The sequence below is a fragment of the Cheilinus undulatus genome, linkage group 3 (assembly GCF_018320785.1).
Source record: "Cheilinus undulatus linkage group 3, ASM1832078v1, whole genome shotgun sequence".
Classification (NCBI taxonomy): Eukaryota; Metazoa; Chordata; class Actinopteri; order Labriformes; family Labridae; genus Cheilinus; species Cheilinus undulatus.
Genome location: NC_054867.1, coordinates 16691160 through 16762121, shown reverse-complemented (window position 1 = coordinate 16762121; position 70962 = coordinate 16691160). Strand labels below are relative to the sequence as shown.

Genomic DNA, 70962 nt, shown 5'->3' with positions numbered 1-70962 from the left:
AAACAGTTCAATAAGCACAGGACAAACTGCTCAACCGAGAATATCTGAAGGTTTTATTCTTCTGTAGTCTGAACTTGAGCTCCAAATCAAAGGTCTCTTAAACATCAGTCCCAGGTTCAGTGAGTTACAGTGATTTCCTCCTCTTTTGATGGTTGTTGCTGCCCAGACACAGAGCTACACTGCTGGGGGACCCCTGTGACGACCCAGTACAGGAGCTGCAGGAGGCTCGGTCCACCCTGTAGGAGATGGAGTTGTAAAAGACGGGGTTACTGTGGCCGCCATCCTGGTCACAATGAGACTGAGCTGGGCTGCTGTAAATGTCAGTGTCACAGCACATGCAACAGGAGAAAAAGGTCCTGAGTCTGCTGGGTTCATAGAGCTCACAGTGCTCGGATAAAACGAGTCTGCGCTCCTCCACAGGAGAGGGGAGGAGATTCAAGCAGCTGGTGCCTCCCTCCATGGGAAGACTCATGTTGTTCAGGCTGCTGTGTCCATCTGCACCGTCTCTGTATCCAATATCAGCAGTTTCCCCTTCAGCCACAGACACCTCTTTATCAACCTGTGTGTCTTTACGCTGCGTCTGTTCCTCCTGGCCACCTGCCTCAGGTTTCACACCAGGCTCTTCAGCGCTAACAGTGAGAAACCTCAGGACTACCAGATTCAGAAAAGCTCCAATGACTGTCAGCCCCACTAAAATGTACATGAAGCTAAATGCCACATAGGGCGATCGTTTCTGGAGAGCATCTTTCTTCTGCAAGGCAACAAAATCCCCAAATCCAATGGTGGTGAGCGTGATGAAACAGTAGTAGTAGGCATTGAAGAACGTCCAGTCCTCAAAATGGGAGAAGGCTGCAGCTCCGATACACAGGGTGCTCATGCATGACAAGAGACCCACCAGGACCATGTTTCCCATGGACACCTCTGTCTCCGGTAAGCCCAGGCCCTGCTTGGCTCTGCGCAGGAGGTAGCGGACTAAGGTGTTGATTCTCTCGCCCAAGCTCTGGAACATGACCAGCGTCAGAGGAATTCCCAAGACAGCGTAGAGCATACAGAAGGTCTTTCCAGCATCAGTGCGGGGAGCAGCGTGGCCATAACCTGCACAGTCAAAGCCCATCACATGTCAAATAAAGGCAAATACTTCTGCTTATTGTTGGTAGATTTTAAATGTTATAACTGCTCTGTTCACAGCATGGCAAGGGTGTTCACTTGTAAGCAAAACAGAAGGAGGTCAAATTTCATCCAAACACTGCTAGGAGAAAATCATGCATTCAGCATAAATAAGGTATGAAACTGTTCTCATCATTAAAGTTGCACAAAAAAAATTCAAGGCACTGAACATCCCCTGGAGTTCAGTTAAATCCATCATCAAGAAATAGAAGGCATATGGAACATGTGTAAATCTACCTAGATCAGGCCGTCCTCACAAACTGAGTGACTGTGCAAGGAGACCAGTGAGAGTTTCCACCAAGACACCTATGACTACTCTGAAGGAGTTACAAGCTTCAGCAGCTGAGGGAGAGACTCTGCATACAACAACTGTTTCCCAGGTTCTTCACCAGTCAAAGCTTTATGGGAGAGTGGCAAAGAGAAGGCTACTTTTGAAGGAAACTTACATTAAATCTCAGCAAGAGTTCACCAAAAGGCACAAGGGAGACTCTATGGTCAAGAGGAAGAAGGTTCTTAGGTCTGATCATACCAAAATGGCGCTTTTTGGCCATCAGACAAGACCATCACCATAAACCCACCATCCCCACTGTGAAGCATGGTGGTGGCAGCATCATGCTGTGGGGGTGCTTCTCAGCAGCCGAAAGAATTAAAGCTTGTGAGGTAGAGTGTATAATGAATCCGACAAAATCTAGGAAAATCCTGAAGGACAATTTTATTCACCCTTATCTTCTCCCTGAATCTTATAAGGAGAAGATTTATTTTCCAGAAAGACAATGACCTGAAGCACACAGCAAATGCTACACAGAAATGCTTAAAAGACAACAAGGTGAATGTTCTGGAGTGGCCAAGTCAAGCCCAGACCTCAATCCAATACGGAATTCATGACTGGACTTCAAAAGGGGTGTTCATGCCTGATCCCTTTGCAACCTCACAGAGCTTGAGCAGTTTTGCAAAAATAAAATAAAATAAAATAAAATAATAATAATAATAATAATAATAATAATAATAATAGAGTAAATTTGGCATGCCCAGATGTGCAAGTCTTGAGAACTATCCACGCAGACTAAATGCTGTGATTGCAGCCAATCTACTAAAAACTGACTTGAGAGGGGAGAATAATTATGCAGTCACTTATTTTACCTTACATAGGTTTTGATTAATTGGCATTACTTTGAAAAAATCTCTTTTCACTTTGACATTAAAAAAGCTTTTTTGTAATTTTTCTGGTCAAAGCCATATTTATTGACCATGATTGATTTCCAGGGGGGTAAATAGAGTAGAGTTGATATTTCTAAAGACAAAAATGCTTGTTCACTCTACAAGCAAAAAAGTGTTTTATACAGAAAACTGGAAAGTGCAATAAGTTGGCCCATAATCAAACTCAAAAAAAGGACCCAAACAAGACTTTATTTGCAAAACAAAGCTGGAAGATAACAGACCAAAGTGCATATCTTTATGTGAAAAGCCTTTATATTCTGCCTAACTACTTAGAGTCTACATTTATGCTGCACCGTGAAGAGTTGTTAAACATATGCTAATTGCTCTGAGTACATACTTTATCCAGGATAAATAGGTGAAAACACCTGAGTAGGCTCACCATGAATGTGCAGCACCATGAAAAGTTCATCTTACGCATACTAAAGAAACAAACAGGGGTGGAAAACATGTGATATTTGTTTGTTATCACAAAGAAAAAGAAATCACATTCTGCAAAATGTTTCCTGCATTACAAAATTACAATATGCTGTGCTAACTTCCAGCTAAATGCTTACTTTATGTTTGGGTCATATTTCAACCAAACTAGCAGGCCTGTGTAAAGGTAACCATCTCAATCTTGACTTCAAATTCTGACACCTCAACACTGATAGGTTTAGGCAGAAGTGGTGCTGCAGATGCCTGCTAACAAGTTAAGAGCTGTTAGACAATAACAGACTCCATATTTTGAATAAACAGCTTGTGCATGTGTGTATGTGTGCAAAGCAGAGAAGTTCTTGAAACTGCAATAGAAGGTTTAAGAAATGTAGATTCAAAAACGGATTTAATTTCTGTTCATGTTTTTTCATTGCAGTATTTCTGGATTGGTTCACATGAAAAAGCACAATAACCATAACTGAGAGCAAAACGAGACCCTTCTACTTTACCATGTAAATATAGTAGGATTAGCAAAGATAAGCAACTGCATGGAGCCTTGTGCTTCAAGGTGCCTAAAAATTCAGTCATTATCAAATATGAGATACACAGCTTCAACCACAGGCATACAGTGCCTATTAAAAAGTATTCATCCCATTAGATATTTCCCTCTTTAATTGATTTTATAAATCAATCATGGTCAATATGATTTGGATTTTTTGACAAAAATCAGTATTCAGTAGATGCACCTTTCACAGCACTGAGTCTGTGTAGATACGAGGTCTCCTTCAGAGTAGTCATAGGTGTCTTTGTTACTTCTCTAATTGGTCTTCTTGCACCGTCACTCAGTTTGTGAGGAAGGCCTGATCTAGATTTACACATGTGCCATATTCCTTCCATTTCTTGATGGTGGGTTTAACTGATCTCCGGGGGGAAATTCAGAGCCTTGTTAATTTTGTTTGTTCCCATCCCCCTGACTTAAACTTTTCAGTAACATTTCCTCTGAGTTGCTTGGAGTGTTCTTTTGTCTTCATGATGTAATGGTAGCAATGAATACTGATTAACCAGTGACTGGACCTTCCTGGTGATCCCCTTTTCACTAATTGTGAGACTTCTAGCACCAACTGGCTGGACCTCTGTTGAATTAGATCAGTCACTTTAAATATTTATGCATCACTTATTTTACCTGACATATTTTCATTTAAGTTAGATAACGCCAATGATTCCTTACATTTTTTCTCACTGTCCCTTATATCAATATGTTTTTATTTTATTTAGGTATTAAACTACATATCTTTATTTATATTCTACCTTATATTGCCACCTGTCTACATTCAGCTGTACAACATTGATCTCATAAATCATTACAGCAAACATTGGTATTGGTATCTATAATTGATGTCAGTGTCACTGTTTTGTCTTAACATTTCACCAATAAAAAGGGAAAAAACAGGGGGCCAAGAGTGAATAAAACTGTATCAATGGATAATGGTTATCTAAAAAAGCATGGTCCCTATAGCTGGGTCAGAGCCCCTCAGAAAGATCTGTCGCATATCAAGAGGATCCTAATTAGGTAGAGTACTGTAGACATATCTAAACAATTAATTGGTTGGAATGAAATGAATAAAAAATATTTATATGGCAGATAATGCAGTAATTATTAGCATATATTTTTAAAATGTTACACCTAGTCTATAGGAATATGCTAAACGATTTAGATGTGTTAAATCTGAGTTATTATGCTTATATGAGAGGTGATGAAGTATTCCAGATTTGGCTATGTCCAGTAGGTTGGCTTTGTTGCCAGAAAACAGATGTTTTTAAATATTTTCTTCAGTTGCTATGATTGCTTTATAGCTGAACTGGGAAGGGTCTCATATTGTCCCCTGCCTGAGGACAATTAAAGGGCATTTTCTTCAATTCTTCTTTGCTTTAAATCATTGTGAATACCGTAATGTAGCGTCATACTACGAGTCAGAACTTGTATTTTTATCTTAACTTGCTAATCAGTTTGAATCCTGGAATCCTTGTTTGGTTGAAAGAATAATGTCCCCATAGAAGTTTCACCTGTCCACCTCCTGTTGCCCCTAAGTTTGTCACAGTCTGTTGGCCTACTTTAAAGCAGCCGGTGAGACAAAACTGTTTTTCTACTTGCCGATGGTGGTGATAACAGTAATAGCAAAGTAAAAGGATCCGGCGAACTTCCACTGCCTCCCTGCGCGGTGCGGCTCAGACAGGAGGACCACTCTCTCGATCTCTCTGTAGTCATCGTCAGTGAATCCGTACTTTTTCTTCAGCTCGGTCAGCTTCTGCTCCAACGCTTCTTTCTTGGAGCTCTCACTGTCCGACTCCAGCGCGTCAAAGACGGCGGCCCCGATGAGCAGGTACACAACTATGGAGAGGATCAAACACAGGGTCCTGATGTTCTGCGTCTTCATCCTCAAACTCCACAGAGCGCGCGAGGCGGAGGGAGGAAATGAGGGAGGGAGGGTGCTGCTGCGGAGAGGGACGGACTCATAGAGGACCAGGGACTGTCCCCATAAACTAAATTCATCTACAGACACCTCATGTGCTGACCGAGGCCCATTGAGCCAGATAGGATTACAGTATAAGTCTATAGGATGAGTGCTGAAACTTTAGCCTGTTCTCTTTTCGTGTCATCAGGTGAAATGGCACAAAACCCACGAGCTACCTGAGCTGAGCATCATGCCTTGACTTTCCATTGGATGCTGGTTTAGCCTACTTAAAGGTAAGCATGTGGCCTAATTCCCCTTTAAGTGTAAGTTTGAGTGTTGTTCAGACAGCAGACCCACTCACTGACCACTATTCTATGTAGTGTAGTAGCTTGTCAATGCTCACCTGTTAGCAACACTTTGGGACAGGGCTGTGCCTGAAGTAACATACTCCAGGTCTATTCAGACTAAATGTGACGTCACATCTAGTAAAGGACACCAAATTCACAGAATGCAAGTTTGTGTACTGGAGAAATCCCCGGATGAAGGCTATATGTGGTCAGCATTTTTTAGCTTAAACATGAGCACGCTACCCCACAATGCTTTGTGGTTTTCAGACTCGGCCTGTCTAGAAGTGGAGCTTACCAGCCTACAAACAGAGTTTATAAGTTTTATAAGTTTTAAACAGGGGTGGAAAGTAACTAATTATGACTGTAACTGAATAGTTTTTGTGTGCTTATATTTTTGAGTACACTTTAAAATCAGTATTCCTATTTCTGAAGTAAGTTTTAACCAAAGTAACTGCTCTTTCCGCTTCTGTAGCATACACGGTAGCAAAAAGAAGAAATAATTCCACATCACATCCTAAAACAGCTGTTGTACACAGCAGAATCTTGAGTGTTGGTATCTCAGGGTTAAACATCTTGGAGTTGATAGTAACCCCCAAAATGTAACTGTAACTCCATTCGGGAGAAGCCCCTCACTGCAGTCAGTTATAGGGGACAGTGCCACTCAATGCTGCCTTACCCTTCTATCAAACCTGTGGGGTACTACGAAAATAGCATTGAAAAGGATAGTTTGTGACCTGTCAGTAATACAATTGCTACTTAACAACACCTAGAATTGCTAAATGGAACAACGAGTTTCTGACAAAAATCATGATAATTGAAGGCTAACAACAGTAAAAGTTGAATAGATTGGCAGTTGAACTTAATGCGATAACAAACATTTCAATTAATTGAATATTAAAAATCAGATTAATCTTTCTGTATGTGTGTTACATTTCATATATTGTAAACTATGGTATGATAGATTTTTTTGCAGATAAATGATAAAAACTAAAGCAAATATTTCTCTTCATAAGTTCCTCCCAGTGTGATTTCTAATCTGGGAGATGGGTGGATGGTGTTACCCATCATGCCTTTGGGCAGAGTGTTTAAAAGTGTTTTATATGTTTAGTTGTTACTGATGTTGACTGACGTGCAGTGATCCTTGCTGAGGTTCTTTTCTTCATGTTTCTTGTGGATTGTTGTTGGTTTTTGTTGTTAGACACATTTGCACCATGAGTGAAGTTATCCACTGAGTTAGAGTTACTGTAACTTTAGGTTCTCTTAAGGACGTATAGTGCATGCTCTTCATCATCAACTTGCTATGAGGTTGAGTCATGTTCTTGCCTGAGGAGACCCGTTAGCAACAGATTTTTAAGAGGTAAGGCCTTTGCACACTGAGTCCGTTTTTTTCATCTGAATTTTTAAAGGTAAATATAAATCTCAGGTTGTTCTGTTCATATTTTCACACTTTTGACGACAGTTTCGTCTGTCATTATATTTTTCAGAACAGGTTTGATTTTTTTCCCCTTTTTTTGCATCAGTCCAAGTCATCTATAGTGCATTCGGAAAGTAATCACAGTGCTTCACTTTCTTCCACATTTTCTTATGTTAAAGCCTTATCCCATCATGGATTGAGTTAATTTTTTACCTCAAAATTCTACACAAAATACCCCATTATGAAAAAGTGAAAAAAGATGGTTGGAAAATTTGGCAAATTTAGTAAAAATAAAAAAACAAAAACAGAACATTTACATAAGTATATACAGCCTTTGCTCAATACTTTGTTGAAGCACCTTTGGCAGCAGTGACAGCCTCAACTCTTTTTGAGTCTGATGCTGTGCTTGGCACACCCATTTTTGGGCAGTGACTTCCATTCTTCTTTCCAGAACCTCTTAAGCTCCATCAGGTTGGATGGGGAGTGTCGGTGCACAGCCTTTTCAGATCTCTCCAGAGATGTTCAGTCTGGGTTTAAGTGCGGGCTCTGGCTGGGCCCCTCTAGCACATTGCCAGAGTTGTCCCCACACCATCCCTTTGTTATCTTGGCTGTATGCTTAAGGTGGTTGTCCTGTTTGAAGATGAACCTTCGCCCCAGTCTGAGGTCCATAGCGCTCTGGAGCAGGATATGATCAAGGATGCCTTGGTACATTGCTGCATTCATCTTTCCCTCAACCACGACTGGTCTCCCAGTTCCTGCTGCTGAAAACCCCCACAGCATGATGCTGCCACCACCACACTTCACTGTAGGGATGGGTTGGGTAGGTATATTAGACATTACACTTGCATTCAGGCCAGAGAGTTCAATCTTTGTTTCATCAGACCATTCTTGTATTTTTTTTCAAGTTCTTAAACTTAGTGGATAATTCTTTTAAGCATTAAGAAAATGACTTGTGTCATTTAAAGCAGTCATAGTACAGGGTGTGACAACAAGTCCTGCATTCTAAACTTTGTTGATATAGGACTACAAGTATAAAGGCATACGCGTTGAAATTTGTCCTGACTTCTACCAAGCTGTCTTACTGTCAATCCATTTATTAGCTGGCATTAATCATCACTTTCTGTCCCTCGACTTTCTCCTCATGATGTGATGTATTCCCCAGACTTAGGCTGACTCTGCTGGCTGTTGTTAACTGACTCAGTGTTTTCAGAGGTTTCAGATACACAAGTGTGAGAGTGTCTGTGAAAGCCACAGAGAAGCTCAGCAGAAACAGCTGGCCTTTCCAGAGTTTACTCTCTTGATTATTTTGCCCTGTGAAGCGTTCATGTGCGGAGTATTCACAATACGCTCGGCTAAAGTATTACTCTGAGCGACGAAGCATTAGTCGCTGGCAGCGCTGACCTTTATCAAGCACACTTAGGCGCTGAGTGATCCAGCGAGCCTCCATCATTAACTAAGTTCAACACGCAGAGTGAGAGAGAAAGAGGGACAGCAGGGATGATTTGTGTGTATCAGTGCAGCCGCTCAGAGGCCCACTTCATGGAGCCTCTCTGAGGTTCCACTGGCATCTGCCGGGCTTTCGCTCACTGTTGTGCTAATTGGGTTCACAGCAGTGCAACCAGAAAATAAGCTGTCTACTGTAGATCCATGCTGCAAGTTATTTCACTTTCATATCCTGCATGAAGTTTCCATCTATGTCAAGGGGGGCTTCAATTTGTGGGGCCTATTCATGCACTAAACCAGGCTGTAAAGATCCTCAGACGTGTCATTAGAGGCCCCATTTATTGCCTCTATTCCATATAGAGCATATGGCTATCTCCATGCTGTGTTTTTATCTTCCAGGAACAGCACAGAACCTTATCCTGCTGTAGTAAGCACAAATGAATCTCCAGCTGAACAGATGTTAACAGTCTTGATTTTCTCCAGTGGTCCTGAGAGCAATTATCTGCGTTTGAAAGAAGTCCCTGAGAGATAACCGGCTCACTGGGCCCACTCAATGAGAGCACACAGATTTAGCATTACTATTATCTAACATCGATGGTCTCTTTTTGATTATTTATAGAGAAAATAACCCTCAAAATAGTTTTTGAAAGTCACAAACAAGCTCATTGATTAATTCATTCATTCACTGAAATTCAACAGTTAATCTCAAAATCACTGCCAAGTACTAGTGACGTTTTAAAATGAGGATCCTAGGATTTAACAACTCTCCTGCCATGAAATAATGGTGCTGCATTATCTGATTTACTCGTCTCATATCTCCTTCTGCTCCACAGGACAGCTCATACATCCCTTTATCTTCAAACAGGAAGACATTAAGAGCAGGATGTCCACTGAAAGGAGTCGAGGCACTCATCTGTCCAAGTGCCATTCCCGAAGAAGAGGAGGGGAAAATATACTGCAAACATGATGCTATCTACACTCTGATGACAGCAAGTGACAACAGAGAGGATGAAGACAGTCATTATGATGATCATTTAGTGCAAAAGAACACTCAGCATCTTGAGTCATAAAGGCGAACTTCATAAACCAGAGGGCAGAGAGGAGCTTCATTCTGTTAAAGCACATGGTATGAGGAAAGAAAACAAGTGTTTTTTTTATAGGATCAGATGCTGTTTTCTCAAATGACAGTAAATTGCCGCAGATTGCAGTCTTTGTTTTTGGAAACTGTAGCCATTGGGTTACTTAAAAAAAGATCTGATTTTAAAAAGAAAAACAGTATATCAGTGTTTTTGGAAATTTCTCACTTTAAATTTTGTGCCTCAGTTTATTTGTTAAGGACAATACATATTGATTATTGCATTTTATTGCAACTGTTGCAATAATGATGCAACAAAATAAAATAGGCATAAAAGACTGAAAATTACAGCCAACATAGATGGACAACAATACAGATGCAATGAAAAAGCAATAGCAAGGCAAACATAGACATGCAGAAAAATGACAACTGTACAAATATTTCATGATTAAAAAACATTTCACTCAATGCAAACACATTTCATAAAATACAAATATGAATATTTGTGAATATTTCTAGTATGTTCAACCAACCACAAAACCAAGATTTTTAGAAACACTCTTGTTTATTTTAGGAAGTATGCTGACCAAAGCAAAAAGGGGCTATTAAACCAGATTCATCCATACCTAATGGGAACTTTGCTATCAAATCTACCTCTCTCTAATGAGCAGGCTAACTTGCTAACCTTGAAGTACCCTCAAAACATGAACTAGAGGAATTGTTTACTTTACAAATAAATATTTTCTGTTAAGTTAAAATGTATGCATTTATTCAGTTTAAATATATTTTTGTAATAAAGTAAATGTAAATTTGTCACTTGTCGACTTGAAATATGTTTATGTTTTGTTGACATTCAGTTATCCCAAAGAGGGCTGAAATACTTGTAAACAAACTAGCTGTTTGTTGCATTTACAAGATAACATCATGTAGTTTCTACATAATTACTCACACCAATGAAATCAGCAGGGGGTTATGTAAAGGGTTTTGTATCTTTGTTTGTTTGTTTGTGTGCAAGATAACTCGAGAACGGAAAGTCAGATCTTCACCAAACTTTCAGGGAATTTTGGGATAGCCACAGGGAAGAATCGATTAGATTTTGGTGATGATCCACGCACCCGTTCGGTTTTTCTCGGACTTCGAAATTTTGAACACCATAGTAATCAATGGGAGCTTGAGTTCCTCAGTGGCACTGCTTAGGCGTGGGTCTGCCGCCTCAGACGGCCATTTTAGTTAATTCATGTTTTGAGGTTGAACATGATATGTTGATTTGACATAAAATGCAAGAACTTCAAATTTACACATTTCTTTTATGTGTAGTCAACATAATACCACCTCAGTAAAGAAAATCATTTTTGCAACTTGCTCCAGGGCAGAAGGTGGCAGTAATGAGTCACAAATCTGCATGGCCCACTTATGTAAGACAGGTAAGCAGGAAAGGGTTAAACATCTGAGTGATGAAATCTAGAAGTGCAATTTTAACTCCATTTAGAGTAAAAGTCCTTAAGTGTTGGAGTTTTCTGACAGTGTTAATCCATTCAGAAGAGTCAGTTGATCCAAGCTCCACCTCCTGCCATTTTGAAACAATGGGGCAGTGTTTTCCCATCATGCCTTTGTGCAGAGTGTTTTAGATACGTTTTATCTGTTTAGATGTTAAGCTGTGTATATAGAGATCTGCCTGTTGTACAGGAATCACTGCTGGGATTCCTTTGCTCACATTTCTGGTGAAGTGTTGTTTTTGATGTTAAACACTTCTGCACAAGTGTTGACTGCTAAACTGGTCATTTGTTGACTGGCTCTCTGTTTAACCGTTCAGTTAAAGGGCAGAAGATTTTAGACTCAGGGAACGTTTTAACCCTGTGATAATTTCATTTCAGCGGCATAGTTGTTCAGTGTGAGGCGGCAATCATTGAATGTAAGGGAAGATGATTTAAAATACCTCAGATTTACACCCATTTAAGGTAAACACATTTTGTTACCTGAAGTGAAACAGTGTTGTTGACTGAAAGTGATTAACTTATGTGAACTCTTTCCACCCAGTTTAAATGATTCTTTCAACACGAAAGAACTGTGCTGAGCCGATGTAAGATAGTCAACATAGCTGGCCCAACTGTTTCACATTGAGACAATAACTTCTTTTATGTTTACCCAATGTAAAACAGATATGTTGGCTTAAAATATCTCTTGGTGAAAGAAAGCAAATAACATGAGCGAAAAATTTTCATAAATATTTTAATTAAACCCAGCAAATAATTTCTTTGAGTGTAGTTTAAATACAAACTGAAGTATTGTAGGATGTCTTAGGCCCAGTTCAGACCAAGGATATGTGGCGCAATGAGACCGTTTAAGAACATTGCTGGTGACGGTCGCAGCTGTCAGAACTGAGCTTTGCAGCTTGTATTAAATGATGCAGTCACCTGCGATTCAGCTAGCAGGTTCCAGACAGCTGGTTTAAAGGAATCATGCTTGTTAATGTGTGCCTCCTTAAACTTTAAAATGTGGGTTTTACAGACTGAAGTTTGAAGTCTATACTGCATGTAATTATCTGTGTCATTATCAGAATCGACTAAATATGGACGTATCAGATATTGGTAAAAATCCAGTATCGTGCATCCCTGTTATTGATGGGTGTACAATTAAATTTATCATAAAGACAGCCATCAGGAGAGGGAGATGGGGGATTGCATACAGTAGTGGGCTCCAACCTTTTTCCTTAAGCCTCCCACTCCCACCTGTACCTAAAAAATAAAGCTGAGTCCCTTAGAGACCCTAATAGATAAAAAGTTGTACATTGCCCATAAAAGTGTTTGATTTTTTCAGTAAAACCTAAACTAAGGTGTGGCTGACAAACCTGGTGGTTTTACCTATTTTTTATCCAGTTTTCTTTTGAACACCACATTTATTGTTACATTTGTATTTATCATAGGTGATGTAAATCTAATATTGATGACCTCTAGACAGAGTCTTGCATCCCCTTAGTAGAGGCCCAGACAGGAACCAAGCATGCTGCCTGGGTGTTTGTCCGCTTAGCGTCCCTTTCAAATTGTCTTGTCAATCTGAATAAACAGCATCATTCATTCCTTAGAAGGTGACTGTGCAGTGTTTTATTAAAGGAGCATCAAATCAGACACAGGAGTTGTCTGTAAGGCACTGCCCTCTAGTGGTTGTAATAAAATTCAGCAGGACTAAAGTAATGAATCACTTTTCAGTTTACTACTTTACTGACAGTAATCAGTAATCAAAGAAAGATTTCAAGGTGTTTCTGGAAAAAATATTAAACTATTACACACAATAAGTTACATGATTCATGGTGGATTAAATCACAGAGCCTGTACGGCTTTCACCTGTCTGAGCTGTCTAATTTAAGACCCTAAGTCCAGCAGGCCCCAGACCACACTCTGGGACTGGCATATTAAATAAATATTATTACTAGTGCTTAAGATAATCAAAATAAAGCTGGTCCAGACCAAGCTCAGGAAAAGATGTGGGGAAGAAAGGCTCTCTGAACTTTCGCTGCTATTCATCAAAGGGAGCATCCCTGTTGACCAAAACAAGATCTCTGATATCCCCAAGCACATGGCCAAGGAGGAAATCCATCTGATTCAGCAGCTGGACTACCCATACCTTGGCTACACTCCTTAATGTAAAGTTACTTTCTTACTGACATCCTCAATTTTGTAAAATAAATGGCTGAACAGTTAAATATTCCTTGTCTTTGTTTCTTTTTTAAACACTGGTGTGGTAGGTGTATGTTTCATCTTAACCAGGGTTTCTTACCTTTCCACTGTAACTGTATGACAATTTTTTTGTGCAAGGATGCCCCTAAACATGCAGCAGGTGTCCTTTTCTATCAGAGCCCTAGCACCGACCTGAGAGTTGAAGCTATCGTTGTTATTAATTTCATTTATTTATTGCCATGTTGCAACTTTTTGCTTACTTTAGCAGCCTTTTGTCATATATCTGCCTAGTTTTTGCCACTTTTTTACATATTAAGCATTTTTTTCCAAAATGTTGCCACTTTTATCCTGATGTTGCCCTTGTCCATCCATTTCTGTCACTTTTAACCCACTTCTTTTCTTGTTTTTGCTCATTTCTGCCATCTTTTCGCAACTTTTTGCCTACTTTGGCTGTATCTTGCCAGTTTTTGCCCATTTTTGCCAGTTTTTTAACTGCTTTTCACCCATTTTTGCCCAATTCTGCCCATTACTTGCTTCTTTTTTGTCATTTTATGCCACTTTTATCCATTTTTTACCCATTTGACACTCTTTTACCACTTTTTGCCCATTTCAATTATTTCTTTGCCTATATTAGCGGCTTTTTGTCAGATTTTGTACAATTTTACAATTTTTTTTCTAATTTTCAGCAACCATATTCCAACATATCTAGTGTGTTACGACAAAAACTTTGGATTTCACTTTACAGTCTTTAACATTACTAGTAAAAAGGTGATTCTGTTTTAATAGGAGGGGTTTACATTTTGAAAAATGCTATTATTATTATTATTTAGGTTAAGAAAAAAAAATAGCTATCACAGCTTAACTATACAACTGTCAATAATTTTGCTAACCTCCATGGACCCACAGTTTGACAGGGCTCCAGTAAGCTCTTGAATTCCCTCCCTTATGAGCGGCCGTGCCAACAACCGACGTGTAATGACTTACATGAGTCGTCGGAAATTTTAAACTGAGAAGGGGTTAAATTGGGTGTTTTTTTGAGCCCTGACAACAACACGTGTATCTGCGTCAGTACCTTAATAAGATGAGGGTAAGAATCTGCCGAACCAGTTGTAAGTTTCTGTTTTCCGTAAAGCCAGAGGAGTTCAGAGAAAGTGAAAGTGAAACAGTCGTCGTATGACTTAGCCTGCCGTGGGCTAAATAAATAGCAGATGACGGTTGAGGGTCGGAGGTATCGTTTTGTTTGTGCTAGGTTGTTTTCATGATGGCCTGGTTTAACTTTAGCCGTCTTTCTCCTGTTTTTGAATGTTTCCGGAGGACTTTGTATTTCTTACTTCGCTGGGTTCCTCCAGTTCTTCGTACCTTTGTCACATATACCTCAACGGCTATAGCATGGCTAAGCGATCGCGGAAGTACCAGAGATGGATTTGAAACTTGCGAAGATGATCCAGAATTTCTCCCAGATGAGGTCAAAGAGGAGTCTTGCCGTAAGAATGAGGCTGCGGTCGTGGAGAGGGCCGCAGGTCTGGACCGAGAGCCCGTCTTCGAGGAGGAGGAGGAGGAGGACGACGAGTTTGACAGCGACGAGTACCGAGTAGAGACCACCGATAAGTTTTACTGCGAGTACGATTCAAGCTGGGAAACAGAGGAGTCTCAAGGAGGGCCCTACAAGAGCACCTGGGGACCAGGGGCATCCAAATCGGTGAGTATACTGGAATATCCCTCATCTTATGTTGGGTACTTGGTATAACTGGTATAACTGCACATTTGCAGCTCTATCTGGAAGCGTTTCCTGTAGAGTCTGTTAATTTCCTTTAAGTAGCATACCAGATGTTATGAGTTCAAACTGACCTTTTATTTTCCTTTAACCAGTTCAAGTTCAGAAAGTTTGAAAATGCTGCAAAGGACACCTGGAATTACAGACATGACTACCCTGTAAGCTACACACAAATACACAATACACACCCTGTCTCCTACTAAATCTAAACCCTGCAAATACTGTTCTTTTTTAACTCTCCATAGTCTCAGACAAGCCGGCAACGCTGGGATGAAGCAGTAAGTACATGTAATATCTGTGTCATGACATAAATGATACTATGACTTTGTTATTTCTTATGTTCAAGTGCATTTCTGTTTATTGTGTAGGATGCAAATCCAAATCTGGACTTCTATCTTGGAGAGAAGCCCTCTTTGCCTGATGGTAGGTGTAAAGTCTTCAGTGCACTGTGAGAATCTAAAGGGGGCACGTCATGAAAATCCGCTTTTAGTAATTTTGCACATTCAGTCCAATCAGAAAGTATTCAGACCTTGTTCAGTTTAGTCATGTTTCAGTCTGATGCTACTGTTAAATAAAATCATTTTTATTCTCATTAATCTACTCTCAGTACCCTGTCATAACAAAGCAAAAACAGAATTTTAGAATTTTTTTGCAAATGTATTAAAAAAGAATAACCAAAATATTACATTGACATAAGTATTCAGACCCTTTGTAACAACACCTGAAATTTAGCTCAAATGCCTTCTATTTCTCCTTGTCTTAGTAAGGGAGTGTACACTAATGACAATAAAAATGTTTTTTTTATTTAGCATGAGGCTGCAGTATAAAAAAATAAAATAAAGTGAAGGGGTTCTGAAGACTTTCTGAATGCACTGAATATGGGGGCATCTGGAGTATCTATCGACCCACAAAATGTGAAATAAGCCAACCCAGTGTTTTTTTAATTGCTCTCATATCCTGAAAACACAGAATCGGACAGTCTGTTCTGATTCTGTGCGTACTGTGACATCATATTGAGTTTATATAAGTATACCTACCCCTTACCTGGTATCTCCACCTATAGATCTTCACCAACAGCTGTAGTAGCACATTGCTGTGCTTGTGTAAGCACACTAGAGCTTATTTAAGACATAGCCTCCTCTGTGACTTAATCCATATTATCTTTGGCCACGCAGATGTTTCATTAAGACCAGTGGTTCCCAACCATTTTTCCATAGGACATCCCTACTTGTATCTATGAAAAGCTAAGTCCTCCCACGATCCACATGGAAATAAATTTAACATCAATTTCAATTAGGGCTGTCAAGATTAATCAAGTTAATCTTGATTAATCAAGATCCACAATTAGTGCACTAATTTAATTAATTGCAAGATTTGTTTCCCCTTTCAACACACTTTGTTTAAGCTACATCAGTGTCTCTCTGCAGCCACAATGATGTAATGTAAGTCCAAGACTGCTCCTTAAAGTCTCATTTTACTTTAAAATTGGAAAAAACACAGGCAGTTCAGTGGAAAAGTCAAAGTCATTTGAACCTAGTGTTATCCAGTTCACCTATTTAGTGTCCCCTCACATCCTCTTCTGTCTATACCAAATTCTTTACCTGTGGTTATGTTTATATTACCTTTCGTTTAGGGCAGTAGAAAAAATCAGAAAGATACAGAAACAGGTCAAAATGCAAAATAGTTGAGTATTCAGTTGTCATAAATAAGGTGCGATTTTTTGTGATTAACTACTGAAATTCTGAGATTAATCCCAGTTGAATTTTTAATCTTTTGACAGCCCTAATTTAAATTGTTTTCACTGACAAAATCCAAAAATAATTTGCCTACTTGATAGGTTCTGTCCAAAAGAAGGGCAAATCTTCTCATCATATCAATAAGAAAATACTTGTGACTTTTGCTATAGATATATATATACTATTATATATACTATTTACTATAGAGTCATTCAATTCATAGTCATAATACTTTTTGAGAATAAAAGGTAAAATTTGCAAAATTTTAAACTCAAAATTTTAAAAACAAAATTTTTTTCTTGTAAAAGTTTTTTGGTAGTTGTCGTAAGGCCACCACCCCAGAGGTCCTTGATGCCCCCCCTAAGGGGCTCCAGACCAGGGTGAAAAGGTGTATGATATGTTTAATGGGCTTAAGTAAAATAGGCTCTACATTCTGATTTTAATAAATAAATCAGTCTAAATTGATATTGGAAAAAATCATTCTTGACCAAATCTGAGAGTTAACTTAGCAATCAATAAATCTTTTGTTCCTCTCGTGCTATTAAAAAAATGTTTGAAGTATTTTTCTGGATAACAGCAACAATCATAGAAAAACTATAAAACTAATGTGTAACATAAACATTTTTGTTGACTTCACGCATGAAATCATATTGATGAGTTGACTTGCTTTTGTTTATTTACATGAGTCGTGTGTTGTAGGTGTCTACATCAACACGTTTCATGATGAATGGGCCGGTCAGTATGATAAACTGGAGTATGTACACACCTTCATTCAGTGGTAAGTTACTCTTTCATTTAAGTCTTTATGTGATCAAATATTTTATATGATAATAGCTGGTATTTAATTAAATCTCTCAATAAATTATCAGCCTGTTTATACCCCACCCAGCTAGATCCACATAGGCACAACTTGATCAAATTAATGGTATCAATTATCAAGTCTTTATAAAAATAAAAACCTTAACTTAATTTTGTGTTTACAAACCTAAATAAGATAGAATAAAATTGGGACAAGATCGGATTATCACTACACAGTTTTATCTGTCAAATCATTCACAGTTCACAGAAGCATTAACACACAAACAATAAAAACAGTGGCATAAGTTTTCCCCTTACTCTGTTCTGCCTGACTCTTCCTTAAAACCATAACTCAGACAAATCAATAATCAGTAATCACAGTAGCCACTTCATACAAAACCGATATTCCAATTTCACATTCATGCATAATATCACATACCGATTCAGATATGATACAAAAAACTTTGCTCCAACTTCCCCCGAGTTGCCCTGCACCTGCACAGCGTAGATAGAAACAACATTTGATCAAACTATGTAGCTCTTTTCCCCCTAGTACATTATTTAAAAATGTATTTCTACCTCATTAAGTAGCCAGAGATCAGAGAAATGTCCGCCTCAAAACGCCCAGCAGCCAGCGCTCACCGCATGCAATCCTCACAGCAGACTCAGTGCTTCTCAACCAGGCAGCCCACCTGCACCCAGACACACTTTTACCTGAGCCCCGCCCATCTGCAGCTGCACTGCCTTACAAATCCATATAAAGAAAATCAAATCTTGTATTTTACAATGTATGGACTGTACACAGTGTGTGATGTCATGGTATTGCACACTTGCATCATATAACTTAATTTTTTTTCTTATACAGAGGGTCCATTTAACTATTCCTTAATCAATTGATGCATATTATTGAGGATAATTGATCACAATTAATCACATGTATAAATAATGTATAAAACATTACAGTTGGATGCTTTACATATTGAAATTGTAATCCATCCTCTCATGGATAGACAAAATTAAACTAAAACCCTTATCAGAATGGGCTTATATTAATAAAAAAACATGCTGTGTACACAATACAGGTAACCTTTTTTAAGTGTGATCTCAGAGTGTAATAACCTGTATTAATGATAAACATGTCTTTTTTCTACTTGTGCATAAAATCCAACAAAATCCAACATGCAGGTATTTGGGGTTTCATTCAAAATGTTCATGGTTCATGGTGAGCCTCCTTGAGTGTGTGATGTCCTAGTCCACCACCTATTCTTAATGGTACTGTTGTACATTTTGCAAATTTTTAAGGCCAGTATATGATTTATTTGCTGATATGCACAGCTGATATACTGGCCATATATATCAGCAGAAATTTTCATCTCTGCTGATATTTGTCTTTCAAAGCTATTATCATACCGATATATAACTTTTTAAGCTAATATCTGCAGATATACCTTGCTGGTAATTCTGTGCATCCCTATTTTTTTCCTGATTTATCAAAATCAATGGGTCAAAAAAAAGACCTAAAATTGTCCAGTGAGACAAGCCAAAATGGCGGCTACCCAGTGGCTATCAGATCTAGAAGCCCGGGTCTTCTGTGAAACTTTAAGGAGATACCTGCAGAGTCCTGCATATCATGCTAATAGGTTTTTTTAATGATGCATTTACATTGTTTGCAAACCTGTGTGAAACAGAGATGAAAGGAGGTATTTCCTTGAATTTCAATAAAATCTTTTGATGAATTTAACATTTAGTAGTTATATATATAGATCCATTGATGGACATTTTTCATTTATGAATGTCTGATACATATTAGGGGCCATGTAAATTAGTGGGTGGATATGTGGGTAGAGCACCTTTTCAAGTATAGTTTTCCCTGAGCTCTCTAAATGATCTAAGACCCTCATTGTTGAAAATACAGAATGTGGATACTACTGTTGGATCAAGAGGGTAATCCGTGGACCTGAACTCTAAACAAAGTGGCTTGTTATCAAAATTGGTGTTTGTGTATTCCATTTCACATCCTAGTTTCCCAGCTTTAACAACCAGCTGTCATATTTGCATAAAGTGAGATAGATTAGGCCCATATTTTTGCTGGAATTTCCTAATAAGAAAGACCCCAAAAAAGAACTTCTTCCAGTTTTAAAATAAGTGACAACACACTGTATTTGTAGCAATGCTCTGGAGCTGAACAGTAATGGAAAAAAGTGTGTGATCTTTTATTTCTCTCCTGTATATTAAACAGTGAGAAAAATGCTTGATATTATGCTAAAGCTTCTGTAGGCTTAAATATGGGCAATTAGCCTTTGATTCTCATTAGTTAAATATCTCTATAAGACGGTCAGGCTATGGACCATTCACCTAAGATGCCGTTTATTTCATAACGGAAATACACATTTAGAATTAAAATCAGATTAAACTTCCGTTTAGGGTAAGGGTAAAGGTCAAGGTAACAATTAGGATACCAGAAGTTAAAATCAAAAACCTGATGTGACAAACCTGGTTAGAAAAGGTTTGATAAAGCAGAGTAAACAATCTTCTTACAGGGAAAAAGCTCTTCCTACATAAAAACATTCTAACACAGCAAATGTAGCGTACATGGCTGCGTAAGTTACATGGATAATGGAGCTACATAGCTATAGCTAAGCTCACGAAGCAGATAGGTAAGCTTTAGCTGCATTTGCTGATGCTCACCTTGCTAAAGCTAAATTAGCTATAGATAACGGAGTTGTGTAGCTAATGTAGCAGCAGCAAAGCTCAAAGCAGCTGTGCAAGCTACGCAGGTATGTTATCTATGTAGCTACATTAGTTTTAGTTTGCTTAAGCCCACATTGCTAAAACTAACTTAGCTTTATTGGCTTATGTAGTAATGCTAATTACGTAGCTATGTTAGCTTAAGCTAAAGCTAACAAATCAAACGCAAGCCACCTTTCATGCAACTACTTCTAAAACAGATCTATACATAATTTAATCACCAAACAGACCTCTTACCATTTTCTCTGTTTTATTCATGAAACTTCATGATTGTAACTTCCAGACATGAATAAAAGTTGCATTTTAACAAATAGTATAAAAATGGAAAGCTGTTGTACTAGCAAATCACAGCATTCCCTTTCTGAGATGTATGGTGACTTAGATCACCGAGTGGCTGTCAGAAATGTACGGTCTGCAGCCAGATCCTTCTTAAATATTTTGGACTTTTAAATCTATTTTGTCCTCAGGCCCAAACTATTTGGGAAAATAAATTTGTTGCATTTCAATCATTTTCAATATAATAATGATATGATGTGTGATAAATACCAAAGAATCTGTGGTAGCTTTAGCTGCAGTTACTAAATAAATAAGAGTACTTGTTAGTAAGTAATTTTTGTTTGCTATTTTTGTGTACAGTTTTCAGTTTCTGTTTCTGTGTTTATTACAATTTTCTGTCAAAGGCTGTTCCCACTGCCAGAGCCAGGAATGAACTACGAGGCCACTCCACTGACAAGAAAAGAAATTGATGTAAGAAGTCAAATGCAGAGAAGTTAATGGTACATGAAGTGCTTTGTATATTCTGATCAAAGTTTCTTTCTTTAGGGTTTTTGTGAAAGCAGCATTGCAAAAGAAAACCTGTTGAAGTCCTACGAGCTCATGTTGGACTTCTATGGTATTAAGCTGCGTAATAAGGCAACAGGAGAAGTGGAGAGAGCACCAAACTGGAAGGAGCGGTTTGACAACCTCAACAGGTGACATTTAGATTATTGCTAAAGCACCGATTGAATGTGATGAGCATTAAAAGCAATAAAAGAATGTCACTTATTTTTTATACCCATTTTAATGCTTTTTTAATTGATATATTGACAGACACACTCATAACAGCTTGCGCATCACCCGCATCTTGAAGTGCCTGGGGATCCTGGGGTTTCCTCACTACCAATACCCCCTGGTCCGCTTCTTCCTAAAGCAGACCCTGATCCACGGAGAACTCCCAAACGTCCAGGACAGTGCACTCAGCTACTTCATGTTTTCTGTCCGCAACAAGAGACAACGCAGGCATCTCATCAAGTTTGCCTACATGAACTATAACCGTGAAGATGAGTTTGTTTGGTGCCCGAAGAAGATTCAGATGAAGTGGTCGCATCATGTGGAGTCAGGGCTTCAAAGGGGAATGGTTGGATTGTACGAGTCTGAACAGTAGAGATGAAGAGAAAATGAGGTTGCCAATAAAGGATCCATCACTGCGTCCTAAATCCAAACTCCACACACAAACTTGCTGTTAAACCAGGAACCTCCTTACTGTGAGGGAACAGCACAAACCACACCTAGCCACTGTGAAGCCCCAGTATCAGGTGATTCTTGGAAAATGTTTTGCTCATTTTTTGTTTGTTTTTCAAAAATCTAAAAATGTTCAGTACCACCCTTTGCTTAAATTTGTATTAAAACTTAATAGGTATGAACAACACTCCCAAAACCCAACTCCTCTTACATGCTCACCATCACTTTAGAGTATTTTAAGTGTTCACTTCTCAGGTGCTAATGTGTTATTACCGGAAAGTGCCTATGTATTCAGGATTTAGGACATGCCATGTCTTGTGTATGCAAAAAAAAAATATCACACTGACTCTGCAGCCATGGGAAATACAGCATAGAGCTGTTACAGCACAAAAGCGTTCACCTTTAGCTGAAGGAGGTGATTGAAGGAGTTTAGGCAAGTCTGCAAAATAAAAGCAGATAAAAACTTAGCTCTAGAAGAATGTGAGGCAGTTAAGGAAGTAAAGGAAGGGAGGATTATGAGGAAATATATACTGATGGAGACACACTGAGATACTGTACTAGTTTTTCCTCTGTGACTTTCATCAGTGGTTTAGATACATTAATGGTTGTTTCCCACACTATATTAAAAAAGCTGTTATTTTTGCTATTTTTTTTCTTTAATAAACAGTTTAGTTTGCTTATTTCTTTCTTTTCACAAAGATGAATGATGCACTGCTATAAACAAATGTCTCTGCCTTAAAAATGCAGCTTTAAGTCCTTTAGTTTAATTGAAAAAGAATGTAAGTTATTTTGATGTGGTTTGTAAATGTGGCAATTTCTGCTTCGGTAATTTTATTAGTTTCTTCCTCTGTATGTCCTGTTTTAACATTAATGCCTTAAAGAACCTGTGATCTCTTTCTTACTAATAAAGCAATACTGTTCAAATCAAAACAAGTCTTGGTTATCATTTAAAAGTTTAAATTCTTTGATCAGTTGATTCACTATCTTGGGTACTGTAACCTTCCACAAGGAAAGATGGAAATGTTTTAGTCAGGAGCGTGAAATTGATGTAAAAGTACTTATCTATAAATCTACTTATAGAAAATTGAAGAGAAATTCAATGTAACATTTACTTTTAAGTACTGTGTAGCTACAAGGCTGAACAATTTGAGAAAATAAGCTCATTGTGGTTTTCACTCTAATTTTGCATTTGTGGATTGACATTTATTTTTCAAGTTCCTTGTGTTTTTTTTTTTTTTGGTTTGTTTTTGTTTTGGGTTTTTTTGTTTTGTTTTGTTTTTAACAAACACAAGCAATAAATCATTTTGTCTCAAAACAAAAAATAAATAACATAAACTGTTCTTTCCTATAGGCCTGGCCTATATGTTAGGATGACATTATGCATGAATTAGTATGAATGACATATCTCTAAATATCTACTGTGATCATATTAGTAAATTTACTATTTTTTTAACTCAAAGCCTTGTAGTAATCATCATGAAAACTAAGGATGAACTATTTGAAAAAATATCAAATGTATTACTTTAATCCTTTTAAATAAAGACATTTACAAAAATAAGAAAAGATGTTTTTGCAAACTGATGCCTCCATTTTGCATAATGTGTAGAGCATAACATCTCTGCTGCAAAAAAAGTTCAAAGTTCAAAATATGCTTTAATGGCATGAATGGTTAAAACCTTTGTTGCCAAAGCAGAGTACATAAACAAAACAAAACAAATAATAATGACAATCACTATAATACAACTGATAATAATAAAATATTTACAAAAAAAAGTTAAACCTTTTTAACTTTAGCTTTCTAACCTTTTATAAGTTAAAAAAAATGTTTTTTATACACATTTCTGATCAAAGAAATATTGCAACTTCTGATTTTAAAATTTAAGCAGGATGTATTGTGATATAATTAAATTTTTCTTAATTACCCAACCTATCTAGCTACATAGAAGCTGTACAGTAAAACCTTGTTTCCTTATTGGCAGTAACAACATGAAAATGCAGATCTCGAACCAGTTTTCAGGTAAAGTCACACCCCTATAATGGCGTAAAAAAACACCAGCTGTGATACAGAAGCTGTGATGCAGAATCATTCTCTCTCTCTGTGTGCTACTGTCAAGTCAACTGAGGTGGAAAAAGTAGAGCTTTATACTTAAGTAAAATTGCATTTACTCTGGTTAAATCGTACTAAAGTAAAAGTAAAATCACTGATTTCAAACTGTACTCAAAACAAGATCAACTACCTGGGTCTAGTTGGGCCTTTCCAAAACTTTGTTCTCTGTCTGGTGAAGACATTCTTTTGTAAGTCTGGATATTTTTATGTGCCAAAACTTTGGAACTCACTGCCTTTCAACATTAAAATGGCGAGCTCTCTGGGTGTTTTAGATGCATCTTCTCAATCTGATTTTTAATTTTTGAGTTATTTTACAGCCCTTTTTAAAAATTTGTTTTATTATATTTTATAATCTTTATTCATTATTATTTTTTGATTATTTTACTACACATTCCCTGCTTCAGCCTTTTAAGATTTAATCTATTTTTTTGTCAATTTCTTTATTTCCTGTCTTTTTTTGTGAAGCAGTTACAGCTGCATGCTTTAACATATTACAAGTGCTATATAAACAGAGTAATTTTGGGGTTTTTGTGACACAATAAGGTGGAATTCATCTTTATGCCCAGCTTTTCTAGCAGATACTTTAAGGTTTTGTCCTGAATTTACCTGATATTTGAAACAGCTCATAACTCACTACACCCAGTTCCAACTGAACAAAATCAGCCTGAGAGCATGATGCCACCATCACTAGTATCGTGTTCTTCTTTTTCTTGTCTTCTCATATTCTGCTGTGCTATGGGGTGAGGTGGTAAGATGGAGGCCATTCATTGTGCAGAAAATCAACTGTCAGCTTAATTTCACACACACACACATAAAAACCACAGAAGTCTGAAACACTGCATATCACCAAAATTAGTGTAGCATTTGTTGCTGGAAATAAGGTTTAAGTTACAAGTGGATTACAAACATTGCCTTACACCAGGTAATTTTGGCACAAAACCTTTAGCTATCTGCCAGAAAGCTCAAGATAAAGATGAATACCACCTTATAATGTGAAAATTACCCAAAGAATGCATCCAGATCTACAAATGAATAGCTCAATGAGAAGTAGATAAAAGTTTTTGGGCAGTGCACAGGAAACGACTCGTAATCTGACGGATGTTTTGATGCTTTTGAAAGGAAGTAGACCAATTTTGCAAAAGTGAAATAGGCTTTGCTCATTGACTCCTACCCCAAAAGATTAAAAGGTCCTTACAGTATTGATCTAGGGCTGTTCACATTTATGCGACCATCGTTTTTCTTTTTTTTAATTCAACTGAAATAAAAATGTCTTGGCTGTCAATTAAACTGTTAATATTATGAGTCACATTACAGGTTTAAAAAAAACTGTAATGATAAATCTTTGCCTCATTATTTTACATCACAAAATTTTGCATTCTAACAGGAATGTTTAGACTTTTAAGAGCAACTTTGTACTGCAGAAACTAAACAATTTTGTATTTATTTGAATTTTAAGACTGAATTCATACTTTTATATGATGTGCATATAGGTTTTAAAAGCAACATAAACACAAACAGATCATCAAACTAGTTTAATTAGTTCGGTTGAAACAAAATCAGGACATTTTATTAACAACCATAGATGTGGTGTTGACTGTTGACAAGTGGAGCCTGTAAGTTCAAACCTGCTGGGCATTTAAACACACTTCTGTGTGTAAACAGTGTTTGTTTAACTTTCACATTATCCATATATGGCTTATGATTTCTCTACTTAGAAAAGTATGATTAAAAACATCAGTATATACACAAGTACATTCATATTTACATACTGAAAAGGTGTTAATCAGTTATTGTTCTCTTAAAAAAAGATTTGACTGAAGAAACTTACATGTTATAGGTCGTAACCTCCTACATAAATGTTTGTCCTTAGGTGTCCGTCTTTTTTAAACATGGTAAAAGAACTATTGAGTGACAAAAACAATACAAATGTCAAACTTTTTGATAGAAAAAGTACAGCTGTTGAACTTAACACTGTCCATCTTCATATACACTGTTGAGTGTCTCTCAACCATTATGTAGTGTCCATAAAACAGAGACTAGGACATGTTCTTGTCATTCTCTGCAGCTTTAACGCTCTCCTTGGGTGTGTCATGTTTGCTGTCCTTTTTCTCCTCTCTCTTTTCTCTACTCCGGCTTCTTTCACGGCGATCCCTGTCCCTGTCTCTGTCTCTGTCCCTGTCTCTATCTCGACCCCGATCTTTCCCACGGTCTCTGTCCCTGTCACGCTCCCTGCTTCTGGATCTGTCCCGTCTCCTGTCCCGTTCTCTATCACGATCACGCTCTCTGTCCCGGTCGCGATTTCTAGCTCTATCCCGGTCGTGGTCCCTCCTGTCAGAATCCCTAGTTCTATCTCTTTCCCTGTCTCTCTCCCGGTCTCTCCTCTTATCAGAGTCTTGATCTCTATGTCGCTCTCCGTCTGTCTCCCTGTGCCTCTCACTCTCCCTCCCTCTGCTGCGCTCTCTTTCCCGGCTACGCTCCCGTTCACGGTCCCTTTCTTTGCCTCTGTCCCACTCTCTTTCTTGCTCTCTGCTCCACCGCTTGCCCTGGTTTCTGTCCCAAGATGGCCTGCCAGGGTGAGGGACTTCTCGCTCTCTGTCCCGCCGCCGGTCCTCTGACACTTCCCTTGGTCTCTCCTCAGGGAGTTGTGAAGGACCTGGCGGTTCCCGGTGCCCCACTTCAAAGCGACTAAAACGCTCTCCACCACGAGGTTCTGAGTCCTCACGAGTGGTGCTGCTTCTCCTCCTTATTTCAGGGGAGTGGCGGCGCCGGTGTTCATCCCTGTGCAGGTCTGGACTGTGGGCTCCCATACGACTTGGAGGGGGTAAAGGAGAGTCTGAAGGAGTTGGAAGCAGCGGACCACTGTGGCGAATAGGCCTTGGCTCATCAGAGTGCCTATCAAAGCGGTACCGCTCTGATCCTCCAAAGCGTTGAGATGGATGGGGTCTACTCTCATGAGGGGGAGGACCTCTTGGCTCATCAAAAGATCCACGATGAGGAGGGGAGTGTGTTCTGGAGCTCCCATACTGGTTATGTGGACTGAAGCGCTGTCCACTCATCTCACTACTGGAAGGTGGACCTCTTCTGTCCTCATACTGGTTAGGTGGAGGTCCTCGGAATGCTTGACCTGGTGGGGGACCCTGATTGTCTTTGTACATATGAAGAGGGTTTGGTTTCTGATCCACGTTTAAATTGAAAGAGTTAGAATTGTCTTTATTATACTGTTCAGGAGGGCCTCGAGGTGGGTCTGCCATAGGGGGCTGAGCCCCATGGTCACCATACTGAGTTGGTGGGGGACCCCTTGGCCCTGGGAAGTGGGACGGAGGAGGGAGTCTGTTATCAAAGTGACCAGGAGGTGGCCCTGCAAAAGTTGGAGGAGGGCCTCTGTTTGCAGAGAAATTAAACGGTAATGGAGGTCCAGTAAATCTTGGAGGAGGTAAACTGGCCTGTCCATCAAAAGCAGGAGGTGGGGGGAGGCCTGGTGGGGGGCCCTGCTGTACCATGTGTTGAGGGGGAATGGAGGGATCAAACATTTGAGGAGCAGGAGCTCTCTGGGCCATTGGAGGAAATGGTGGTGGTGGTCCTCTGGGTGGTATAATATTCTGTGGAACTGGTCCAGGTGGGGGCTGCTGCTGTGGTGGTTGTGTTTGGGTGCCTGCCCACTGGTTCTGATATGGAGGGTACGTAGCTGGAGGTGGGCCATACTGCTGTGTGTTGCCACCTTGCATGGGGGGAGGGCCACGCACTGGAGGAGGGACATGGATGGGTGGAGGGGGCCCCTGCATGGGGGGTGGTCCTGATATCGGAGGAATACCCTGCATTGGTGGTGGCATTGACATAGGTGGAGGCCTCATTGTTAGGTTCTGTCCCTGCATCATGTGGGGTGGGGGAAAGTTGGATGGTGGTGGAATATCAGAAGGAGGTCTGTACTCATTGTTGAAGCCTGATGCTGACATGTGATGTGGCACATGATGGGGCTGAGTATCAACCAGTGCTGTGCTCTGGGTAAGTACTGGAATTGTGGAGGTTATTGTAGTGGTGTTTGGGGGCTCGTTATAATAACTTGAGGGTGGTGTATCTTGGCTGTTCTCATCATAGTCAGAGTCTTCTGTAGCTCTCAAAATACTGGCAGCATTTGGCCAAATACTGAACTTATCCACTTCTTTTTCTACCTTTACTGGCTCAGCCTCCTTACTTTCCACTTCTCTGTCATCCATGTAGTTGACCTCCATATCAGGTTCAACCTCCTCCCCTAACAAAGGAATAGACACCTCTGACTTGTTGGACTCCATGAAGGGTAGCATCTCATTTTCTACTTCCTCTTCAGGCAATGCTGCCTCCGAGCCTTGTGAGGAGTCTGGGAGTTCAACTACATTAGACGGCTGAGGCTCTTGTACTGCAGGCTGTGTTGAAGATGTAGAATCCACCGATGGAGCAGATGTCTCCTCTTTCTCTTCAGTCTCATCACTCTGTCTCCTGTCAGCCACAGCCTGTCGAGGATCCCTGCTCTGTCTGGGATCTCTCCTCTGGTTGATCAAGGGAGCAACTGATGACGACTTAACTAGCTCCTCAACTTTTTTGCCAAGCTGCATTAGCTGAGTGTTGGCCAAAAGGGATTTGGTAGGTTGAGCTAGGAGTGTGGTTGGAAGTGTCAATGAGGCTCCAGGCGTCACTGTTGATATGGTCTGCTGCTCTCCCTGTTTCTGAAGTGCCTGATCACCAAACTTTTTGAGGTTCTCCAAGATCTTCTGTGGATCTGCTATAGATTCAGATGTGGCCTGGCTTGGAACCACAGTTTTGACATCTTCAAATAATGAGTCATCCTCTGGGTCATATGCCACATCATCACCAGCATTCTCATCCACATCTGGCTTCTTAGAGATATCAGGTTTGCTATCCACTACAACAGGCTTTTTAGCCACACTGTAGCTCCTACTGGGGTCATACTCTTCTTCTGGATCATAAGGTCGGTCGTCTTCATCCTCTTCTACCTGTTCTTCTTTTGAACTTTGTGCATACTGCCGGACAATGGGGTCTAACATTGTAGTGTGTGGGACAGTGAGTTCCCCTCCGTGATCAGAGGGAGAGTTAGAAGCTGAGTCATGCTTTTTCTTTGCAAAAAGTGTGTTGAGGATGGTTTGAAGGGGAGTGGCAGCTGCTCCAGAGGAAGAGCTGGGTTGGGGTGGAGAGTCCTTGCCAGTAGTAGAGGATGTAGCTGGAGCTTTGACAGTGGAAAACAGGGAGAGGACGGAAGAGGCAGTCACAGTGCTGTTTGAGGTCTCAGAGGAACTGGCTGGAGGAGACCCTGGAGGAGTTGTGCTAAAGGGGATTTCAAGGCTCTGTCGAGTGCTTCTGTCTGCTCTGACTGCAGGAGAAAGCTTCTGAAGAGTGTCCTCAGCATCTTTGGTTTGAGTTTTGGACCGTTTTTCTTCTGTTTCCAGAGGGGCACCAGCACGTTTTCGGTCTTTCTGGCAGATCAGCAAACCCAAGAGGAGGTTTGGACGAGCTGGTTCAAGCCCTGCAAGATGGACAAAACAAGAAACTTAGAAGCACTTAATTTGAAACTGTAAAAAATTTCATAAAATACAGTGACATTCTACAAATGAATTCAAAATCTTTTGTCAAGCATTTCTGACTCAGAGAACCACCACCCTCTTAAAATTTTGTATATGGTCAAATCCAGAAACAGTGAAGTTCATTCAACTCAAAAGTGTGCCTTTTTACAAAACTGTAATAAGGTTGGTACATTTGCCTGTTTTCTTGCTACAGGTTTTGGTATTAGTCAGTAGTCATCCAAATTTTCATGAAAAGCCATAGCGAATACAGGTAAGACACAAATGTGCTCAAAATGTGGAGAAACATTTTAATCAGTCTATTTGAAATTTATTTGTACATCTAATTTTTAAATATAAAAAGATGCAGGCAATCAGGAAAAAAGCTCTCCAATCTTCCACTGACCTAACTGTACTGCACTGGTTGATAGCCAAAGGAGAGACTGCAATGTATGTTGATGTAGAATAGCAATATCCCAAATCAAGTGTATCATTCTGTCTAAAAATCCAGTTCAAGATTTTTTTCTACATCAACCAAACAGGGAAAAGATCTCATGCCTGGTATGGTTTTCCATTGAAATAACTTGTGAAGAAGTTTTGCTGATGTTTGCAACCCTTGAGAGCAGGGCTGTTATATTTCCTACATAACCATGTTTCTAATCTTAACAGTTTTGTGCAATTTCTGATGAAATACTTGACTATTATCTGACTTCTCACATTGCAAAAATGTAAGTTTTCTGCAGTATTCCCCACAGAAACTGATCACACAGTTGTCAAAATATTTTTAGATACTAAACAGGTCTTAAGAAACAACAGGCTGAGACTGGACTTAAATGGCACCAACCTGCGATGCAAACTCTCTTTATTAGAAATATGATACAGAGTCAGATACACAAAAGAAAATACAGATGCTGTCATATGCAGAGGAGACTCAACAAGGAGTCTGAGTGCCCCCTACAGTACAAACCCATGAATATGACATGCTCTCATTTGGACCAGTCTACATGCACAAGGTGATGCTAATAATACTCACCACATGAAGGACGACCAAAAACAACACAGCTTTTAAAAACCCTTTTTGTGGTTATAAAAACAGTTTCTAAACACAAAGTTATATTATTGTTTCCCTGTAAATCCTTACCTGGCCCATCAAACGGTAATAGTTTGGAGGGTAATGGATCCTTCGAGCCAAGTGGGATGAGATAGAGGTCTTTGATGCGACGGTTGTTGTTAGCGACCACGCCAAATCTTTTCCTGCTGCTAAAGTAAGAAAAAAGAGAGACATATGCCACCTCCTCTTCTTCTGTGGCTGGGTGGAAACGGATCAGACACAGTTCCTACAAACACAAAAAGAACAAGAAGAAAAGCTGCATTTCAGTGATGCAAGACCTTTAAATAGATGTGAAGCTTCTTTCATGCAAATTTACTTTGTTCCAAACAAACCTTGGAAAGGGACGTTTTCAGTTTTCCAACATAGTCCCACACTGTGTTTGGAGATATGCGACCACCAACATGAATAGTGTCTGGCAAATCCTGCACAGGGACAAAATTCTGCATTAGTCTGTTGCTTTTATGTATGCCCAAATGTTCTGAGGGACATTTTACAGTTTTAGATGTAGCAGGATCTCATTAACAAGGTAGAGGTCCTAACCTCTTTTAGGTGTTCAAAGGATCCTGACACCAGATAGGCCTTGGTCACAAACTTAGCCACAGCCTGCATGTTGATAAATCCCTTCCAGATCTTCTCTTGACTGTGGAGAAAGATCGCAGTCTCGCCCTCAGGGGGAGGCTCTGATGTACTGTAAAGATATCTTATGTTTAGACAAAACTGATCTTATATTCTTTTGACATTGTTTATGCAACAATTTTCCTTAAACAGCTAACTGATAAAATCATGATTGGACTGAGCACCTGGTTTTTGCAGATTTGGTCACAGCTGCTGAGGGTGGTGGAGCTGGGGGCATTGGCAATGACGTCTTGGGTACAACCTCCACAGAAGCAGTAACAGAAGCTGGGAGTGGTTCTGCTGTGCTCGCAGTTTTTTCTGGAGCAGTGTAGGTTACAGTAACGCCAGAGCTGTGACGGGCCATGCGTGGGTCCCTACGTGTGATGGTGACTGACGACACACTGGGGACAATGGTTGCAGGAACCTTGGGTGGGAGCTCCTCCTGATAAAGTTGTTGCTGTGATTCAGGGACAGATGGCTCCACATTGGACTGGTAGGATGGAGGGGTAGGGTGTTGGTAGGCTGAGGGTTCTTGGTGCTGGTAAGCTGCTGGGACCTGTGACTGGCTGGCAGGAGAGGCATCCCCTGATCTGGACAACTTGGGCTCTGGTTTCTTTGTCAGCTTGGCCTTTTTAGCTGCAGGCTCATCTTCTGTCTTCTGACCTATAGGGTAAAATGTGAAAACATGAATGAAGCTATCCATCTTGTACTCAAGCAACTCAGACACCATATGTAAGCCTCTCAATTACCTGTGCAGATTTTACAGTTCAGGTCAAACAGATGAGTCCTGTGCTCAGAAGTGGTATCTTTCAGCATATTACTGAAAACGTCTGGCATGCTGCTGCCACTGTTTCCCTCCACAACAGAGGCCTGAGACCCAGCCGCAGGATTGGAGCCCAACTCCTCTTGGTCCTGTGGGAAGGAAGGGAGCATTATCATTAAAACTGAGCTGAACTTGAGATGACAATCATTCACATTAGAGCCATTTTATGTACTTAACTACATTTTTGTGAAAGGCAGAAGCAAGTAAATTTGAATAAAAGACAACATCTCAGTAAGAAGAGTAACAGGACAGCTGGAAAGACTAATTTGGCGTATCTTAGGGGTCTGATTTTTTAACTGTGTACACAGCACATAGAAAAAGGTGAAAAGAAAAGCATGAAAGTTGGAAGACAGCTTGCCACCACTTACTGCAGCAGAAGCCATGCGAGTAGATGAAGTGGCGGTAGAGATACATACATCTGCATCAGATGTTGGAGGAGCATCCTCAATGTCCATGCTATGTGAGCCCGAGTCGTGCCTGTTGCCCAGTTTATGACGTCCTGCATGACCTCTGGAGCTTTGAGAATGGGCCTGTGGAGGACAACCACATTGAACATTCAGCAATTTTTATTTTTAACTATTTGGATTTTTTTATTATTCAATAGAGAAATAAAATGTACCTGTGGAGCATCAGGCTTCCTCCACTCAGATATCTCCTTAGATAGCAGCTCTTCAGCACTTAGCCTCACCAGTCTGAAGGGACTAACCTCACCACCAATCACCCTGTAGAACAAGCCCTGAAGCAAACATTAAACACAATATTTAAAAATTCTGACATCAGAAAAAAAACACACAGGCTGTAAGGGCTGCTTCTTTATACACAGCTCTATAAAAGATATTTTAACTTGACCGAACACAAACGCACAAGTATGTTTACTCACTTTGTTTTTAGGATCTTTCAGGTTGAACATCAGGGACCTGTATTTGTTCTTGTACTTGCTGTCAGTGCTAAGGCAAAGGTTGAACATTTCTTTTTCTACGGCAACTGCAAGTCTTCCCACCTCACTTTCAGTCATTTTCAGATCGTCACTGTCGCTCACCCTGGTGGCAAGGGAGATACACAAAATGTGTTTCAAGTAGTCTAAGTAGGAAAAAACACTGGTTTTGTGGCACTCTTACCTCTTAAAGAGGATGTCAGTCAGTGAGCGGCGGATGTTCTGCCTCATCTGGTTGTTGGGTGGAGGTGGCATTGGAGACACAGGGGGCGCTGAAGCAGCTGGGTGTGGAGGTTTGGACGAGGAGGAGTGATGGGAGGGACCTGAAGAAACTGGAGAGGATGGGACTCTGGGGGATGATAACGGCTGGGTATGGGATGAAGCATCCTTTTGCTGTGGCTGCTTCTTGGGAATGGTAAAGTTGGTCTTGGTGACTCTCAACGCTCCAGTGACATGGATCGGACCTGGTGGGAATGGAGATGGAGCAGGGGCAGAAGAGGTGCCTGGTTTCTTTGACCTTGTCGAAGTCTTACTCGGTGGTGTTACAGGTCTCTTGGATGCCTTAGGTGTTGTAGCCTGAGAAGAGGTCTTTTTGCCCTTAGGGGAAACCTTAGCTGCTTTAGTGGTTGGGGTCTTCTTGTTTCGTTTGGCTGGTGTTGACTTTGACTCTGGCTGAGGTTTCTCAGGAGTTGAGGCTGGTTCCTTTTCATTCTGTTCCTTCTCACCCTGCTTGTCTTCTTTGGGGGATGCTGGAAATCAAGCACAAGAGCAAACATTTTAAATTGTGGCTTGACTTGTTTCAGCAGCAGATGAGCTATGCAGTGTGGCAGTATTTCACATGCCATTTTTTTTAAATTCACTCTATGATGAAGTGAAGAAAAAGCCATGTAGTCCTTTAAAATGACCATTCTAAATAAATATACAGTTCAAGTTAAACATTGACAATAAAGACCTTCCAAGTGTAGTTATTCAGATCCACATATTCTGCATCACATTTAAAACATGCAGGAGTGGGCAACAGAGTAGCACACAAGCCCCTTTTTATTTTTGGCACATACAGCACCATTTACACAGGCCTATTTGAGAAAGATAGGCTTTCTCTCAAACATAATTTAGTGGCAGTGATAATAATAGTCTGTATGTCCTCATTGCCCAGCAGATTCATTGATCTCAAGCAAATCTTCTGTCAACATCCTTTCAACATTTACTGTTATAAAAATTATCTAGCTCATTCAATTAATTTCAATAAACATGGCTTCACAGGTCTTTTACACTAGCATGTTCAGACCAGCTGTTACACTACTTAATAAATCTTCGATTCATCTCCATGCATTGGCTATGTGGATCAGAATAAAAGTGAATGAGTAATGGTAATTTTCATATAGTTATCAATACTGAGCAGTAAATTCAATCATTCACTGTTATTATCTGCAGCTAAAGACCCTCAACAGTGACAATATAACCAGTTGGCAAAGCAATATGCTCCAGCCTTTAAACTACACCAACTCTATTTTTTCATATGAATAAATTATGCATGTTTACAAAGAATACAATTTTGCATAATCAATAGTTTCATATGAAGGGGTTAACCCCAATGTGCACCAATAGCTACACACGCATGTAAACTATCTACTAAATATTGCCATCTGCAGACCCAAGTGCTTCATCGAACAGCCATAGTTGCATGTCAAGGATGCATTTGACATAGCATTTGCCCAACTTCGAGGCAAAGATTACACCCACTTGATACTTGATTCTTAAATACTGTTATATAGTGCAGACCAACATATTGAGACTCCAAGCAACAAAGTTATGATTAAGCAGTCAAACCAATTACTCATTTAAAAAAAACAGCAAAATACAGCCTATGCAGGCAAGACTCAAGGAACCATAACATCCTCTTTCTGCAAGTAAAACTGTTCTCAAACTGAGTCTATCTATAGGTGTTGCATTTACTTAAGAACTTACAAACTTAAAACAAATCTTTCACAATACCAGTATAGCAATAGTTAATTTTTTCATGTCAATTCAACTAATTTTCTCTAAACATCAGATGTCATCCGTTGCAAATGGTGTGTAAAGGCACTCTGCATGGGGCTCCTTCTTCTGTATTCTGTGTGCTCAGTGCAGACCTTCTTCCAAGGTCATCTTTTACGTGACTCTTCAGAACTTCATTGCAGTTATCTCCAGGTGGTCTGGTCTCTATGCAGAGCTTCTTTCTCTTCCTTCCATTCACCATCTGGCAGCTACTGGAGTGTCATGTCTCCATGGTGTGTGCAGATGTATCAGTTGTATTCACTTGTTTGATGCACTGGTCAGAAAATCCTACACCAAACCAACACTGCTTATATAATCAATCAAGGCATCCTAATATATTTATATCACCTTTTATTTAAAAAGCCAGTTCCCACGAGAAAAATATGCATCATATTCAATATGAATCAAAACTTTGGAAAAAGTCAATCTGTTGTCCACAAACTTAATAGCAGAAAAAAAAATCAAGGTTGTGCGGAACAACTGATATCACAGCTCAATATGAGCCAAGATAGCTTCATCAGTCCAGCTCTGAGCTCTGAGACACCTACCTGCTTAATAGAGGGAGGAAAGGACCTCATAATGGGTCAAGCAGCTGAGATGATAAATACAGAAAATGGAGAAACTAGTGCAGGTAATCTGGGTCACATAACAAAGTATCCCCAGCCAATTCATTATATCTACAAATGTATATCCAGGCTAAGCTCCACCTTGTTGATGGCTCTGACTTAATCACTTACTTCTTCTGTATCAGCCTTAAAATTTAACTGAGGTATTCAAAAGGGGTACTCCAGCTACTCCACATAACACTTTGAAAATGTTGTAGCAGCAAGGAAGTGGTATTTAAAAAGCTACAATAAAATTTGATACAATAGGGCTATAAAGTGCATAGTTTGCTTGTTTCAAGCACAAAAACCCAAGCCTGATTCTACAGGCCTTATAATGCAAGAGTATAATTTTTTTGGACTTTGTTGCCCAGTAGATACATCTTTCTCTTGTAACAAAGACTTGTTATGATTTAGTCTGACATCAATATGAGTCACTGTGGCCTTCCAAAGCTCTCAAAGCTCTTTACAATAACTTATCTTGATCAGTGCAATCTGTGGAGTGCCCCTTTTAGAAACATGTTCTTGATGATTTGATACTCACCCAAAGCTAAAGGCAAAACTTACCTTTTCCAAAGCTGCCACCAATTCACTGAGTAACAAAATAAAATCAACACTGTGCAAATCATTTTAGAGTCTAGCATACAGCTGAGTTCTTCTCCAAACACTCATGTTCTTCCCCAAATATGAGGATTTCTAAGTTATGTTAAAAACATACAAACCACATTTATCACTGAAAAACAACAATGTGGTTTCAACAACAGGCCAAGACCTTTAAAGAGATACATACACTTTTTGTTTAACACTGTTGGAGATATGGGTGTAGTCTTTTCTGGTGTTACTGCAATGTAATTATGGTCGCTGGACCAGGATGCAGTTGCCGGCGGGGGTGGATGTTCCACAGCATGCTCATCTTCATCATCCTCATCTGGATCAGTGGTGTGATCTTCCTCGCTGTCCGACTCCTCTTGGCTCTTTTTCTGCGCCTTCTTTCCACCAGCGCCGCTCTTCTAGATGGATGGGAACAGAGATACATTCAGGCATTTTAGAAACAGAACACAGCAGACTAACAGTAAGACTAACATAGCTAGAAATAAGAATGTTTTTGTAAAAATACATCCCTCTATGAAGTTCTGAAAATCTTATTTCAAATTTCTCAGCTCTTTTGCCCTTTGTAATCACTGTAGGGTTATTTATGCTAATCAGAGGTTTTAATAGAAAATCCAAACCCATCTTTGGACTGGCAGCCTTTAATCCAGTACTGTATGCAGCAGCTGTAAACCTAGACTAAATGTATTGAAAAATAAACAGTTTGCTCTTGTTGTGTACTGATTTGTTTTTGTGAGTCAGAGATACAGAGAGAATGACTCAGGATTAAGTAAAATCAAAGTTCTGACATTTTGTTTAAGTTGAAGTTCTCCGAAGTAAAAGTCCAGGTTTGAAACTCCACAATGATTAATGTTCCTTTACTTACTGTACATGACCATACATATCGGGCATGCTTGATTTGGAAAGCATCAGTGTTGACATTCTCTTCCAGTGCTTTAAGAGTTAAGACCCCCAGTTATTTTGGACTGATGAAATCACAAGACTTCTCTGGCAAAATTCAATAACCTTCAACAGCAACCAATGAAAGTTTGACCGCTATCTTTTGTTTTTTAGGACAGAATTAAGACAACACTGGAGATAATGACTTAGCAGGACGAGGGAAACGTGATTTTGGATTTTTGCTGATACTGCTCTAAATGAAAAAAAATTGTGAATAAAACTAGGTCTCCTGTATAAAAAGTGACCTGTTACAAAATTTGCCTCTACTCCTAATTGATTAGGTCTGCAGGGCAGTTCCCTAGGACAATCATGACAAAGTGCTTGAAATAACACAAAAAACATCCAAGTGTGAAAAATAAAATGGTAATGATTGATGCTTGATGATCAAGCCCAAAACTTTAGTCCTCAAAACAGGTTTAAAGTTTAAGGAATTAAGATAATAAACAAACTTCATCTGAAGCAGATCTGTTGATTCTCATTTTCACTGTACAAATTTATTTGTACATATTCATATGGTCAGATACTGATAACTAACTTTTACCGATACTGATATTATGCATGTACTATAATCCATTCCTAAACAAAAATATTTAACTACATAAAGAACTGAAAGTTCTGCAGGTAATTCTGTTTTACAGTATTCATATTTTCACTTCTTCTCTTAAGATTTCTCCTACTGTGCTATTGCAAATAACTGTTACTTAACATTTAATTAACACACAAGATCTTGGCAATGGTGACAAGGTAACAACACGAGAAAACTGAACATAAACAGTACTAAAAAAATCTTCATTAAGTTGAAAAATTTAGAGACTTTATAAGTTCAAACTTATGCACAGGTTAGATCAGACTGCCTTTTCATTCCCCTTTCTTCAGGTGCACTGAGAAATCTTATATAACCCTTTGGGTTGTGTGAAAAGAAAAACGTTCCCCTTATGGAGTCACTACACATTCTCCAGGGCTGTGAAAATCAGCAGCCTTATTAACATACCATTTAACACTAATATAACATAATAGCTTGTAAAGTACTTAATGGTATTCACACAGATAAATTGATCTATAGAATTATAACTTAAGTCTGCATGCAGTACTGTTGCTATAAAAAACACAACTAGAATTGCAATTCTTTTGATGAGCTGACGAGTCAGTAATAGGACCCCTTTCTGATTATCACATCCACTGAGCTTAGCTTTTACCATCACAGGTTACACCATGGTTGCCCCTGGTATCTGGCTCTGTTAAAAATGAGTCATCATCAGGAGACAACCGCTTTCATAGCAAAATTGAGGTTTCCAACCAATTGCATTTACTTCCTTATGGGGACCCATCTAACCTAGGACAAATAATAGCTGCCGATAACCACTAAAAACAACACATAAAAACATGTTAAGAGCAGCAGCAAAGCAATCTGTGCCCATTTAAACACCCAAATTGACTTCTTTGTGACATGTGATGCAGCAGTTATTTTTTTTAATACAAAATGAATCTAGTAACATTTGAATGTGCAAAAACATCAAGGTTATTGTTTTTTTTTTGTTTGGGTTTTTTTTTGCATTCAAACACACATTTCTTTGGAGCCAAATTTGAACCAAAGCTGTACAGTTGTAACCATACATAATCTATATGTCTAACAATTCCTTAATAACCATGTCACGATTACACTGTTTTAGTCATTTATCAACTACAAAACTATAATGAGCATCCTCAAAAACACCAGGTATAATGTATCAATCTCCAAAACATTAAAATAAGCCAAACATTTAGCAAACATTAGAATTATATCAATGTTGCGATAAGAATTTACATCATTATTGTAATTTCAACATTACTGAGACATGTTAGGCATAAAACAATCCTAGGGATGTGCTTTAGCAGTCAAAAAAATTCAATGTACAAAAAGTTAAGTGTCTCAGTAGCACATCATTTCTCTTGAGAACAAAGGCAAAGACATTTATTATTTTCATGGAGAGGCAAAGGACATCGTTACAAGTGGTCCAAGTTACCTTTGGTGTGGACTTGGATTTCGCACCCTTGGCCTTTTCCTTCGACTTAGGCTCCTTGACATCAGTGATGGACTTCATGGCAGCAGCAGCATGTCTCAGGATGCAGTCGTTGCCACAGTACACCGAGTCTGGCTGAGCGTTATTCTCACAGCCAGGCCCGATGCATTTGGGAAGGGAAGAATCCTCCTCAGCCCTCTGCCCAGCCTCCTCCTCTGGATCCTCAGCTGTTGATGTTGTTTTAACCTCCACGTTTGACGCCACTTTCTGCTCCGTGTCTGATGGTTCTTTCTGCTCTGTTGTGGCTGCTGCTTTGTTTTCCACCCCGGGGGCTGATTTCTGGTCTGCCTTTGGTTCGACTGGCTGCTGTACAGCCTGCTCCAAGTCAGTACACAATCAAATTAATAGCTAACGATGGTACATTATGCAAATTTCTTTCACAATTTAAGCGCTCAGAGAGCTCTACTATATTTTATCAATAGCAATGATTAATCAAAGATATATTTTCAGTTTAAAGCTCTGGCAAGCCACTCGCTGTTAGCATTATGCTGCATATGGTATCTTAGGCTTGTCAATACATTGCTGAAGAGACTGGGGCAACTGGGCTCTATATTGGGTTCTTTCAATGGCTTCTCTAAAACTACCAACACCACCAATGTAAAACTCAAGGAGTATGAGGCAATGTGCCATAGAAACAGACTGACAAATTAACAATTTCAATTCAATGTGGTTTAAGTGCAAATCATTTACATAACAAAAAAGTTACTCATAGTATGATAGAATCCTTTGCCAATTAAAATAAAGAATAAAAGGTATAAATTATTCAACAACATGCTGATATCATTTAATAACAACACAATTTCACACATTTTAAATATCACATCTGTAGTAACCTACCGGCTGAAATATTTTTATCTTCTTCTTCCCAGTTGGATTAGTAGCTTTCTCTATCCTGCCTTTGATGCCCTGGTCCTCGACTATCTTCTCCTCAGTTGCAGATGTTGAAGATTGAGGTACTGCTTCAGCCTGACTCGCTGACAGACTGACTTCTACTCCACTAGTGTTAGATTTCTCATCAGATGCAGTGGGAGTCGAAGCAGAAACGGGCGGTGGAAAACCAGCTTTGGGCCTCCCGATCTCTGGATAGAGGTTTGATGTGGCAGGTCTGACCACCTGGTTTTTCTTAGCAGTGCAGTTGGGGCAGATGTAGTCTTCCCCATTTCTCTCCATCAGGCGCCCCCGGGCCTCAGTGATGCCCACACAATCTCCATGGAACCACTCCTCGCAGCGGTCACAGCAGATCATGAACCTTGAGGGTAAAAAGGACAAACAGACACGCTTCTTCAAAGAAATGCTCAGGTGGCTTTCCACATTCTTTGACAAGATAACTTGAGGTATATCATGGTTTTACTGATAGCTTGACAACCGTGGGAGACATAAAATAACACTCTAACATTAATTAGTTGCAAGTCAAAAACTGCCATAATCACATGTTGCTTGAAAAGCTAAGTGAATTCCATAATCTCTTAGAATTAAAAAACCATCAGTATAATCATAATACCATTATTAAAAGAAAAAGATATTTCAAAAGATACCTTTTGTTGTGTTTCTGGCGGCAAATGCAGTACAAGGCATTGGGGTCATAACCTCCATCATCAGACTCAATGGATGATGAGGACGATGATGTTGAAGAGTCCTCATCTTCATCCTCTTGTGCCTGGTGCTTCTGTGCTTTCCCTACAGCTGGAGAACTTTTAGGTTTTACCTCCCTCTTGGAATAAGTGGTGTTTTTGTTGGCAGGAGGAGGAGCTTTAACTGCTGTATTGTTCTTATTTACAGCCCTCTTTTTGTTGATGTAAGTTCGTATTGGTCCTCGTTTAACTGCCATTGAAGGCTTTTCTGCACTGTCCACAACAGTCTCTTTAGCAGTGTCTTTCTCCGTTTTCTCTTTGACATCATTTTCTCCAATGTCTTTTGTCTGCTCATTGCCCCCTGTCATCTCAGAGACCTGCTCTGGCTGAGGCTGTGCAGTGTTTCTACTCCCTACATCTTCAGGGTCTTTTTTCTCTGGTAAATGGTCTTTGTTATCTTCCTCATTCTCAGAACTTCCCTCATCTTTGACTGCTACTCCACTGCCTCCTCGGGTCTGTCTGCCACCTTGAGTTTTACGTTGGGTTGGCTTCCTTGTGCCGCTTCTCGTCCTCCTCTCTGGAGACTCTACCTTGTCTTCTGCTGCCTTGGTGTCAGCGCTTCCATCAAAGCTGGCTTCTGACGCGGTCTCTGCATCAGTTGGGGTTTGGGAAGGAGGATCTCCGCTTTCCACGCTGGGTGGGGCACTCCTTCTTGAACCTCTCTTGGCATTTAAAAGAAACTCCTCTAGTTTGTCAGTGCGCTTGGACTGCCTGCCACTGCGACGGACAGGGCAGCGGTTCTCAGGGCTGTCAACAGCTGCCTCCACTGGCATTTCTCTCTTTGCAACGGTGGACTGTCGGAAACCCCAAGTCTTTTTTACTACACTGCCCTTGGAAGATTTTTCTAGCTCAGCTATTTCTTCACTGGATACATCCTCATTTTCAGGTTCTTTCTGCTGGCTGTATTCTCCTACAAAACCTGAGAATGTACAACAAAAACAGCTGTGGTCAAAAGAAAATTATCAAAGCAAGTTATGAGAAAGAAATACAACACCACAAAGAAAGCACAGGTTATTTAGATATATTAGATAAATACAATATCAGTGATCCCAAGGAAATGTTAGGATCAAGTGAACAAGCTGATTAGATTATTTTCAAAATGATTTTCTCACTTCGATCTTACTTACCCTGCAACTTCCTTAAATTTAAAACAAAATCATCCAAGATCAAAGAACCAAAGCCCACAATTTGTGTCACTTCAATTTCCCCAGCCCTAAATTATGGAAGAGAAGAAGCTCATCCATGGTACCTTGACAGCAGCTATCCATATGTTCCTGGCTTTGCTCTGGCTCAGGGGCTAGAGAGAGCACAGGGCTCACAGTCTCCTCCATAGATGATGGAGTCAATCACTACTTTCAAACTGAATATCTATAGAGGAGCACAAGAAACAAGCTATGAGTCACTCCTTTCAATCAATTATTTGAAAAATACAAAGGGCTCCAAGCATATTGTTCAATAGAAGTACTAGGTCTTGTGTTAATCATGAGTAACATTTGCTTGTTTCTACCAGTCTTTCAAAACTGTTACAACTAATCTACTAATTTTACTAAGTAGTAAAAAAAATTGCCACCTATGACTGGAGAAAAATAAAAGCAAAAACACAAAAGACATGCATTGACAATAGTATGCACACTGTGCTTGGCCATCAGTTTATCATTCTACAGTCTAGGAACAATGTGTCCATAAGGACTGACAAGACTTGTGAATATGAATGATTTACAAGATGCTTTCAAATAATGGTTAGTGTTTCTGTCTCCAAAGCAAACACAAAAACATAGTTAAATGGGAGATCATCGGATGCAAAAGATCTTGTCAAAGCCTTGCGTTTTAACACAAGAAAATTAAGTAGTCTTTTTCCTTGAAGACAGGTCTTCAGTTTGAATAGGAGTTTTCAACACACTCAAATAGAAAATAGAAAGTAAGAGCCATAGAATTCATCACAAGTTCATCTATAAGATGGCCCCCACATGCTGTAATACTATGCTATACTGTACAAGCAGGATTTAGTCACTTTCCCAACATTAATCTATTCTAGACAGTTGTCAGGAACTACAATAGAATACAAATTTATCACAAGACCAACTATGTCATATCTGAGTAAAAGGTTCTGAGGTATAACTTACATATCTGTAAACAGTTAGAAATATTCAAAAGTGATGCATGATATAGGATTTCTGCCCATAAATTGTGGATTGTGCAGATAAACCTATTTTAGCCAAAATTGATACAGATATTTTATTGATACAGATATATAAACGCAGTTCAGGCATAAAATATCACAAACTAAGAGCACTTCAAAGTTCACTTCAGTGCTTAGAAAACAATTTAAAGTTAAAGGAATGATGCCAAACAAAGGAAAAATGAGTTCAGATGATAACAGTAGCTAATTCTGCCTAAAACAGCACAGATTTATTTGCACATACAGCTGATATATCACTTGTGAATATCAGCAGAAATTTTCCAATTCTACAGAACACAGAAAAACAACTTTTTAAGTTAGTACCTTCCTGATCATGCTGTGCATCCCTTTATTTAGTAAATACATGCCTTTCAGACTGACAACGTAATTGCATGATTAAGATGTTAAAACGAGCAGGTTTGCAGGTACAACCACATTAAATGTTTACTCTATATGAGGCATTTAAAAATGCAAAACACTGAGAAGTCAAACGGAATATTAATAGTTTAATTTGCTGTTTGTATCAAATTAAAAATTAAATAATTAATAAGTCAAAACATGTGCCAAAAACAACAACCAAAAAAAACAGTTTAGTCATTCAACACATGTACTTCATTCAAGACAGCCAAGTGCCACTTTATTTTAACTCTCAAAACTAGCAGGTCATGTATTTACCTGCAGGTCAGCAGTGATGAGTAACAGAGTGCTTTTCAAAACACAACCAAGTTGCTGCAGCAGTTGTCATTGGTCTTGGTACACAGTAGAATAATCTGCAAAAATAGGAAAACACAAGTTAGGGTCAAAGTATTCCACAATCCTCAGAATAATTCAGAATTATTATCAATGGGGAACCATGCTAAAACCAAACAGATCAACATTTAGCTGCATGTGACTGACGAAAATACATCTCCTATGAATGTTTTTATTTACATTGCAAATAATTTTGCAGTTTTAATCAAAGCAACTGACATGAATGAGAAACCATCACATGGTACTGTCTGTACCAAACACAGCTGAGTGTAAGCATGTCACTCCGTTTGAATAAAGAATTATAAGATACATGCATGGCAATAATTCGTGTCCAGAGCACATATCTTTATTGTTTAAGCCTTCAGGCATTGATAAGCACTGCACAACGGAACGACAGATAACATCCAACCGGAGACTGAGAGGGACTGAAACAGGATTCCTCCATAGGCGTGCTTGTGGTCACGGTACCGTGCCACGTGAATGGGAGGAAAACTGTTGCTGTGTAGGTGGGAGGGGCACGGGGCGAAAATCAAAATTCAACGCAAGCACTGAATACTTAAAAATCAATTGAATCGCCTTTGTAACTACACGTCAATGATATATACATACATGCGTGCATATATCAATAACAAGGGTACAACGGCTGTTGCTTTGAACACTGAAAACGGAAGCTTCATGGGGCCTGTCGGCGAATGATTTAAAAAAAAACTCAAATTCCGCTACAACCATGCATAGTTGTAATGTTTATAGTCAAAGGAATTTGGCTGATATTGATTAAACACGTTGAGGTGTGTTTGGTGGATGAGATTAAGACAAACAGCGTCAACATGCTAACTGCATCACCAACGTTGGCCGACAACCCAGCCTTCTATCAGAGCACGAGCTCAATAGCAACTGTTTAACCGTTAGCTAACGTAAACCTGTTAGCACTGAAACTCATTAAGATAGCAATCGTACCTAAACATGCTACACTTGAAATTCGTCTTATGACAGTAACTAAACCCTTGTACTTTTGACCCTTTTATCTGTAAAGGAATTCTTCCGATACAATAAGGAACTGCACATTGCAAAACGTGCACTCGCAGCTAGCGAGACTTGCTAACACAAGCTAACTGCAGCCTAAAACGCATCAAGGTGACGCCCAAAACGTGAAAACATAACTTACCAAAATCGAAATTCAAGTACAAGCTTATTTGCAGCAAAGCCGACTAATAACCAACAAATACGGATGACAAGAGTCAACTTCAATAGTTTATACAACTTGAGATTACATTTTACGTCAGGCGCATCGTATTCAACACTGCCCCCGATTACTTCAACGAGGACAACCAGATTAAGTCCACTAAATAGTGACATCAAAGCGTCCCACTGAATTAAAACGCATACATCAATGTTATCTTTAAAATAATTGTTGTATCCTACCCACCTCTGTACACTAAATACCGATGATATGCCCTCGCTGGTCGGTCAATCCTCCATTTTCCATTCCCGCTGGAGCTAGCTGACTGCGGCAGATGGCTGACAGTCTACAACACATGCGCAAAGAATCTCTAGCGCTTCTAATGGCCAGGAGGAGGACTAGCAGTCACAGAAGCCGGTGGTCTATTTGTTTGGCTTGACTCGGATCATTTAACAATTAATACGCAATCTTTTACAAGGTATGGTAAATATGCAATCTTCCAGCATTTTTACATTCGTCTTATACTATTAAGTAAATAACAATGCATTGACAAATAATGATCTTTAACACAAGCATCTGACAGAATGTTTTCAATGCAGGTTTCAATTTTAACAATCTGCTGGCTTCATTTTCAATGTTTTAAACAACCACGCATTTATCTGGAATTATTTTATAAATATCAGTTGTTGGCTGACAAATGTTTGACTGTTGTTTACCTTAGCAATGCATGCACCAGTGTTGAATTGTACGACATATCTGCGTCTTTTGCCCCCTAAATTTTATTCAGTATAGCTGGCATGCAGTGTCATGAAATAGTGGACAAACCTTATAGTACCCTTCTGTTAAAGAAAGAAAAACCCACAATTGCCACTGAAATAACTTGAAACTGACAAAAGTAATATAAATACATTTTAACTGAAAATTAAGTCATGAAAACCAGACATTGCTTTTGAATTGTGGTTCAACAGAATAATTAAAAAACTAATGAAACTGGCCTGGACAAAATTGATGGTATGCCTAGAAAAGACTGTCCTGTAATTAGCATCACAGGTGTCTTCAAACGCATAATCAGTGAGTCTGGCTTACGAGTGAAAAGTTGTCCATGTGCTGTTTGGTATCGTGAGCATGGACCACAGAAAGCTAAGGAGAATGTTATCCCAGGAGCTTATAAAGAAAATTTTAGACAAGCATGTTAAAGGTAAAGGCTATAAGACCATCTCCAAGCAGTTTGATGTTACTGTGACTGCAGCTGCATATATTATTCAGAAGTTTAAGGACTGAATCCAACCTCCCTGGACGTGGTGGCAAGAGGAAAATTGATGACAAATTGAAGAGAGGGGTAATACAAATGGTAACCAAAGAACCCAGAACTTCCAAAGAGATTAAAGGTGAATGCCAAGGTCAAGGTACATCGGTCTCAGGACACACCATCTGTCGCTGTATGAGCCAAAGTGGACTTAATGGAAGACAACCGAGGAAGACTCCGCCGTTGAAAACAAATCATAAAAAATCCAGAATGGAATTTGACGAAAATGCACATTTACAAGCCACAAAGCTTCTGGGAGAATTTGTTTTGGAGAAAAGTGACAAAATTGGAGGTTTTTGGCAGGTCACATCAGCTCTAAGTTCATAGATTCAAAAAAGAAGCATAAAAAGAAAAGAACAAAACATTGGACTATTATGAAGTGACCTTCTATACTGTAAGCCCTGATCTAATTACTATTGAACATCTGTGGAAAGAGTTGAAACATGCAGTCTGAAGAAGGCACCCTTCAAACCTGAGGAGTGTCATGTGGAGGAGATGTCTCCCAAAACTTAGAGGAGGTGTCCTCCATCCTGCAAGAGGGACCTAGATCGAAGGAGACGAGTAGCTGCTTTGAGCAAATGGCATCCTGTACGCTGAAGTGTAAGACACAGGAGAGGACAACAGCCAAGCCAAAGAAAAACCTAAGCTGGACCTAAAAACCCTGGTGATGGAGCATGTCTCTCTTTGGAGGCAGTTTCAAAAGGCCATCAGTCCGAAATCCAGACGGAAATACAAACATAAAACTGATAATAAAAAAGTTGAAAGTCTGATTCAATATATTCAGGTAGTAAACATATGTTCTGTAAAGATGGATCCCTGCAGAGAATTGTGCAATATTTTTTGTATTGATACTTCAAGTTACAAGTCAAGTTTCAAGTTATTTCAGTGACCATTATGGGTTTCTCTTCTAGTGTACCAACCATTTTGTCCTAGAGTCTATCTAAATTGGTGACAGTGTCTACATTTCTAAAACAAAGTACCACAGTGGAATGGCAAAATAAACTAACATATACCAAAACCAAATTCCTTACAAAATATCCCACTGAACCATTTTAATGTGAAACATTAAGAGGGCCCTGTATGTGATTAAGATTTTCTAAAAGTTATCTGAATTTGATTTCCAGATATCTTTTTCTTGACCCTAGTTCTGCTCAACCAACAGTTGAAACAATTACATGTGGTCACCTAGACCAGTGAGTCTCAAACTGGGGGTCAGGAACCCCCAAGGAGTCCCGAAGCATTAAGAGGTAGCAACAAAGTGCAGCAAGATGCAAGAGGGGACTGAGATGCTGTTCAAGAAACAAATTATTAAAAATGATTCTAAATTGTACGTTTTATGCATTTTTGTAACGATTTCTGCATATAATTGATTTAACTTAAAACAAAACATGGTAATTTGGTAAGGGCAAGGCAGCACAGGGGTTTGCGCTGTTCCTGCACACCAGGAAGGTTCCTGGTTTGCTTCCCGGTCAGAGCCCTTCTGTGCAGAGTTTGCATGTTCTCCCTGTCCATGCATGGGTTCTTTTTGGGTACTCCGGCTTCCTCACACCACCAAAAAATGCCTGTTATGTTGATTGCCAGTAACCTTGCAAAGCAGATGGATACACCCATTTCCTTGTTTTTCACTGGTGAATCCATCTTGTTAAGCTCCCATCTGAACCGTTTGGGCCCGGTTAGAAAGTGACAGGACCAATCAGTGACGAGGGGCAGTACTTTCAGGCACGGCAGAGTCGTGAGATAAACAAGCAGCAAGAGGCGGGTACAATGATGCGTGGAAGAGCTTAGCGTGGATGCTGATAAAGCGTAAGTCTCATCAGAACTTGACAACGATTCTTCGTTAAAAGAAGAAAAAAAGAACAGCAGTGAGTTGTTTTCTTTTCAAAAACGAAAGAAGTAGAGTACTTACATGTCTATAGTCGGCATGTTTCCTATTGAAGCTTTCCCAGATGGATGTGTGAAACACAGCCATCTGGCGTGTCAGGTTGAATTGCCAGGTTAATTGGTGATTCTAAATTGGCCATACATGTGCCTTGTCATTTGTTTTGGTATGTCAGTGCTTTGAGTCACTGGTAAACGGCCAGGGTGATATCGCCTAATGACAGCTGCAATAAGCTCCAGACCCCACAACTCCAAACGGGATAGGGGGTGTAGAAAATGGATGGATGGATGGAACTTGGTTAGATTTATTCTGAAATCAAAGTAATGTTTAAAAAAAACCTTAAATTGCTACTCAGAACTGTTCTTGAATGAGCAAGACTGTGTTCAACTATGCCTCTACCACCTTCAGCTACAGTGAGGGTCCTCGGTGTCCAGCATCGTTATTTTGGGGGTTGTGGGCTGAAAATTGTGGAACCCTTGACTTAGACTGCTTCATTGGCAATTATAGCACGATATAACCATCAAAACAACTTGTTTAAAATGCTTGAAATTGTTATTTTCCTTGTAGAATACAACAGGCAACATTATAATAACAAATAAATTAACACAGAATACAAAATAAGTAATTTACAGACATTTCTGTCAACAGTCCTCTAATCTAAAGTGGGTTTGGTCCAGTAGTATGGGTTTCATTTTTGCAGTTTTAAACTGTTTACCTGTTTCCTTTTTTCTTTGTGTATGTTTTATGATTCACAGGCATGCTACCACACTAATACTCTGACAGCTCTTTATAGATTGCAAAAGCAGACCTTTTTTTCAACGGCCCCCTCTAGTGGCCACTAGCTAAGTGCTATCTGTTTCTACATTTAAAGTGCCTGATGGTTTGGGGGTATAACATGAACTCTGACAGGCAAAAGAAAAAATATATAAACAGTTGGAATTTAGATTGTTCCCATAACAGCTTCTTGGATAAAACTATTTACAAATACATATTTTCATAATGGAAAGAAAAAACATTTACATTTTCAAGTATGGTAGGTTTGGTTAGGACAAAGTTACAGAAACATCGTCAGTACTCTTCTCCATGTCAGAGTCTTTGTCAGTGGGTGCAGAGGCCGGTGTGTCTCTGAGGGAATTAGGGCCAGTGTTAGTCTGCCCTAGACCTTTGTTTGGGAGGTCTGCTGTTGGCTCAGCTTCAGGCTCTTGCTGTGGAGCTGTGGCTACAAATAAAAAGGAAAAAAATGAAAAAAAGACACACATTAAAAAATTGTGAGTAGTAATGTGATGATCGTTCAGGAAGGCAAATGACTGGAGACTTCCACACAGAATTAAGATAAGCCTTAATGAAAATAATGCTTTTGTTTCAATGCCATTCACAGCGTGTTAATGCTGGCACATACAGTTACCTGACTGAGTGCAGGACTTCATGTGTTCTGGCCAATGGGCCTGCTGACAGGGGTAATCACAGTAGCTGGTGTTCCAGCAGCAGTAGAAGATGGCCTCTTTCCTGCAGTTAGCACACCACTGTTTCTTCTTGGTCTCATCCACTGCCTGCTGCTTCTCCACCTCCATCTGTTTCTTGATCTCAGTCACCAACCGCTCCCTCTCCTGCTCTAGACTTTGCCTCATTTCTGCCATCGTTAGCTCTACATTGGGGAACATTAATACAATTGAACAGTTTTGGGAAAGAAGACTATACGGATAGCATTTTGCTGACTCCCCTTTAGTTCTTACCAAGATTGTGCTTCATTTCTGACAGCTCTTGTTGATGTAGCCACTGTAGTTTTTCTATTTCGATTCTTAGTCGTCTTATCTGATTTTAAAACCAACAGGAAGGTTAGTGGAAGTACAAGGTTGCATGCAGTGCCAACGCAAAGGATGTGTATAAAAGTGAGCTTCTAAAGGGCTGAAAGCAAACACTTACCTCTGCTATTGTATTCCCTGAAGTGCTCTTAGAAAGGTCATTATATATTTCTGTCATTGTACCTTTTATTGCATCCATTATCTGAAAAATGGGACATAGATATGTTTCACTGGTTAAAAAAAACTCCCATTTTGTTCCCTTGTCCTGTCTTTGAGTCTCATGTAATTAAATGATAAAAAAATAAGACTGCTTCAGAACAGTTCTCTGCATGCTTGTTTTCATTTATACTGCCTACAAATGAGCAGTAAGTGCTCAAGTTCAGCGGTTTCCAAACAAAGCAAATGAAAAATTACAGAATATACTCACTTTATTGGTGTACTTGGCAATATCTGCAGCCACATCTGCTGAGGCAGTGGGAATATAAAAGTCTGTTGCTACTGGTGAAGATGTAGCTGCTGTGCCTAAATTTGAGGCTGCCATCATGGCAGCAGAAGCTGGACTACTGGATACAAGGGTGACTGCTGATGTTGATGTGCTGAGTGGAGAGTCTTTTTGTTGCACAGCTGGAATTTGAAAATAATGATCAAAAACTGACATTTGTGACAGTAGAGGTAAACTAACATTCCAGAAGATGATTCCTTTAATATGTGTTCAGAGGATATAAAGCATTTGTAAACTAAACTACTAATCAAAATTGTATGAGGGACTTTGACATAACTGGCCAACACACTGAGAGGATTCATACTTGCATACTGTTATGATTTCTACCTTTAACAGCCTGTCTGGTCTGATAGCGTGTGCTTTGTGAAGACTGCTGTGATGAAGATGAGGGTGCCGCTGTTGAGCCGTTCCCAGTGGCTTGTGTCTGGGTCAACACTTGAGCCTGTCCTTGCCTGGGAGACGACGTCTGCACCTGTGTGGCTGCCACTGGTTGCTGGTTCTGTTGCTGACGCTGCACCTTCTGCATGTGCCACTTCTGAGAGGAGGTCTGAAATTTAGCTGTTGTGTTCCACACCACAGCCCTCTGCACAACAGGCACAGTCTCTCTGGGCAGCAGAGGGCGCTGCTTCTTCAGTGCTGGGGTTGTGGAGGCTGAAGGGGAGGAGGGTGAGGGGGTATTTGCAGTGGCACTGGACACAGTTGTAAGGCTAATGGTGGCAGGAGAAGGAGTAGTGAAGGAGACCATGGAAACTGGGATGGCCATAGGGGACTGTGTTGAAACATTGGAGGGTGTGGAAGGGGCTGTGCTGCTTTGAGAAGATAGTGCTGATGGAGTCTGGACTTTACCTACAAGAAAATATATCTTTATTATTCTGCATTTCCACTGTTAAAGTTCTAAACATTTCCATGTATATTAAATGCTACCATTTCACATTATATTTGCATTTGATACATTTTAAGGGATCAGTGAAGGAAAGTAGGACCCTCACCTTCAAGTTTACTTGCTGACGATTCCTTGACAGCGTTGCTGTCTTTTCTGCTCCTCTTCCTGTCCTTCCCTCCCTGTTCCTCCCCAAGGTCAATAACCAGCTCTCTCTCTGAATCAGAGTCCTCTACTGGTACTGGCTGCTTTGCATCTTCTTTCACCTGAGCCTTTTCTTTAGAACCAGGAGATGCTGGAGCTCCTTTGGTCTTCTCTGAGCTCTCTTTTTCTGAATCTTTGCTTATTTTCACTTTGACTGAAAGATCTGGTGCTGCTGCAGAGGTGTCTTCTGCTGCAGACTCAGATGCTGTCAATGAATCAGCCTTGCCCTCTTTCTCTTGGTTTGGAGGATGATGTTCTTTGACTTTATTCTTTGTCGGCTCCTTCTTTGTTTCGTCACTGGGTTCAAGATCCTGACCATCCTTGGCCTTTTGTTCCTCATCGCTGGCGTATTCACTGTCACTGGAGTCAGATTTGTCTGAGTCGTCCGATTCACTCTGTTCCACACCTTTATATGCATCAACAGAAATCTCCTCTATACCTGCAGTACAAAGGAATATGGGGATATCCCATAATCATTCAATATGTTACAGGAATCAGCTAAAGGAGACAATAATAATTCTTCAATTCCATATCACAGCAAACTCTACTTACCAAGCTGTGCCTTGCAACTCTCAATTGTTTTGTCCAAGTTCAGCTGGAAACGGCTCTTGATCTGTCTTTTGGGAGAGGTGAGGACAGGCTTGGCTTCTTGTTTCTGCTGAACTGTTTCACTCAGCTCCTTCAGGTCCATTTCAGCTTTACTCCTATCTGGAAGGACATAAAGGCTGCATTCACACTGCTGGTATAAGTGACCTGAATCTGATTTTTTTTTTTTTTTGTTTGTTTTTTGCTTATATCTTTTTTTTTTCTTGGGCTGCATGATATTATGAGCATATCAGTACCGTTAGATGTAAGCTTGATGCTAGATGTAAAAGTTTAATATCTGTATCATCAGGTATGAAAATATTTTGGCAATAAAAATCTGCCTTTATCAGGTAAATGTTGGCCAAATGAACAAGTAGGTTTGTGGAGTTTTAGGCCGGACCAACAGACTTACATCAGCCGAAGTCTTTCTTTATTCATCATCATTCTTTGCCTTTTAGAGTGTGTTTTAAAAGGGACATATTATGCAGAAATCAGATTTTCAAGCTTTTCTCAGCTGCCTGCTAAGATGCTGGATAGCTCAGTGGTTTACCCTGCTGACTTTGGTCTGGGAGATTGATGGTCCAAATCCCAGCCAGGTCCTTAACTTTGGATAAAAGCATCTGTAACATTGTAACATCAGGAGTGCCACATCCATTTCCTGAGAATAGTGTGGTCAGGGACAGAGTCGGACAGCACATTAACATTTAAAGCCACAGACACAGAAATGACTCATTCTGAGAAGGGCTGAAACAGAGGGGTTTTTAGATCATCCAATTCTGGAGTGTTTTTTCAGCAACAAACTTCACAGGCATGTTTTGGGGACCTATGAGACCGATATAAATTTGTCTTAAAAGGGTAAAATATTTCCCCTTTAAGGGCTGAATTTCTTTAATTTGTTCATCCTTAAACTTTAGATTTTGTGCTTTAAGGTATAAGGTTTTAGGTCTAAATTAAGATGTAAATATTGGCAAAAATCCAATATTGTGCATCCCTTATTTTTTGAGACCATTTGAACAGCAAAAGTCACATTGAAATAATCAGATTTGAGCAGCTTTTTTATACAGTTCACAGATATAGAATATAGAAGTCTGACACTGGCCACATTTTTAAGAAGTAATGTGAACAGCAAAAACAGAAAAATCAGATCTGAAAGGAGCATTAGGACTTGTAGTTAAATAAAATCAGCAGTAGTAGCACTGGACAAGGACTTGTGATTTGTGACTTGTCTTTGTATACAGAGAACATTTTACACAAATCACCAAACTGAATCAAAGATTCACCTAGATTTAGGTTCAAAATGCTGCCAGTCGGTGGCGTTTTCTCCTGCTTTAGGTTGCCGGTAGCTGGAGAGTGGAATGGTTTGGGGCTTTCCAAGGAACTTCCTGTGGGTTGGAAAAGGGCAGGTGATTTTGCTAAGAGATATTTAATGAGTTTCTTCATAATTTACACACAGTTGTGGCTATACTAAAATACAGCTGGTAAAATACCTGCAGAGTCTACAGGCTCCTCTCCCATGCTGTGCTTGTTGTTAGGAGCCTTTGACTGGGACTTGTCTGCCGACTCCTGTTCCCCATCTGAACCAGTATGAGCAGAGGAGTTAGTGCTCATGGGAGAACGAGGCATCTCACTGAGTGGAAGTCGCCTGCCTGTGGTGCTCCCTCCCATCCCTGCTCCGGACAGCATGGTCCTGGACAAAGCAATCTTGGGTGATGCAGTCATATCAAAACTAAGTTTGATCTTCTCCTGTTTCTCAGGCTTGATGGGCGCTGATGACGGGTTTGAGGGATCCAGGAGCATCTGGAAGTTATTGTCAGGAGTGTACGGTGTCCTGAAGGAGGCATAATTGAAGACTCCAAACTTCTTTCTCATGTTTTCCACGTAGACCTCCATCTCCTGCATGGCACTGTTAAAGATGCTTTTGGTCTTCTTTACAGAGAAAGGAATCTCTTTTGACATGAGGTAGCAATTGTTTAGTGGAACCCAAGCCCTAGAAGAAACAGATTTACATCACTAAAAAAAAACAAAAAAAAAAAACAAAACTAAAACGTGACTCATAGTCCAAGTGAGTAAATGAAAATGGTCTGATACCTGTCATGCTGGCCAAAAAAGCGAGCATCCACCTGTCCATCTTTGTCTCTCAGAGCTTTAGCGGGCCAGAACGGAAATCCTTTCAGTTTGGCCCACACGAGAGGGTGTGGGTTACTCTGCAGACACAAAATAAAATACTATATCTAAGCGTTATATTCCTAGAGCTATGTTTGCATGGGTAAACAATGATGAGTCATCTAAAGATTCTTTAATTTACTAAGCAAGCTTACACAAGGCTCACAGAACCAGTTGTCTCGCTTCTGGCAAGCAGACAGATAACATTCAGGACAAACTTCAATTTCATTCATCTAAAGAAAACAGAATAAAAAGACAGTTAAGCTTTGACAGGTTAACAATTAAATCAAAATTCACAGACAATGTTGATTAAAATGGCTTTGGATTGAACCTGCAAACCCACCTCATGTTCACAGATTTTCACTATCACTTTAGCTGTTGCTGTAAGTTTGTGATTTGCTGAAGGTAGGACACAAACAATTTAAACAAAATTAGACAGGGTCAACTTTCAATATCAGCAAGCATATTACACAGAAAGTAAATAAAGTCTTCCACTAGGGTGCTCTCAATCAAAGCAATAATAAAAGTTGCTTTCCTGATTCAAGCTGCAAGGTCATCACAAAGCACTCTGGGATCACTCGAAGTGTTGTGAAATTACTCCATGAAACAACAATGGCGGTTTACTGTCAAGGGAATACACCTTATGGAGTGTAGTTGTACTTTGTCAAAAGAGTCCCAATACAAAATAACAAGCGAGCTGATAACAAGGAGATGGACGGAGCTGAGCAGCCTATCTGAGTTTGAGTCTGCAATGGCACCAGAACATGACACAGATGTTTCACACTATAAAAACTTGGAATTTGCCTGGCTTTGAAAACTGTTTGAAAGATTTGAGGTAATGTCTGTGATGTTTAATGAAAATATATTTAATATGAGTAGTCATTCTGAAATATAGTTCAGTGTGAAAATTCCACATATTGTACCTTTAAGCAAAATTTTATTTTATAAATGAAAAAGTTCAACATTATCCTTGGTCAAGAATCCGACTTGAGCAATTTGTATTCAAAATATGTCTGTAGCATTGACTTTTACAGTCATTTATTTTGAAGTGATTTAAGCTATTGTGCAATATATCTGCCTCTACAAGAAGGACAGTGTATTACATATCTTTATCATTGATAATGAGTAACATCAGGCTGTATGATTCTGCTCATCACTAATTCCCTCCATTGCAGTGTTGTAAAATTTCACAGCACATATAAACTCAAAAATACTTTGGTAGCTCAGTCTTGTTGTAACTAAGATATCTGCTAACATCTTATCTTTTGTCATGGACAAATTAAGCTATGCCGTGAAAGCAAAAAAAGTTGAAAATACTCAGAATTTTTGTTGAAACTGATTCATCCACTGCACTTTTCCCACATTTCTATTACAATTGACTATAACTAAAAGGTGCACACTGAACCAAGAAATCGTTTTCCATCATGCTCAGTGTACCATCCATTGTGAATTGTGGTAGATCACCACAGGCGGGGCTCCTCTCACTGACTCATTACCTCCCCCATGGTGTTAAAGTGTCTAATTCCCAAAGGCATTCTGAGAAAACTCACTACTGTTTACTTAAAAAACTGACAATGTCTTCAATCAACTCAGAAAAATTGAGCTGAAATTGCTACTTTGGATTTTTAAGTCAACACAACTCATTGTTTTAACAACCTTCAACTGTCCGGTCTTACCATGTACAACAATCCTGATCATGTGTTAGGGAATACAGCACTGTGCATGCTGCTAACATGCACAGCTGATGGAGAAGAATGCTAAATTTTCTGTTTGTAAAGTTAAATAATGAAATGCCATCATTTCCAAGATTCACAGCATGATTATACCAAATGAAATATTCTACTTTGGAAAATGTTAATCTGGTTTTAAAAACAATGTTTTCTGTTTTCCTGACTTATTTGTGTGTCCAAAAATCATCTGTTGCTGATTTGACAAATTGGATTGCAAGCAACATAATCAGATGGCCTGATTTGAGCTGCGACAGCTCAGTTCACACAGCTGCACCTGTCTCCAGTGATGTTCTAAAAGACGTGTTGTGTTGCAAATCTTGGACTGAACAGGGCTTGTCATTTGACTATCACAGTGATTGATTATTGCATATAACAAAACATACCTCCATTGTATATAATACAGTTGTGCAAAATCCATTTAGCATCTGCCAAGAAGGCCTCTGTGCAGCCATACATTTTCTTTTTGATATTCTGTAATGCAAAAGGAAAAGGTTACGTCAGACTTGCGTACATTCACAGTGCATTCAGAAAGTATCTACAAGATTTTCTCAATTTTGTTTTGTTGTAGCCTGATGCCTGCTCATTAAAATTTTCATAAATCTACACTCAGTACTCCATAATTACAAAGTGAAAACAGAATTTTAGTTTTTTTTTTTTTTTTTTGCAAATTTATGCAAACAAAAAAACTGAAATATGACATTGACATCAGTATCTAGAATCTTTGCAAAAGCCCTTGAAATTTTTGCTCAGGTCCCTCCCATTTCTTGTGATCATTGCTGAGATAATTCTACACCTTGATTGGAGTCCACCTGTGATACATTAAATTGATTGGACATGATTTGGAAAGCTACTCACCTATCTAGAAGGCCTCAAAGCTGACAATGCATATCAGATCTAAAACCAAGCCATGAGGCCAAAGGAACTGCCTGCAGAGCTCAGAGGCAGGATTGTTACAAGGCACAGATCTTGGGAAGGCTACCAAAAAAAAATCTGCTGCACTGAAGGTTCCCAAGAGCACAGTGGCCTCCAAAATTCTCAAACAGAAGAAGTTTGGCACGACCAGGACTCTTCCATGAGCTGGTCGTCTGGCCAAACTGAGAAATTGGGGATAAGGACCTTCTCTCTGATCCCCAGAGATCCTTTGTGGAGATGGGACAAAGTTCCAGAAGGACAACCATCACTGCAGCCCTCCACCAATATGGGCTTTAGGCAGAGAAGCTAGACAGAAACATCTCCTCAGTGCAAAACACACAAAAGTTCGCTTGACTTTTTATACTATAAATTTCTAAAATTCTGTTTTTATTTCATCATGATCGGGTACTGATTGTAGATCTATGAGAATTTTTTTTTTCGACTGTAGCATCAGGCTGCAACGTAACAAAGCTGAAAAAGTGAAGGGGACCTGAATACTATCCAAATGCACTGTATACATTTATGTTTTCAAGAAGACATTTTAGAATATGATTTACCTTCTCTAGTGTGCAAAGATCCATAGGGTGAAAAATGTACTCTGCGTAATCTGGATGTTGTTCAAGAGATACAGGTTTCTGGAAGGGTTCGGTCTATAGCATTGAGTGCACAGAAGAAAAAAAACAAGGGCAGATGAACTCTTAGGCTGACCTTACAGTACAACCTTCCTCTTCATCGCATGTGAACATGCTACCAACATGCTTCTACTAAAAACACCAGAAGCCGCTTCAAACAAAAGGAGGAAAACACATGGAGGAAAAAAATCATGATGGGGTCTTGTTAGTGGTGCAGTTGATTACCCAATTAAAAGTCTTTCTCTGCGTGGAAGCTGCATGGGGAGAGCGAGATGACAAGCGGGGATGATCCTGAAAGAGAGTGAGAGGGGCAGCTGTATCCTCACCACCAGCTAGCATGTTTACCTTCATGGTTTCCAGCCATGACAGGCCCATCATAGAACAATGGTTGTTAGTTCTATTATTAGAAATCACTTGCACATGCAGATCAATCACATGTTTATCATGCTGGAGTATTTTTTGGTCAGGTATTATTTCAGGGAGATCTTAACACCTTGTACAACTAATAGGAAAGTTTGTCTTTTGGTTGCATTAGTAGTTTAAAAATTAAGATTGACAGAACAAAAAGCACATGCCAGTATTCAAGTGAAATTGATAAAAAAAACATTGACTCAGCTTTAATCACTGACCCAACACATTCAGTTCAGTTTCAAAGCATGAAATCTTTAGAAGACAAATGGACCAGAGTACTTACACCTGGTTGTTTCATCTTCTGAAGGGCAAACTTAAGAAGGTAAGACAGCTGGTCTATAGTTAGCATCATCATGGCTTTGCTCTGAGTCTCTATACACTCAGCCACTGTTATTTTCTGGAAGAAATTAAGAGGAAAAAAGCTGAAATATTGTTGTCATCCCATTATTGCACAGAACGTAGAAGTAACATGCTTCATCAGTTGCATCAAATTGATTGGAAAGCCCTCCGTATGTCGACAAATACAATAACAGTTATGAAATACAATCTTCTTTAGAATACACTTTAAGACCTTTACTCTTAACACATTCCTAGGTGAGTACCTCACACTCCGGACAGAACCAGTCGCCCTCGGGCTCGGCTGGTAGTTTGAGGCACTTGGCGTGGTACACCCTGGGGCAGAGCTCACAGCAGAGCACCTGGCCCTCGCGGTGGCACAGCCAGCAGTAGAAGTCATTCCTGCCGTCCTGCGGTACAACATCAACAGGGTCTGTGGTGAGTGCTGGCTGCTTCACATAGTAAAAGGGACCATGTCTTAGTTCTGACTGGAATGCGGGCAAAAGAAACACAAAGTTTTGGAGGGTCAAAATCAGGCCAGAGATTAGAGGAGCCAAGCAGACATGCATCAACAAAGCGCTCATTAGAAATTACAAAAGCAGCTGTATCCCACACCACAGACTGACTTTTTAACGATAAACTCAAGTATTATACACTGCTAGCTGCTGAATAAGAAATGTTAACACTAATAACCTGTTTCCCTTGTGATGGACCACAAAAATCATACGACATAGTGATATTTATGATTTAAGTCTGTGTTTCAGAACACAACCATCATCAATGTGCGCAAGGGTAAACAGTGTGGACAGCCTGGATTAAATGGGCAAAAGCTCAGAGGGATACAGTGGGTAATAGTCATTTAGAAAGGCAAACATGCCAAGGTAAGATACCAGTGACCATGTTTGATCTACTCTCAACACAGAAGCAGCACAGCATGCACACTGAAAACAATGAAAAGTGAACAATAGCAAAGTGATTTTCCAGATTACAGAGAATTTTTCTAAAAAGGTGTCGTTTAAAGAGTGTTTTTAAATGAAAAGTGCATTAATATCCTTTTATCACAATGTGGTACTCATTGTAAGTCAATGAAAGAGCCAACGCCAACATCGTTAATTAAGATTAAACATCTAATGAGGATAAACATTTATGAATAAGTTTACAGTAAAATGTGAAACTGAATGACTCTCAGTGGACCAGACTAGAAGTGGAAATCCCAGGATAGCTTAAGATGCACTGTGATACTTTCCAAGTAATTAACACCTAATTAAACTGAAATTGGACTTATAAAAAGGAAGTGGATACTAACAATGGGCTATAAAGCCAGAATTTTACAAAGATTAAACTTTGGCCGTTTGGTTAGTCCAAAGATGTATTCAAAAACAAAGAAATACTTCAGCCTCTTGCTCTGACTGACTCTTCTAACACAGAGCAGGACTGCACTGAGGCATTGGAAACCAAGAGATAGAATCAGCTGCAGGGAGTGGAAGGGTGAGCTGGCAATGGCTACTTCCTTTGAAGAGCTTATTTACAGATTTAATAACAACACAAAGGAATTCAGATCAATTTGGAGTCCCTGTTTGGAAGCCATTTGAGAGATGATCATGAAGACATTTGATGCTCAGTAGCTTTGTCTTCTTTTTTGTTGCAGAATAAAATGTGCTGAGTAGATGATTATGAGGTGTACGAATGGCTTATAACCTGACATGAGATTTATTATCATGACATGACGATAATGTGTTAACACTGCCAAGATGAATGTCAATGTCATGAGGGTTTTTTGCTGGTTTGTTTTTTGTTTGCTGGTTTATTTAGTTGTTTTTTTTTGTACATACGAGTGAGTACATTCCAACTATTTTGCTTGTATAACTTTAAAATTTAGAAAATCCGTGTATAACAGTGAATAGGATGTATATGTTATATGCTGTAAAAACAAAATAAAAAGCATAATCACAAAAAGAAATACTAAGCCTCAGTATTTTAAGACCAACTGATGCCAATTTGATTCATCCAAAGCCAAATTCCAGCTGGTCAAATTTCTGGGCCAAAGAGATTCATATGAGAAGAAAGGGAAAGTCTACACACATTATCTCAGTATGACAGGGAATTGAATTGTTTTATAATATTCATAAAGTGCATAATTACCAAAAATTTAGATTTCACAGTTCAACATGTTACGTCTTTCAGTGATGCAGGACATCTAAACCCCACCTGAATAAAAAAAGCTTTAAATACTGACACCTTTCTATCAAAAATTTCTATTTTCTACTTTTAGGTAACAGGCAGTGATCAATGACGTTTACATTAACAATGTTTCTATCTGGCACATTTAGCTCAGAAAAATAACACCAGAACAAATAGCTGAAGGCAAAAACAAGGAAGTTAGCAGTAGATTAGTTTCTATCATAGTAAACTTGAAAAAAAAAAGTTAAGCTAGAACTTGGGCCTTGCCATTGTCTGATTTCACAAAACCAGTTAATTTCATTAGTGACTTCCAGAGAAATACAGTGTTACTGAGGCCAAAGCAAGCAACAAAGTCTATGCATTTTTATTGAATGAATAAATGAAGAATGAATGTATGAATGACTTTATTTCAAACCAAAAATCAAAACAACATAAAAACACATAAAACAAAAAAACAATGTCCAAAAAGGAGTTAATAGAATTGAAACATATATGCCCTTTTCTCAATTTTCTTCTTTTAACTCAAACTATTTCAAGAAATCCTCCAATGTCTTTACAACTAGCACACAAACATTCCTCATACAACCTGTTCTCCTACATGTACCTGCCAAAATACCTCTTTTGTATGGTTTTTAAACTGATTTATTTTTGTGCTTTTTTTCAACTCATAACCAAAATCATTACATAGGTCCAAACTTTATGCAGTTGTACTTACACATAGTTTTGTCTTTATTATTATTAAATTTTTCTTTAGAATTTTAACTCCCTTCACTGTCACTAAACATTTAATTAAAATATTTATTTCTGTTTCTCTGTTTCTCTGGGCAGCATATGACCAGTGGTAAGCCCCTGTCAAGCCTGAAGAAAACATGAATAAACATTTCAAATGTGTAAGGAACAAATTGCTGGTTTTAAGCATGGCCATAAATAAAATCAAACTTCTAAAATTGTATAGCAAAGAAGCTTAGCAAAATTTATCTATATATCTCTGTAATGTAGCACAACTAAAGTTATGTCCGTCACAAGGTTTTCTTTATCACTGAAATCCAAGCCTCCCTCAAAAATACATCTTTTATGATTACCGTGACATCATAAATATCTAATTTCCACTCAACCAAAGGCATGAACATCCAGATATCAATGAACAAGATCTTTAGCTGGGGTCAGCCCTCCTTGATAAAACTATAAAGCTAGTGTTTGGTGGTGTGACTGTTTCTAACATGCAGGTTTGTTCAAATCTTTCTTAGATTTTGCAGCAAAGATTTACTCCCTGTTTTGAGGTATACCTGGTCTTTGCTGCTGCTAAGAGCACCTGGCTTCTTCTTCTTTTTCACTGGGCATGGGGAGGTTTCAGCAGAAGAGTGACCATTCGATGAGTGAGAAGGACTTGGCATCTTTCGTTTTTGGGTCATCTTCTCTGCTGACCCCGCGTCTGAAACTGCAGACAAAGGTCAAAGATTACGCAAACCGAGAAGGCACAGTGAATGCCTCTTTAAAATGGGGACCGGTACAGAAGAAGAAGGCTTTGGTTTTATTGCATTAAAAGAGTCAGTTCAGACAAGTTGGCACAGTGAAATCTAAGAAAATGACTTTCAAACCAAACACTTTTATACAACTGCCTGTATTACAGAAATAATAATATATCAACTATAAACATGTGTAGTTACCTTTTGACCGTGTTGACATCTCCATTCCTTCTGTAGCAGTCTCAAATTTTCCCTCGTCCTCTGCCACACTAATAAAGAGTAAGGTATCATCAAAGTTTGAAGGCTCCCTTATATCTGTTATTTATCTCATCAATATTTCAAACTTCTCAAATCAGCTCTCTTTTCTTTTTTTGGAAGTCAAAATACTGCCTTCACATTTCTTGTCAGCAAAAAATCAAAATACTGGCGTCTTCAAAAAGGCCAGTCCTGCAAACAGACTCCCCAATGACTTAATGTATATATAAATCTGATCAAATCTGGGGAAGTCAGGAATAAAAACACCATAGTTCATTGGAAAAATCTATATTAAAACCTGATGTCAAACTGTATCTGGGGTAAGGGTTAAGCGTAGATTTCTATGAATGATTAACTGAGTAAATATAATTCTAACAACTAACAGGTTGTATGGTTGCAACTGTAGTTACGACATGTCGGTGTACAGTCAAGTCTCTACCAGCCAGTGGAGAGTTGAGAAGATTTTTTTCTTGGATTTTAAACATCCTAAAAATGAATTTGGATGTCCTGATTCCACCAAAATGGCATGCTCCTGACAAACACAACAACAAAAGCTATTTTTCTACTCTGCTGAAGGTCATGTGATTTCAATAGGAAATTTGAACACCTGTACAAAATAAAAAATGTGGAATTACACTGCAGTGTGTAAACTAAAAAGCCTCTTAGCCAAATCACTAATGCCAGAAAAGTCACCTGTGGTATTTGCACCATTTGACTTTTACTAAAAATTAAGAGCAGTTCAAAACTTTAGACTCTGAGAGAAAATGGACACTAGGAGACATCTTGCATGCATTTTTTGAATGCTGAAAATATCCTGAAATATCTGTAAAAAAATCATTAAAACTGGTAACAAGATGTCTGTGTAGTGCATTTTCCATGTCCAATTATTTCTTTTCAGCTGGTCACAGGTCTATAAATAAAGATAAAAAAAACACCCACACATGGCATGTGAATAGACTTCCTTGCTTTAAAAAAGGCATGTTATATTCATTGATCAAGTGGCCTTACAACAGACAGTACATCATGAGATTGCATAACCACAGCCCCAGCTCTGCTAAGAAACATTTCCTTGAAATGCAACCCACACACCACAGTGAACCACCTTTTATTCAAACTCTGCCCAACAGGTTTTTCTCAGTGTCAGTTCAACCTGATTCACCTTGGTTTGTAGGCACCCTGTTGTCGATGCTATTATAGTTGCCATTAACTCTGACGCTACAGCAGATGCATCAGCCTCACTGCTCAGATGGCTTCAGTTTGTTCATCTGTATTACCATTACTCCAAAGTATGGTCTCTCTCGAATGTCTTAAGTGAAAAATACACAAGCATACACTTAGAACAAAAACACCACCTCCATCTCTAATCTTGTTCACTATCCCACCCTAACCTCCTCCTCCTCCTCTTCTATTTCTACAAAGAATAAACTAAGAGAGCACAGCACATCTGCAGAGACAGACAGGAGTGCAGTGAAAAGGCTGTGTTGGCCTCCTCACCTAACCTGTCTGGACATCCTCAGACAATCAGCACCAGAGACACCCTGTCCTGTCCAGAGCAGGAAATACAACAGCAGAATAAAAAGAGCATGTACAAGGAGTAAAAGCAATGCTGCCCATTTTGACAAAAACATTTTAAATCACAGACCACAGAGCACACAATACAGACTATTGTAACCTACTGATACAACCATTTCCACACCCATCACTGCCATAACATCCATGCTCCAATGTAGGAAATCAACAGCATACCTTGTTCCTTTCTCACATACAGATTCTTCAGCCTATTCTTTAATCTTTTCAATTATTGAGGGCGTTGGGGGATGAGGGGAAAAGATAGGTCCAGGTTTCCCAGAAGGCCTTCTCTCCCTGCTGCTCTCTCTTGCAATTGTCAATCTTTAACCTCAGCTGCAGGCTGCCGATTGGCTTGAGCACCACACGGAGGTGCCTGATTGGGTGCTCAGCTCGGTGTGCCACACAGGCTCTCTTCTCCCCGCTCTCCTCAGCCACAGTGCTGCAATGCAGAGAGGACTGCTCCTAACTGCCGCTAAAAATCCTCCTGAAAACCAAAGTTCTCAGTGTATTTAAAGCCATGCAGACATTTAGTGGCTGCAGGTTTCTCTCAGACATGTAAGATGCAGCTCTACAGGCTTGACAGGGAGAGGATCACATTCCCTCCCTCGCTGTGCTCTCAGCCAGTGTGTGTATGGCATCCATTTTGAACACTCTCTCTCTTTCTCTCTCTCTCTCCTTCTCTCTCTGACCACAGTGCGCACCGCACACACAGCACGTACGCACGGCACCAGTCAAATCTGCTGTAAAGGACCACATGCAGCTTATTATCTGCTCCTGCATGATGAAATAAAGCATGGGCCCAAACGCTGAACACAAAGACAGGGCTGAAAATGTCACAGGCCTCTTAGGATGACACATAAGCCTGTCTCCTTTACTCTGCATTCCCGATGCTTGGCGTATACCTTAAAGATGTATCCACTTTGAAAATGAGGGCCCATACTAACGAGTAGAATAGCAGTTTATCCAACTGCCAACCATTAGACCAACAATTTCTCTCATGTTTGACCATGAAAACCAATCAGACTTTGTCTAACAGGTCACCTCTTCTGCCTAACTATGACTCTATAAAACCTCTGCATTGGTCAGATGAACAAAATGGCAGCAAGCAGGGTCATTGTTTGCAAGCAGGGCTCTTGTAGCCCACTACGTTAAAATGATGCACGGGTGCATCCCTGAAATATCTGAGCATGATTGATGTCTTAACAGGAGATCTGAATTATAGCAGTGATAGGCTGAAAAAAAACACGATTAACAACGCTTAATCTACTTCCTGTCCCCTGGTCATCCCTCAGACTCAGAGGAAACTCAGATGTGACCGTGTCTTTTCACTTGCAAGGAGCCAACTGCCTCTAAACATTAGACCTGCCAACTTTCTTTGTTTGTTCAAATCACAGCTCAAAACTTTTCTTTTCCCTTGTCTGGAGTTGAACGTATCAAAACAAAATACATTATTATTTATTTTAGGAAGTCGCCTTCTTTTCCACAATCAACTGTTATCAAAGCAGCTGATTTTGAGATTGTGGAGAGCCACAAATATCTGGGTTTGGTAATTGATAATAAGCTGTGTTTAAACCTCATGTTGACGCTACCTCAAAAGAGGTTCAGCAAAGACTGTTCTTTTTGAGGAAGATGAGAATTTTTCCATGTTTCTTCTGAGATGATAACTCTCTTTTTCAGAAGTTTTATTGAGTGTGTTTTAACCTTTTGTGTGGTTTGGAAACCTAAACTTGGCCAATAAGAATCGTCTTGGTAGTCTTGTAAAAAGCTGCTGGAAAAATCTCAGGAGTGAGCAGGCTGGGTTAACAGCCATTTGTAATAGGCAGGTCCTGAGGAGGGCTAATGCTATACTGGATTGTCCCAATCATCCACATCAGAGAAAGTTTGAGTTTTGCCCTTGGGCCATCGTTTCAGGGCTCCTATGAGGAAGACTAAATGACTCCAGGTCTCATTTATGCCCGGTGCAATTAATTTACTTTAGGTAGCTCTTGTTCTTCTTGCACTATTCTTGCTTATTTGCACATCTTCATATAGCACTTTGCTTTACTAGGTAGTAATTTTTTCAATTTTTGGTATGAGCTCTGGACTGATTAGTGATTCTGTGTATGTGTGGGTTATTTCAGCATTGTTTTAAATATTGTGGTAATTTCATTATGTCTGACTTTTAAACTGGGTCTTATTTCACTGCTAATGTTGTGTTTGTGTACCTTGTCTTTTTATATGCTCCTGCTGCACAACTAATTTCCTTTTGTGGGACAATAAAGACAATCTGAATCTGGCCTTTGATTCAAATTAGACTGTTTTTCATATGCCTGTCTGCTAACCTAACCCAGTGTTTTATGGATACATGTTTATTTAGCTTTAAATGTGCTATCCAAATAAATTTGACTTAGACTGTATGGAAATGGTTTCCAAAGGTATGCATTTCATTTAACCATCAGTACTATCAATTCAGGCAATTGAAACACAGAGATACATTACACAACTGTATACCATCCTTTCAAAAAGAAGCACACCCTGGCTGATATGTCAAGGCCAACTATATCATCTGCCCAGCTCTGAGACGGTCAACTGTTGGATAATTAAGAGAAAGAAACCCAAACTAAATATGCCATGTGGATCTGTGAAATGTAGGATTAAGTTTGCCTACACCAGTCCTCTCTCCATTGTGAAATGAAGGGATTAGACGAATTACCAAGCACCATTCACAAAACACTGAGGGGGGATTTGCTGTTTCCGTCAATGCAGACTGGTCCTGAGCCCTGGTCAAGCAACATTATGTGCACCATTTTCACCAGGCCATAAAGCCCCTGTTACAATACGAAAAAAGAGCTCTTTTCAGATAAGATTCAATAAAAATGACCAAATACAAATTACAAAATCCACCTGGAATACACTAAATGTTTGGCACCAATTGATTAACACAGATAAAATGAGTGAAAATGATACATCCTTGAAACAAATGTATCTATTTTATCTGATTCGTGCACACAGAAAACAACAACATCAACATCACTGGATCAAAAAAAAGGACTGAAGCTAACCTGGTCGACTTCAAACAGGTTTTCAAGCAACTCAGGAAGAGATGAGGTTTCTATGCAGAGCCTTTTCAGAGGAAGTCTTCTCTTCTTCTTTCCTTCTCTCTTACATACAAATACCCAGTGTGCTTGGAGCAGAGGGACAGAAAGGGGAAGCTCTCTAAAATGGCTGACACTCAGCAGCAGAGAACAACACTGGGAGGCAGTGCACACTATCAAGCTCTGGCAATTCCTCAAACCCTGTGATAAATAAGCTGCTATAGCATATTTAGTCAGAAGATAATTGGTATTTTTTAAAAATGGGGAGCAGCTTACAGGATTAGGGTACTTAAAAGCATGCTCTCTTATACACCGAGTAAAGTAAAGGCATTATGGTAAGGTGAGGTGGGTTCTGGGTGAAGAGAAGAAAAAATTAGGCACCCAGGCTCTAAACAATCTGTTTTTTCACTGCCGTGTTAGTCTGGCAAACAATTATCAACAGTGCCCTGCTGCCTTGCTCTCCTGCCAGTCTGAGGCCTAAATTAAACTTGCTGTGCTGTCAGTTTACCATCTGTTAATTCCTCCGGGGACTTCCCTCTGCACTGCTCCCTGGCTCTCCCATCCTGTCTGGATCCCTCACCAGGCCTGCCGTCTTGACAGCATAGGCCAGAGTCGGCCCCAAAATCTCAGTCCTTTTTGATCTTGACAAAGGGAAGCAGGATTTCAAAGTTAGAAGAATACTAGGAATGCACAGTGACCTAACACTTGACCTTTGATCTCCTACTGTATGTGTCCAGACATCTACCCAGTCAGCCAGGCAGACTGTTGCACTGTACCATGCTATGCCCTCCTTAAAGGCTCCACTCATATGTTGTGGGGTGACAAATACTCCTCCCCCTCCCCCAGTCAGTCTGACAAACCTGTATTATAACTCAGGCACAGATCACACAGTGGCTGGTGCCTTATCAACAGAGTATTATATGTGAAAGAATGAAAATAAGGCTTACCTCTGTGGATGCATGGCTAAAAAACTCAGTGTGATATGTCAATGCTTATTAAAACATGGAGGACGGCCCTGTCAGCCCTCACCCTGCCCAGAGCACAGCCACGGCTCTCCAAGCTGTCCTACACTCTGCTGCTGATGGATATAAGGCACTCTGAGACTGGCCACGCACGCAGGCCACATGTAAGGCTGCTGCTGATTGGCTGATGCATTTCCTGGCTGCTTGTCTTTTGTTTAGCCCAGGCAAGCTGAAACGCAGTACTCAGAGCAAGAAGAGCAAGGCCCAAAACCAAATAATCAGCCACTGCACACCTATCAGCTACAGAGGGGAGTAAACACAGCAGTTTTTGTTTCTTTAACTTGCCATAAAGTAGGACATAGGTCCTAGAGTGAAGGCTAGTAAGCAGATGTGTACATAAAGAATAGGCCTGTGGCTGTGTTCTCAAGGAGGAATCTGTTTCACAAGTTCCCACCCTAAAGATAAACCAACTATCACAAGAAAAACCAAAAACTGCCATATAAACAAAGGCATCAGAAAACTAGCACTGACTGAGCTGTAATTAATGACAATAATGTAAATCCTGTCATGTACCAGCAATGTGTGAATAGCTGGACATTGGCAACTGTTTTTATCATGCTACAATGCAGTTTTCAGATAAGCAAAAATTATACTGTTAACAAGTAATGGTTTTCAGTTTCACTTCTGTTAATCAACCTAAGAGCAAAATACAACAGTGCTGACAAGATTATCAGCAACCAACAGGAAAATGTATTTTGCCTCACCAAACTCACGAGGATGTTCAGATTTTAGTCGCTTCTATCCTCACTGGAAAGACATGAGGGATATTAGTAATGTTACTACAGCTTTGGTCTCTTATTTTGAAATTCCTTTCTGTAATAAACTTTTTACTCACCTTAAATATCTTTTCCTGTTTCTTGCACAACTGTTTAAAATATGTCTGAGAGAACTAAAACTATTTCTCATTTTAACAATATTTTCCTGAAATAATTAGGCTAGATGTTTGTAAATAAAGAGCTATGAGAAAGGACACAATATGATACAATACAACGCAATACAATACCATAAAATACCGTACCACAAGGCCAGAGCATTGGGTGGCTCACAGGGCCTAAACCCAAATACTTTCTCGAAAGCCTCAAATCGTTCAGATTAGTAGAAGTATGGCACTGATGAGAGTTTTGAGAGAGAAATGCTGCAAGAGAAGATCAATCAAATGTGCACTGCTGATCGCAGCATGGACATTTCCTTCTTGTAGCTAGGCTGAAAAAAATATTTCTTTACTTGTAAGCCTATATACACAGTTGCAGCATAAAATTGTTTTTAACATTGTATTAAACATGAAAATCTCTGCATTATCTTGGATAACTCTATATCTAGTACCCTACAACAGTGGTTCTCAAATGGTGTTGCAAGAAACACTTGTGTGCCTTTAGGCAGGTCTAGGTGTGCCTTGAGAATTTGTACAACAGTATGTATTACTACAACTGTACGAAAAATAAACATACTGCAGTGTGTTTTACAGTGGGATATTTTGCATGGATATGAATATGGTGTGCCTTATGATTTTGGTGGAATATTAGGTGTGCCGTGGGTGAAAACACTGAAAACCTCTGGCCTACAGTTCACTTTTGAATAACTCAACTTCTAAACTCTGAAATAACACAAACTTTCTACTCTACCTTACATTATGTGGCTTAAAAAATAAAAATCAGGCAGTTTCTGCTCCTTTTTAGGTGAGAGAATTTTTTGATTTTCATTCTGTTGTATTATGCTTTAAGACTGACAAGGACACTTTGGGAACAAGTGAATTTAAAAAAATGTTTGCTGTAAAGGATGATTGAAGACATTTCTAGATGGAACTGCATCATTTTTGCTCAAATGATGCATAGATTTCTTGGTATTTCAAATCTAAATTTGTATTTCAAATTTCTTGAAATGAGTGCATGTAACCGCCTGAAAACAAAAACAAGTTTGGGCTAAGTATTCAACACTTCTGGAAGCCCCTGCAGTACTATAGGATCTGAAGAATGTCAATACTGTACATACGTTTGTTTGTACTATACATATCTGCCCGACATTGCACTTTATATTTATCTTTGTTTTGCAATGCATACTCACATATATGTATGTATGCATTGCACCAGCCTACATTTGTAAATTATAACTGCTATATGTATTTGTGACTATTGTTTTGTCTGTATGGATGATTTTATTGTCGTACACATGTGTGGGCATATATGTGTTAACGTACCTTTTTATTTAGCATTTTTTGTTGTCTTGGCCAGCAGCAGGAGTGGGAGGAATCAACTAGAATGTGTTATTTACCTGTTTTACACCTGTTATAATTGCTGCTATAAGCTCCCTGTTTAATATACTGTAAGTTGTGTTACTTGACCTGTGTCTGCAACACACACAGGTGAAAAACGACTCTTGCACTTAAAATAGCACTTTCTAACACGCACTCTATACAGCAGTTAAAATTGATCTTGTTGTTGCATGATTGCACACTGTTAGTAGTGTTATTCTGTCTCTGGTTTTGTTACCTGCCAGGGTACAACGGATGTAAATAAGCAGTTTTGCTAACTCTGGTTTTCATTTTTCTCAGAGCTTATGTTAATTAAAGTGTCCTGTCCCTTTTATATAAATAAATAAATAAATAATATGATGTGATCTGATGCGATAAGACACTGTACAAAATGGAAAGATAAAATTCAATACAGTAAGATTCCATACAACCCAAAAATATGATACATTGCAATTTGATGGGATATGACACAGCATGTATGATAAGATACGATATGACATAATGCTATGCTATATGATAAGATAGAATATGGTATGATAGAATGCAATACAATACGATGTCTCGGACTCCAAGTGCAGCAAACATACAGCTGGAACCAGAGTAATGAAAATAAGTTACAGAAGCAACAGCAATCCACATGTAAACACACTATCCACACGTACACAGAATAGCAAATACCATGGATTATTATTATTATTATTATTTTTGCTTTGAGTACCATTATTTTATAATCATAAGTAGGAGATGTTATTAAAGTAATTCAAAATGCATTATTTCACTCTGTATAAAACTATGACCAATACATTTTTGTGAAGAATTTTGAAAAGGGCCAATCCAGGCCAGATAACCAGTGCTGGCAGGCCGGATCTAGCACATGTGCCATCATTTGGGGATCACTGCCGCATAACTTTCAAAAGA

The 70962-nt window shown here is 39.4% G+C and overlaps 4 protein-coding genes across 13 annotated transcripts; 1 reads left to right on the top strand and 3 right to left on the bottom strand.

Moving 5' to 3' along the window:
- Positions 1–124: 124 nt before the first annotated feature.
- Positions 125–5234, bottom strand: LOC121507457 (potassium channel subfamily K member 15-like). The gene is made up of 3 exons (XM_041783793.1): positions 4952–5234; positions 518–1095; positions 125–379 (listed from the first exon to the last, which is right to left on the bottom strand). The coding sequence occupies exons 1-3, from the start codon at positions 5232–5234 to the stop codon at positions 125–127; spliced, it is 1116 nt and encodes a 371-aa protein (XP_041639727.1).
- An 8936-nt stretch (positions 5235–14170) lies between these two features.
- LOC121506986 (opioid growth factor receptor-like) lies at positions 14171–22673 on the top strand. Its single transcript, XM_041783069.1, has 8 exons — positions 14171–14904; positions 15075–15137; positions 15225–15257; positions 15348–15402; positions 17415–17493; positions 20942–21008; positions 21084–21232; positions 21351–22673. The coding sequence occupies exons 1-8, from the start codon at positions 14464–14466 to the stop codon at positions 21682–21684; spliced, it is 1221 nt and encodes a 406-aa protein (XP_041639003.1). The 5' UTR covers positions 14171–14463; the 3' UTR covers positions 21685–22673.
- Positions 22674–25433: 2760 nt separating this feature from the next.
- dido1 (death inducer-obliterator 1) lies at positions 25434–45230 on the bottom strand. 3 transcript variants are annotated; one of them, XM_041783066.1, is made up of 17 exons: positions 45134–45230; positions 43633–43727; positions 42028–42146; positions 40683–41697; positions 39985–40396; positions 39091–39462; positions 36330–36549; positions 33085–33649; positions 32847–33006; positions 32586–32702; positions 32335–32496; positions 31893–32055; positions 31329–31806; positions 31069–31216; positions 30861–30950; positions 30559–30754; positions 25434–29383 (listed from the first exon to the last, which is right to left on the bottom strand). In XM_041783066.1, the coding sequence occupies exons 3-17, from the start codon at positions 42107–42109 to the stop codon at positions 25905–25907; spliced, it is 7659 nt and encodes a 2552-aa protein (XP_041639000.1). In that variant the 5' UTR covers positions 42110–42146; positions 43633–43727; positions 45134–45230; the 3' UTR covers positions 25434–25904. The 3 variants fall into 3 exon arrangements, with proteins under 3 accessions (XP_041639000.1, XP_041639001.1, XP_041639002.1); XM_041783067.1 differs by having other exon boundaries at positions 32383–32496; XM_041783068.1 differs by lacking the exon at positions 42028–42146.
- A 3256-nt stretch (positions 45231–48486) lies between these two features.
- Positions 48487–67820, bottom strand: zmynd8 (zinc finger, MYND-type containing 8). 8 transcript variants are annotated; one of them, XM_041783649.1, is made up of 22 exons: positions 67722–67809; positions 67283–67415; positions 62078–62145; positions 61697–61848; positions 58496–58717; positions 58177–58290; positions 57708–57773; positions 57408–57500; positions 56322–56409; positions 54552–54607; positions 54364–54441; positions 54134–54249; positions 53533–54032; positions 53326–53427; positions 52013–52168; positions 51366–51899; positions 50704–51222; positions 50302–50498; positions 49996–50076; positions 49806–49884; positions 49478–49717; positions 48488–49291 (listed from the first exon to the last, which is right to left on the bottom strand). In XM_041783649.1, the coding sequence occupies exons 3-22, from the start codon at positions 62100–62102 to the stop codon at positions 49116–49118; spliced, it is 3594 nt and encodes a 1197-aa protein (XP_041639583.1). In that variant the 5' UTR covers positions 62103–62145; positions 67283–67415; positions 67722–67809; the 3' UTR covers positions 48488–49115. The 8 variants fall into 8 exon arrangements, with proteins under 8 accessions (XP_041639586.1, XP_041639583.1, XP_041639580.1 ...); XM_041783652.1 differs by lacking the exon at positions 67283–67415 and having other exon boundaries at positions 48487–49291; positions 58496–58639; positions 67722–67820; XM_041783646.1 differs by lacking the exon at positions 67283–67415 and having other exon boundaries at positions 67722–67820.
- Between the last annotated feature and the right edge of the window lie 3142 nt (positions 67821–70962).

Bases quoted from the DNA above. Each gene is read 5' to 3' on its own strand.
- LOC121507457 (XM_041783793.1), bottom strand. From the start codon at position 5,234: ATGAAGACGCAGAACATCAGGACCCTGTGTTTGATCCTCTCCATAGTT. The intron at 1,096-4,951 runs GCAAGTAGAAAA...TTGACTGTGCAG, and splicing joins TACTGTTATCACCACCATCG to GTTATGGCCACGCTGCTCCC. The intron at 380-517 runs ATTGGATACAGA...GAGCACTGTGAG, and splicing joins CTGAAGGGGAAACTGCTGAT to CTCTATGAACCCAGCAGACT.
- LOC121506986 (XM_041783069.1), top strand. From the start codon at position 14,464: ATGATGGCCTGGTTTAACTTTAGCCGTCTTTCTCCTGTTTTTGAATGT. The intron at 15,138-15,224 runs GTAAGCTACACA...AACTCTCCATAG, and splicing joins ATTACAGACATGACTACCCT to TCTCAGACAAGCCGGCAACG. The intron at 17,494-20,941 runs GTAAGTTACTCT...TTTCTGTCAAAG, and splicing joins GTACACACCTTCATTCAGTG to GCTGTTCCCACTGCCAGAGC.
- dido1 (XM_041783066.1), bottom strand. From the start codon at position 42,109: ATGGAGGAGACTGTGAGCCCTGTGCTCTCTCTAGCCCCTGAGCCAGAG. The intron at 32,497-32,585 runs GTACATTTTATT...TGTCCTCCACAG, and splicing joins GGAAGCCTGATGCTCCACAG to GCCCATTCTCAAAGCTCCAG. The intron at 30,755-30,860 runs GTTTGTTTGGAA...TTGTGTTTGTAG, and splicing joins TGAAAACGTCCCTTTCCAAG to GAACTGTGTCTGATCCGTTT.
- zmynd8 (XM_041783646.1), bottom strand. The intron at 57,501-57,707 runs GTAATCAACTGC...TCAATGCTATAG, and splicing joins AGAGAAAGACTTTTAATTGG to ACCGAACCCTTCCAGAAACC. The intron at 51,900-52,012 runs GTAAGTAGAGTT...TTTGTACTGCAG, and splicing joins GAGTTGCAAGGCACAGCTTG to GTATAGAGGAGATTTCTGTT.